Below are 70,326 nucleotides of genomic sequence, written 5' to 3'. Positions count from 1 at the left end.
AAACCCAGAGAAACAGAATTTTTTGTTTTAAAAGTACAAATACACCCCCCCCCCCACTCCTTCCGTTCTTCAGTGATGGCTGTGGCTACCCACCTGTCCCTATCTGTCTCACGCCATTCTACTGCGTGCGACAGGGCCACAACATCATGTCCTAATCTCATCCCGCTTGCCTCCCTTCAGGTGCGTTCTTACTCTCCTGGATCCTGCCTTTCCCAGGCTGCCAAGCCACCTGGTTCCTGCATCGCTGTTGCACTGGGTGAGTTAAGTCCTGTCTATGGGAGGCAGTTGTACTAGGTTAAAGGCTTTTTGCCTGTATGAAAACTGGAACTGAAATAATGACATGAATATTTTCAAAATAATGCCCCCCCCTCTATTAGTAGACTGATATAATTTGTCAGTCAAATAGTTACTGGAATAAGTGTTGAGACAAAGACTTGCACTGAAATAATGAAAGGTGTGAATTACAGCCCATGTAGTTATTTTGGTGCCAGTTTCCAAGTAGCCAAACCCTAATTTAAATTGGTTTCAAAATCAGTTTAATCAAACTGATGCAAACCCCTGTGTGGACATTCTCAGTTGGGCTTAGAGTGGCATGTTTCAGTTTAGTTTAGCCAAACCAGAATAAGTGTGTCCATACAGGTTTTTGCTCTGGTTTAACTACATAGATTTAAAATCACACCTTTAGTTAAACCAGGGTAACGTTCTGGGGTAGAAAAGGCCTTATTTGGTGCTCTCTGCTGCTCTCCTGTCCCGCTTCGTGCTCCCCTTCTGACCATGTGTGACGGCCATATTAACGATTCCACTTTTCTGCTTTTTATGGTCCATTTCAGCTCCTAGGTACAGAGCTCACTAGTGGCTGCAGTGCTCAGGTAGCAGAGCGGCGGCTGGATCTCCGCTGGTTTCTATCTGGCAACTGTTCCGTGGGGACAGTACAGATTTTATAGGGCGACTGAGCTCTGCTATCTAAGGGTTACGAAACGGAGCAAAGTCTATAACTTTGCCAGCCTGGCGACTGGGTGCGTTATTGCTGCCCGTGGGCTGGCAGCAAGAGTTTCGTCAATGGGGAGGAGAGGGGAAAGTAAATACCTCCACTAGAACATGAGAAGTTCAGGCTTTTCAATCTGCTTTTAGCAAGTATGTCTGTGTCCTCTGCGGTTTGTAAGGAGGAGTTAATCCTGTTTGCATTAACGTATCTTTGCCTTTGACATACCAAAGGAAATAGGTCGGTGCTCTATCCTCGCCCTGGTACTGTTTGATCTGATGAAGGTTATATAAGAAGATGTTTAGTTAAAGAACACAGCTCCCCACAGGGTCTGGCATGAGGAATTCACTTGGTTTTGTGAAATCCTGAAGGGAAGCCGTGAACATCCTTTCCATGGGTTCCAAGGCCTGAAGGCTGCATTACTGTTTGAGATGAATCTACTCTTCCATATTTGGTAGCAGCTGCAACCTCAGTACAAAACAGCAGTTTGATCCAGCGTCCAACCTGAGTACCGTACAGCTCGTCTTCATCAGCATTGCCTGGACATGTGCAGGGTGGTTGTAGCCATGTTGGTCCCAGGACATTAGAGAGACAAGGTGTGGGAGGGAATCTCCTTTGTTGGACCAACTTCTGTTGGTGAGAGAGACATTATGGGCCTCCATAGAGCTCTTCAGATCTGAAGAAGAGCTCTGTGTAGCTCGAAAGTTTGTCTCTCTCTCCAACAGAAGTAAGTCGCTTGTTACTGCTGTTCGGTGCGAAGCCACATGACTGTTACAAACATATAGAGGAGTCAATATCTAATTCTGAGTTTCAACACAAGGGTCTTCTTCAGGGACCAATATAGTGTATGTGCAATATCTGGAACTGGGGCTGTCTGAGGTACACCCAACATGAAGTTCTCCCAACTAATTTGAGAGCGTTCCGTGGTGCGTAAGTTGGGGTTACATTGTTTCCATAAGAACAATTTGGTTCCTGAGGTCTGGATCAAAAATGGCAAATAATTAAATGAACTAACGATTGGGCTGTGCACTCACTGTGGTAAGTCTGTGCTGTATTTGTGGTAAGAAAGGTACAATGGCCAAAATGGGAAATTATTCCAAAAACAAATAAAGTGTTTATTAAAGGAACAATTTATTTGTGAAATGACAGAGTAAACGACCTTGTTGCTATCTATACTGTTACAGCACCTTTCGTTCACAACTCTCCAAGTGCTTCACAAACATTCATGTTTTCATTACAAAATGTGAAGCAGGCTGGCACTCTTCCAGCTTCGCAGAGAGCTGGGCAAATCAAGGCACAAAAAGCTTAAGTGACTTGAAAAAAGTGAGTGTGAATCATTGATAGAAGCAAGAATACAAGGTGGGGACCTTGATGCAAGTCCCTGCTCTAAGCAATTGGTAATTCCCTCTACCAGGGGACAGATGCTTTAAATTAAATGTCCATTAAAGCATGTCAGCACTGTGCTTGTCAGTTAGTTCCCTCGATGTGCTGGTTAAAGGTTTCGGAACATACAGCCATGCTGCCCTGGAGCTGATTTTCAGAGAAGGACGTCTGTTTTTGGAAAAAAAAAAAAAAAAAAAAAAAAGGAGGACTTGTGGCTCCTTAGAGACTAACCAATTTATTTGAGCATAAGCTTTCGTGAGCTACAGCTCACTTCATCGGATCCGATGAAGTGAGCTGTAGCTCACGAAAGCTTATGCTCAAATAAATTGGTTAGTCTCTAAGGAGCCACAAGTCCTCCTGTTCTTTTTGCGGATACAGACTGACACGGCTGCTGCTCTGAAACCTGCTTTTGGAAACACTCGCTTGCTGCCACATATAACCGGGCTTTGTTGCAGGTGCAAACATGAGCAGTTAGATGTCTCGCTATGATCGCGTTTTACAATCATAGCAATAGGAATGAGGGGAATTGCAAGAGGAGACCCTGGGGGACGAAGTCTCTCCTGTTACTCTCTAGCTCTCACTTGCTCAGGTTTCCTCGACTTAGTCTGGTGCTGCCTGTTGCAGGTTCACAAAGGCTGTTCCTCCCGACGTGCACTGTCGCTTTTATTTGACTGTCAGGCTCTTGACCCGTTGGCAACTGCAGGCGGAAGGGGAGAGGAGGGCCCCCCACTTTCTCTGGCCCAGGGCCCCACAGAAGGGAAATCAGCCTCTGCCTGTGTGAGCCCTTTCAATAGCTGTAACCCTGTAAATTCCCGCCTGAGTGTTCCTGGGCAAAGTCCCTCATGCAGGTCTCCATCCTGGTGGCATCATCTGTGACCCCAGCAGCACATTGGAATCAACTTTGCATCCCTCTTTCAAGTCGGGCATAACAATCAGAGGAGCTTGCCTCTCTCCTGCCCACGTGTACAGACCGTGGTGGTGCTCATGCAGTAACGTCTGTCGGCCTCTGGGTTATTTCTCAGCCTGTTTTAATGACAAGCTTTAATTTCATATAATTTCATCATAAGGTCCAGCTTTATCCAGGGGAGTAAACCCGAGAGAGCCTGGGCAGAGAATCCTTCTGGAGAGAGTTGTTCTGAGTTACAGAACTCAGGTTTTCCCTTATTTAAATTTATACCAAATCTGATGTGTTGACTATTTCTTATAGGGCAAAAGTCCATCAACCCCATCGCCCAGCTCCAGTACTCCATGCTGGAACCACCAGGGATCACCAGCGACTATACTGACCGGGATTTAAATATAAGCTCTCAAGAACCCCTTGGGGAGGCTCTGTAGAGTTTGTCTGGCTGATGCTCCACTTAAGAGTCAGGTTCTTATGTTGGGCAGTGGGTGGGCAAGGACCCCTTCCTGTAGCCCAGGCAGGCGGGAATGCCAGAGCTAATGCCCTGGGGGTAGTGTGGTTCACGGGCAAAGTGAAATCAGATGCTCTTGCGCTGGTTGGTCTTTAGAGCATGGTTTGTTCCGTAGAACCTCGTATTTCCTTCCCTTTTTTCCTCTGGTCGCAGGCTGCGTTTGCACTGATAGAGAAGCCTCTTGAGTTTTCCAGCCTCTTGAGTTTTCCAGCCTCTTGCCCCCCTTCTCCCTGCCACAGAACATTGGCTCCAGTAACTCCAGGGTCGCTATGGGGCTGTCAGAGGAGTTTCCCAGCAGGCCGTCTGCTCTGCACTGTGGGAGTGGAGGGAAAGGTGGGGGTGGGGAGAGAGGGAAATAGCTAAGAGGAAGAGGCTGGGAAGTGTTGATGGGGGTCCACGGGGAGGTGTAGAAGGGGTGAAAAAGGGACACGAAGAAGAGAAAATAAGGATGGAAAAATGGAGAGGAAAATCACAACATTAGAACAGAGAAATGGAAATGGACTGAAAAAGGGAAGGGGAGAGAGACAGAAACAGGTGCAATGCAACAACCATGCCCAGGATATTGGGGCCCAGCTGCAGACCCATCGCAGATGGGGCCTGTTGTAGCAATTAGTCTATTAGTCAAGTAATCAATTAGCCTAGTACCTTTCACCTGCTTTGGAAGGTAGGTCCAGTTATTTTCAATAAAGAACATTATATTCAGGTGCAAAATACCCCCAGCAGTGGTTCCACGACCCTCCTTGAAGAGAGACCTGGAGATTGCACAGGCTGTGGGGTGTAGGGATAGAGAAAGGGGAAATGATAACGAGAGGATGAGAGAACCATCCCAAAGCCTTGGGGGTCTGCTCCTCAGCTCTTGGAAACTGGTGTCGCTCCTTTGAGTTCCATGGAGCTGTGCTGAGGGACGGCAGCTGTGCAGCTAGTGTGGGATCGTCTCGAAAGGTATCTCCCCCATCCTTGATCTTGGAAGTAGATCTGAAATCGCAGACAAAGTGACAGGCTTTGGTCTGAGAATTCCAGTACTTCCTGCTTCATCTGGGCTGAAATACTGGGCCAAGCCGCCCACTTGGTATTCAGTTACTGTCCTCTCTGCCTCCACCCCAAACTGCTGGCAAGTGAAGGGATGCCCAGAAATCGTGGGGGGAAGGGACACGTGGAAGGATGGCCCCTGCTTAATGTGTCGGCCCGTGTAGCTAATATCAGTGACACGCTCCAAAGCTGCACTTCTGACTTGTTCACGTGCATATTATTATTTTAACCTTGCAGAGAGTCTGACGGGGATAAGATGACACCCTGTTATTTAGCTGTGGATTTTCTCCTATTGTTGAGCTGTACTGTGCCTGACTGTCCAAGTGAGGACTTACCCGATAAGATGACATCTAGTTAAGGACTGATCAAGTTACCAGCACAAAAGCATCTTTCTGACTTGATGGGCGCTTAAGCTTAAATTCCTAAGAGATAAGAGAGAAATCTCCCAAGCTGGGCTTAGCAGCTGATCGAAAGCCACCAGCTGTGCCACTCGGAGGAAGACACTGAGAGGTAAGCGTCAGGAAACACATTTTTACATAAAAATAACGCCGAGGACAGAAATAATTCAGCACCTACAATTTCAGGGGTGCACGTGGCCAAGTCAGTGACATATATGACAGGGACGATGGGCAAACCTCGAAACAGCCAGCTAAGCAGGCTCTCCGATGCCACAGGTCTGAGCAAGGTGTAACTACTTAGCCAGATACAGAGAGCTGGGTAGAGAGAAATCAGTATTGAAGATGTAAAGATAAATGGGTTAGTCTCTAAGGTGCCACAAGTCCTCCTGTTCTTTTTGCGAATACAGACTGACACGGCTGCTACTCTGACACCCTAAAATTGTATGTTCATTCAGACCTCATGTCAATCGTAACAAAATTGTGCTAGAACTAGAGTAAGAACAGCATTTCTTGCAAGCGTTTCAATTCTGGGTTTTGTCCAGGCTGGAAATATCACAGAAACACTGCTCCACTTCCAATCCTGCTGGGGTTTGAGAAGGAAGAGGAATTAGAAATGACAGGGAAGAGAGAAAGAGGCAGGTAAGATTGTTTTAACAAACTAAATATTCAGCCCTTTAAAGAGATTCATGTTAGTTCCCCCCCTTGCACCTCCTGCAGTGAGTGTCTCTACTGTCTTCCTTGAGAGCAGGTCATAAATATCAGTCACAAACATTGGTGTGCCTGACCCAGAACACCAGCTATGAGAGCCGCTCGCCCAGCAAAGTGCTCGTAGCAGAGCTCGCGAGTCCTGGCTCTCAGTCCATTGCTCTGTCCATGAGACCTCTAGTCATGATGGGCCTCATCCAAAACCCAGTGAAATCAACAGAGAGATTTCCACCGGTCGGAGTAGAGGGTGAGGGCACTGAGTGTGGGCAGCTGGATCAGGCCCTGTTTCCCCCGGATGCTGGTGTAACCTCTGCCATCGCTCAGCGTTAGGAACATGTGCCATGCTAATCACATGGGAAAGGTTCACAGTTAAGCACGTGTGTCCTCCCCTCCCCCAGCAGAATTTACCCTTTGAGTCTCCACTTTCTCCCTTCCCCACGTTCATTCATCTCACTTTTTTTGCCAATTCCAATATATCGTTTTTTAGCCTGCTCTTCTGGATTTGCATGCAAGTCTCCCAGGCAGCTCTGCATGGCTGTTGAGTAAGAGTGTGGGCTCCGTGCACACGAGGAACATTCACTTGATACCTCAGACTCAGCGACTTGCCCAGACTTTCACATTTGTTCGCAAAATTATTTACATTGGAAGATGTCAGAAACCGCACGGGAGTTAGTTTTACATCCCCACAATCAGCTCCATTTTAATCACTCCTTTTGTTTTCCCTCATTTTCGCTCCGAATTCTAGTATAGAAAGGCTGCCCCTTCTATATCGCCGGGGAAGGGGAAAGGCTCTAACAGCTCTTGAGACACCTACCACTGGACAACAGCCTAGCCAGGTGAGAGCACGAAACACCCCGACGAAGTGTCTCTGGCGCTATTGCAATACTAGGAAAAATAATTTTTTTATACACTCTCAGGGACCGATTCTCCGCTGCTTGTACCTCGTGTGGTCAGGAACACCTGCCTCACGGGGCTGTGAAATGCTGAAATGTGGAATCATTGATTGGATTTGGTAGCATTTCACACCCACGTCGTCCTGGTAGCAATGAGATGGACATGGAGCGTCTGGCTTTGGTTATAGCTTTGCTGGAGCACAGATCTCAAATCATTTTATTGAATTAAGACCCATCAGATGGTTCTACCAAAGGGCCTTGTGCAGCCGTTAACATTGAACGGGGCAGGCGGGTGGCACCTAAAAGTAGAAAACCACCTGCAAATGTAGACATTGCTCCATGCAACGTCCAAGGACCCCCCCCGGGTTAACTCTCTCCACTAACTGCCTTTCTTCTGTTTACAAAGACCCCATGAGTGACGCTGATGCTTATAACATAGGGGGAACTAACAGCTTATATCTCCTCCTATAAACCTGGGTCTGTATGGGGCAAGTTAAGCAGGTACCATAGCAGTCTCTCCTTTCCACCCCCCTGCCCCCCAAGAGCTGATTCAAATGCACCTTAAACTGTCCTTTCAAATTGTATTTCTATAGGTAAAATCATTAGGGGCTGATTCTTAGCACATGCTGCTTTTAGCCTTGGGTAACTCTTTTGACTTCAGTGTAGTTGCCCCCGATTACAATCCATGTGAGATTAGAATCTGGCCCTTGAGCTGCAGCGTTTGCTCTGCTGCAGTAATGAACTCAACCCAACAGAGTCTTTCTGGGCATTTTAGCGGCGGTTCTCATTTCAGCCCCTCCGTTTGCACGTTGCTCGGTGGAAGGTTGGACACCACGGTGCTGGAGCCAAAGATGTTAAGGATTTGGTGCATTATCTTCTCCTTTGGTTGGCTGGCCGCGTCTCAAAGAACAGATGCCCCTGGGGCCATCCTGAAGATTGATCTTGGAACAATAGATTGTGGTGAGTTAATGAGCCTGTCCCGCAATGAGTCAAAGTCAGCTGTGCATGGAGCGAACGCCTCACGTTTGTGCAGAGCATCAGGCCGGTGTGGCTGGAGCGTTTGGCTGTGCAATGAAAGGGGAGATTGCCATTCTGTTTTCTGTGCCCACCACCCTGAAATGTCCCCTTGAGGCTGCAGCCGCGGGTTTCACTTTCTCTGTACCATGTGGCCATGAATTCCTGTGCTTTCTAATATGGGGACTTTAGGCCAGACCCATGGATTCAGTGTAGCAACCGGGTGCTGTTCTGTGGTGCAAAGGGTAGTAAAGCCTGTTTGTCTGGACGGGACGGGCGCTGGGGAAATCCCCAGGTGGTGTAGACCCCGTACTGCCCCCTTGTGCAGCCCACAGTATGTGGCACATGGCCAGAGCACCAATGAGCTTCCCCAATTCCCAGATGCCAGAACGGCCCCTTGGGCAAAACTTAGAGAAGCCCTGCAGCTACTTTAAAGCATGCTCAAGGCCAAGCTAGCCGTAGGATCATGAAGGTGGAAGTGCTAAAAGGGTATAAAGTCACCTGAGATCTCGTGCAGAGCACAGCGCAGCCAGGCCTGAGACTCAAACGCTTCATATTTGTTTTTCCTTTGTTTGCTGTTTTCCGTAATCTGCAATAAAAGTTGCTCGCGTGGAGAAACGCATGTTCTGCTCTCCCGAGGTGGGACAATGTACCAGTGCCCACAGACAGAGACCTGCAAGTTCCAGCTATGTGATGGCCTTATGTGTCGGAGTAGAGGGTGAGGGCACTGAGTGTGGGCAGCTGAGTAAAAGCTATTTCGTGTCTAGAATTAAAATGCACATAGCAGATGATGGTTCAGGTTGAATCCCTGAACAGAAGTCCGCCACACTGTGTGACTGAAAAGAGTGCTGTAATTTGCCATATGACTGTCATCACAGGCTTCTCAGCCACACCTGTGTTTACTGGGATAGGACTGCCATGCAGCTGCATGATTTACACAGCATGCTAGGAGATCCTGAATTCCCTGACAAAAGATTCCCCGTTCTGCCCCCCATCTCCATCCCTGCTGATGAGGCATCTGTGCTAACCACACCTTGTCTTGTGGAAATATTCCAGCCATCTCCCATGCAATGACTGAGAGCGACATTCTTCAGAAACTGACAACAGCTGCAACTAAAAAGCAGCCAGGTGTAAACCCATCAAGGGCATTTCAGGGTGAGTTGAACAAGACCGTCAAGCATTATGGCAATGCTCTGCAGGTGAAATATGTTAGCTGTTAGTATTAGGTGTGGAAGCATCAGCCCAGAGGCAGAAGCAAATGAATCTGGAGCCATTAATAAGTGTGATTATAATGGAAAGCAGCATGCTAGTGACAAAGGCATGGCTGGCCTTACAAACAAAGGGAGGTGCCATCACCTGAGGGTAACACAGCAATGTGAGTTGCTGCTTCAGAGCAGGTGAAACGTTAATATTGTAATTCTTGCTTACTTTGCTAGGAAGTTCATTGTAGACACGGCAAATTTCTGTAACACAGGGTAGCCGTAGATCAGAAGTTCACTGCTAGATGTGCAAGGGACTCAAGGCGGATGGCAAATCAAAGATACAGCATCACCCACATCTGGAGACCTTGTTTGCATTTAGCCAGAGAACTGGAGAAGGGCAAACATAGTACTTTTGACCTTTAAAAAGGGGGACAAAGAGGACCCAGGGAATGACAGACCAGTCAGCCTGACTTCAACACCTGGAAAGAGACTGGAACAAATTATTAAGCAATCAGTTTGTAAGCACCTGGAAGGTAATTAGGAAATAAGTAAAAGCCACCATGGAGTTGTCAAGAGCAAATCATTCCAAATCAACCTAATTTTCTCCTCTGAAGGGGTTACTGGCCTAGTGGATGGGGCCCAGAAGACAGGGACACCTCGATTTTAGTAAGGCTGTTTGGGACAGTCCCAAATGATGATCTTATAAGCAAACTGGGGAAATGTGGTCTAGATGAAATTACTCAAAGGTGGGGTCATAATTGGATGAAAGACCGCACTCAGAGTAGTTACTGATGGTTTGCTGTCAAACTGGGAGGGTGTATTGAGCAGGGTCCCACAGGGGTCTGCCCTGGGTCTGGTTCTGTTCAACATTTTCATTGATGGCTCGGATAATGGAGTGGCGAGTATGCTTATAAAATCTGTGGGGGACACAAATAAAACTGATCTGAAATCAGCAAGATGAAATTCAATAAAGACAAGTGCCAAATAATCAAGAAGAAAAAATCAAGTACAAAATGGGGAATAACTGGTGAGGTGGTAACACTGAAAAGATTCTGGGGGCGGGGGGGTGTGCGGAATAGCAGATCACAAATTGAATATGAGTCGGGTGCCGGAACAGGGGGGGCCAAGGGGCCATGGCCCTCCCACTTTTGAAAGTGGACGCGCCTGGCCCCTGCCCCTCCTCTTCCCCCAGAGGCTCTGCCCCCTGGCCAGGCCAGCTGGAGCTGAGCTCAGGGAAGAGCGGCCCGGGGAGCCTGGGCAGCTGTGAGGAGCCATGGGCCCTCCATTGAGGCCTGGGGACATGAGCCAGGGCCTGCTCTTGGGCCCCCACCCAGGGCAGGTAGAGGGGCCCGCGTTCCCTGGCCCAGCTCCGGCTTCTGGCTTGGCTGAGAGGTGGGACCTTGCGGGGAAAAGGAGGGATGGGGCCTCCTGGCCCCCCCACTTTTAGGAAGACTCACTGATATCAGTCAAGAGTGGGATGCAGTTGCAAACAAGGCTAACAGAATTCTGGGCTGTGTTAACAAGACAAGACCTTGGAGGTAATCGTCCTGCTCTGCTCAGCACTGGGGAGGCCTCAGCTGGAGTCCTGTGCCCAGTTCTGGGCACCCCACTTTGGGAGAGATGTGGATAAAGTGGAAAGAGAGTCCAGGGAAAAGTAACAAAAAGGATTACAAGTTGGGAACCCCCGTCCTATGAGGAAAGGTTAAAATACTCCCCTGGGAGTATTTAATTTTGAGGGGAAAAAAGACTGAGGGAGACCTGATAAGTCTTCCAATCTGTTAAGGGCTGTTTTAAGGAGGACGGTGATGAATTGTTCTCCATGTGCACTGATGGCAGGACAAGCAGTAATCGGCTCAATCTGCAGCAAGGGACATTCAGGTTAGATGTTAGGAAAAACTTTCTCCCTCTGAGGGGAGTTGAGCTCTGGAACAGGCTTCCGCGGAGGTTGTGGAATCCCCGTCGCTGGAGTGTTTTAAGGACAGGAGGGACAAACGCCTGTGAGGGATGGTCCAGGTTTACTTGGTCCTGCCTCAGCATAGGGGGATACACGTGATGGCCTCTCGAGGTCCTTTTCAGGCCTATGCTTCTATGGTTATTGTAACGTGTCCCCTGTTTGTTTAGGAGTTTTTGACCTGCATACAAACCTCTGCACGGGCCATGGAGACGTGGTCTGCCAGTCACCGAGGGTTCTAGGTTTCTTATTTAGTCTGCGCGCTTCACGACAGGGGAGCATCTCTTAGTTCTGTGTCTCTACAGCACGTAGAGCAGTGGGGTTTTGATCCCAGACCGGAGCCCTTAGATTCTGCTGCAATAACAAATGGAATAATCCTCCCTGTAGACACCAGTCTTACCTGTGCAGGTGCCGGCGCTCTCCTAACTCACCTGTTTTTATCCCATAGGGTAAATGTTAAAGATTTTCACCCCCCTGAGATAACGCTAACCTTCTTACCAGGGACTGGGCTCTTCATGGCTGTGTTAACTCGCATAACCATCACTGGGAAGAGGTGAGTGCGATCCTGCCTGGGGTGTGAGACCATCTCATTCCTATTAAACAATTTGTAGGGAACTGATAATATTTGAAAATGAATAAGGTCTCCTGAGGAACCTGGGAAAATGCACCTTGTGAGCAGATCTATTGGATAAACTGTTTCCCAGGTTCCTTGAGTTAATGATCCCAGGAAGCTGATAAGGAATTAAAAACAATTATATTCAGGACAGCAAGGAATGCAACATGTTTCGTTCCCTTCTTCTGCAAAAATGTCTAACACCTGAAGTGCAGTGGCCGGCATGTGGCGTGCTCTGCAGATGGATTAGCCAGAGCTGAAAGCATTTGGCAAGCAAGGGATTAGTTTGGGCTTGAGAGCTGCAAAGTTAAGGAAGAGAAGGGGTGGTAACGTGCCAAGGGGCCCCCCACCAGCACCTACCAAACAGACTCCAAGTATTAGTCACACCTGGCATGCCAAAGACCACCAGGCTGGACTTGTCTCTGGTGCATCCAGAGTCTGGTCTGGCTCCTCCGCCTGCCTTTCCAGAGGCACAGAGCATTTATCTGATGGAGACGGTCTCTTCCAGGGGAGCAGCTCTCACCACTCCGGCACTCGGCATTGCCTGCCTCGCTCAGCACGCGGGGGCTAGTGTGGCTCCAGTGTTCGCTCTACGTCCCTCGCCGAAGGGTATGTTCGCGGGTTCCATAAAATCAGGTCACCAGAAGATGAGCAAGAAGCAGGAGAGTGTTAAGGAGTTTTGTTGCCATGAGATAAACCGTCCAGAGCAGCGTTAGACATGTAGTCTTAGACTCAATGCACGTGGACTCGAGAGCAGTGATTTCTTAACTGTTTCCCTAAGGCAACTCCCTGGGACCACCCCAGAAGCCCCCCCCCGCACCCTTTAGCAAGCTGGAAAGGTTGGGATGAGCAGCCCTACATTAAGGCATCCGAAGGAGGAGACCCGCTGGTGTGGACCCTGAACCAAGCAGCTCCCTTCTGGGTGCTCGCGGTCCCTCTGCAGGACGATGTCAGTAAAGAATTCACCAGGAGGTCACTGAAGTTTGCTCTGTGTAGCTTTATAGGTGGAAATATGGAAATCGCAGTGGTTGCGAACATGACCGCCAAGAACAAACAGTTGCAGGATGACTTGGGTTGCCCCAAATTTAGAGTTGGCAACTGCCAGATTTCTCTTGTTATTTTAAAAACCAACCTCCCCAGCAGGTGAATGCCTGAGATTTAGCCTCTGCTATGGAGGACAACGCTCACTAGATTTGCCCCATTCATCATACTTAACATTTATAACCATAAGGCATGTCCCCAGCTCAGTGAAAATCGGAGCACCAAGTGCTCGCCCAAAAGAGCAACGACCTTGTGCTGGCCCCTCGGTGCTGGCGTGAATTTCACCCACAGACGACTGACTTTATTTCCATGCGGTGTCCATCTGTGTGCACTGACATGACCTCCAGGGTGATGGAGCTTCTTCTCGGAATGGGAACCTTTTAGCACTGTTTAAAGCCAGCACAAAACATTTCTGACTCGTTTGCCAACTGGATTCCTCTGGTGCTGGTCCTCTGACCTTTGGCTTTGCAGCAGCTGCTGTCATTTTGAATCTCTTTATTTACTCTGTTGATTTATTTCTTGGCCGCCTTTGCCCAGTGTGCTGCCCAAACTTGTGAATAAGTTCCTGGATACCACCCTTCAAAAAGCCTTGCCAGACATGGTCAGTCTGTTCCTGTAGTTCCTCAACGAACCATTGCTCCTCCAGAGAGTAACCGCCCAGGGGTGCTGTCCAGTAAAACAGTCTCTTAATTTTTGTATTTGAAGTAGCACACTTTTTGGTACAAGTAGATGTGCTCTAGTATTTGTCTGTTTCTGGTAACACCTGCAGTGTGCTGGGGTCTGTACAAAGAGAAATGAAGACACAGTCCTTGTCCCAAAGTGCTTGTAATCTCAGACAAAGGGACACAGACACAACATTTGCCCACCATGGTCTCGATAACCCTTTTTTTCTTCTTCTTCTAAATTTAGGCACGTGTTTACACACACGTTTGCAGCTGTTTAACGGGAGGTGTGTGACTGACCTGGTTATAGTCTGTCTACACTGCCAACTGGAGCTGCAGGGTAGACATACCCTCGCTAGCACAGCTGCAAACAGCAGTGTAGACGCAGGGTGCAAGCTCGCCGCCTGCTCCAGGGACCCTGGGTACACACTCCCGTTGCTGACATGTGCCATCACATTTACACTCCTATTTTTGGCCGATGTACTTTGCTGTGTGAACGCTCATATTTCAGTTTAAATCAGGCTTATTTCAGTTCAGCTTAAATTGATTAGAAATACATTTAAGATAGCTTGGAGTGAGTGTCCACACAGGGCTTTACCTAAAGTGCTTCAATTAAACCAGAGGAAGTCTGTGTGTAGATGGATCCTAAGTAAAACACGGCTGATCCCTCTCTGAGACCCGTCTCCTCTGTCTGGAAAACTTTGATTTTGTTGGGACTGAACCGGAAGGAATGGCAGCTAATCTGTACTCAAGAGGTGAGATATTTGCCCCTGCTCTGGCCCCTTGCAGCATGGAAAAAGGCCAGCGTGGCATAAAGGGGTCTTAAAAGCCTTGCAACCACCTTGGGGAGGACTCCCCCGGTGCAGGCATTGTGCGCACAGTCATAAGGCTGGCCCCCCAGGACCCTTGCACAAGCCCAGGTGCGGGGTTCTATTGATTCTGGGCATAGGGCAGTTTGGGGAGGCTGCTGTAACCTAGACAGGTCCCCCCAGGCTCTTCAGGCCCTGAAACAGCCCCGGATTGGGAGGGCAGAAAGGTGCATAAAGCCAGCACAATCTCCAACGCCCCGGGCTGTGAGTTCTGTGCTGTGCCCCTGAGGGTACATGTACACAGCAAGCAGAGAGGTCTCGGAGCCCAGGGTTTGCAGACTCGGGCTCGTGCTATGGCGCTAAACATTGCTGGGTGGGCGTTCTGGGGAGGAGCTTCGGAGCCCGAGCTCCAGCTTGAGCAGCACTGCCCTGCTGGTTTTAGGGCTGGAGTGCGAGCCCCAGTCTGTAGACCCGGCTCTGAGCTGCATGATGCCAGTCGCACAACGTGATGCAAAGGTTCGACTTTGCCCTGGGCGTAAATCAGCCAGTAGCTCCACTGGAGTGACCCCACTGGGATGCTGCTGGAAGTTAGAGGAGAATCTGGCCCCGTAGAGATGAATCCAAAAGCTTTCCAATAGAAAAATGCCTGGCTCTGGGTCTTGTTACTGCTTTTGCCTCACTGGAGTTTTGTTTCTCCTCCCACCTTGTAGCTGTGTCCAGCAGTGGATGCTGTGCTTACCTTCGTGAACCAAAAGTTCACCACCCTGATTTGTAAGTTGATGGCTTCATCTTGTCCTCTTCTCAGTAGCTCCCAGAACACGGCGCAAACCCAGGAACGATGCCGTAGTTGAAGGCCAGAGCGGGCAGGCCAAGGCGTGCTGCGGCAGGCACAGCCGCTGTCCTGTGACTCATGGGAGCTCTGGGGCTGCTCTGTCAGGGCACCCCCGGAACAAGGCCTGGTACCACAAAGGGAATGGGGTGAAGGGTGATCACACAATTGTTGCCTCGCGCGTCTCCCACAATTGCTGCACTATCAGGACTCAGTCAAAGAAAGCAGCCCTCTCCAGTACATCGCTGAAACAGCAGCTTAGCATTGAGAAGTGCTTTAGTCCCCTTGGGGACTTACGGATGTGCTTAACTTTGAGCATGTGCTTAAGTGCTTTCCTGAAGTGGGGCCTAAGGAGACAACTCATTGCTTTTCAAGGCACATAGAGACAGCTTGGGTATTAAGGGTCCTCTCAAGAGCAAATCCCCAATCCTTTCCTGGTCTATTTCACTCTCTCCCAGGGCTGGCTAGTGCAGAAGGTTTCAGATGGAGCCTTCCAGGTCACTAGGACCATTGCAGGGGTGGCAGAAGGGTCCGTGCGGAAACTGATGGAGAGACCTCCAAAAAGCGCGCGTGTGGGCCGCTTCACAGAGCCCAGGTGACAGGCCTTGTTCCTGTAGGCAGAGAGCAACAGGGAAATCCCATCGGGAGCCCCAGTTTGTACCAGGCCCAAGCATTTGGCAGCAGTGAGGGCAGAGGCCCTCAAGTTCCTGCCTTCCTGTGTAACTGGTTGGCTAACAGCGTCAGGCAGGCGCCCTGCTCTGCTTCCATTGGGCTTCCCCTTTCATCCGCTGGAGGGTTTGCTGCTGTTTAAATGACTTCTCGCTTTTTCTCGGCAGCCCTGAGCTTGGTCGGCGCCCCTGGAAGCACCCAATATGCTTTGCTGAGCCTGCCGGTGACCAGTGGAGATTTTATAGAACTGGATTTAAATGTAAGCGCAACTGCTGGGCTGGGTGTGAGGGGATGCAGGGGGCTCTGCGGATTCGGATAACAGGGACCCTTCTTCTCATAGTGCTGCCTGGGCCCCTGTGGCCTTGGGCAGGGGGCTCCGTGGACGAGGAAGCTGCTCAGTCTCGTGCCCCAGTTGCCAGTGTTCTTGCTCCACCGTTCTATACGGACACTGTTGCTTAACATAAAATCCTAGCAACAAGGCAAGGAGAGTCAGCCAGTGGCCTGTGTATTGTCCAAATGCAAACCCTCTGGATCGCTGTGCCCCGCTCTTGAAATGGCTGAATGTCTCTCTTATCTCTCCTTTCAGACCACGGTCCAGCAAGAGAGTGGAGATCTCATTGACCTTCCTGCAGACCCCCCAGCTCTTACCTCCCTGCCGCCAAAAATGGACTCAGCTACCCAGCCGGACGTGTCAGTGAATTTCCTGAGCGCCGAGCTAACTCTCATACAATCATCCTTCGACCTTGATGTTTTTCAGAATTGTGGATACATTTGGCTGCATAATTACCGGGACTGCATGTGCCATGATAATGACAGTGGCTTCATATAGTCAGCTAAGTGCTGGTTACTGGTGCATGCAGTCACCACTGGGCTAATTGCATATGCAAATGAAGCATACACATTTCTGCAAATCTGGGCAAAAACAAATGAGTCTGGTGCTCACAGAAGTTGAGGGGCTGGTACTGGTGGTTCTTACAGGCTTTATCCCAAGAGTGGCCGAGCACCTGTTGTTCCACTGACTTTGGAGGGAGTAACAGGTGCTGAATCCCTCGCAGGATGTGCCTCAAAATTGTGGGGGGAAAGAATAAAGAAAACCAGCTGTTGGACCTGCTAATTGATCAAGGAGGGTGTGTGTTTATTATGTAAGAAAAAGAGGTTTTGCTTGCCCAAGGAACACGGAAGCATCAGAGAATGCCAATGACAGGGACATGTACCATTCTCAAAACAACACACAATTCAGTGCCAGTGTGATGCTTTTCTCAGGAGATCATTTTCCTGGTAACCTGTAAGTTTTATGGGCTTGCAGGTGCTGTTCTCCAGAGCCTTTGTTAGGGCTGATCAGAGAGGTGGCAGACACACACTCCTAGATTTGGGAGGGCAGAAAGCTGGGCCCTGCTTAGCATCTCCTGGGGATTCCTCTGTGTTCCTGCAGGGCAGCTTGAAGCCCCCTTTGCATTGCTAAAATGGCTCAATGGAGACTGGCCAAAGATCTGGCTCCATCCCCACGCTGCCATGCAGGACTGAACCGACTTCTGATGCTGACTCAGGTTTCTCATTGCAGCATATCAATTTGGATACCCAATTTTCTATTCAAGAAGAGAAGCTGTGACTCTCCTTAGCTCTGGACAGGTCAGACATTCGCTGTTATCTTTCCATTGTTTCTTACCATTGAGAGTGTGATCATTCTTGACCGTGGGAAGGGCCAGGTACAGAGAAACCATGCCTGGGTATTGCTAGGATGCGAGGAGGGGTTGCTGGGTAGAGTCCCAGTAGGACGAATTAGGTAGGGGGAACGGTGCTGAGCCCACGAGGGGCAGCAGGATGGGCTGGGGCCACGCAGTGTTTGTTTGCACACCACAGTTCTGAGGTGTATGAACTGTGAATAAGATGAACCGTGCAGAATTTTGCTCTTGATTAGGGCCAGTCGCATCCATAGTTACAATAAAGAAAAGAATGATGTGCACACAAGGAGAATGGACAGAGCGAGGTGGGTCAGTCAGCTGTTGTGAGCCCTGGAGCCTAGGAGTTAAAAGACCAAAAAGGAAATCAGAATGACAAGTGAACAAAAGGAAACCAGCTTCTCTTCCTTTCCCACCTCCTCCAGGAGATTTCTTATTTTCTAATTTATAATTTTCTACCCTTATAGCTGGGACCCATCCAGAGACAAGGAAGCCAATCCCAGCACCTGTTGGGAGAGTTGGGGGGGCGGGTCTGGGAATTTTTCAACCTTTTTTTGGTTGGAAAACTCCAGTTGGTTGAAATGGGAGCGTTTCGAAAAGTTCTGACAAATTTTTCAACTAAAGAATTTTGAAAAAAGGTTCAAAATTGTCAAAAAATTTTTGGTCGGGCATTATCAAAATGAAAAATTCTCATTTCCTGATTCAAAATGATTTTTTGCTTAGAAATTTAAGCCAACTATAGTTAAAAACAAAAACACCCCAAAGGAAACTCTCTCCCGCCCCCCCGCCACCATACACAGACACACCCTGGTCAAAACTGAAACAAAATATTTCATTTGAATTTTTTCCCAGCATCTTTGGTTTATGAAAAATTTTAAGATTTTGATTTTTCCTCCTAATTTAGGACAGGAAAATTGTTCAAAATCTTGACAATTTTTGTGGGACAGGAAAACATCGTCCTGCCCAGCTCTAGGTCGGGGGAAGGGAGAACAGTGGTTCTGTGAGTTAATGGGGAGGTTTGTTCGTCTATATACTTAGAAGGTCAGCTTTTCCTTTTGCTTACACCAGTGTAAATCAGGAGTAACCCCCACTGGAGTCAGTGCAGAGGTAAAGCCCAAGCTCTGACCCCTGTAGGGAGCGGAGACGTTGACCCAGGGCAGCAAGTCAAACGAAGAGGCTGGAGGGAGGAAAGGGGGCCTGGGTCTTGGGTAATGCTGCCAGCGGCAGGGAAAAGGAGCCACATATAGACAAGGTCTGGAGAGGAAATGCCAACGCCTGTTTCCCTTCTCTGCAGCTTGCAAGAAATGGCCATGGCTGCTTCCTCCATCGGCACGTTCGCCGTGAGCTCAGTGGAGTGTGTGACGCTCGGCAAAAGCAAATGCTGAAGACTAATTGTATCTATGAATCTGAGTGTTGACGTGTTGGTCTAAAATGTCTAGCCCTGGAGTTTGTTCTTGGGAACCCAGCTGGATTTCTTTTATCCCTAGTAATAGTTTTATTTCAAAAATCGATGCGCTATAATCCACTAAATCAAAATGTTATTACAAGCAAGAAGTGATAGTGACAAATTAATTGGAGAACTCACCACCTCTTTTGCCAGGAAGTATTAGCAATCTGGAAGATCGCTGTGAGTTAATGCACTCACTTTAATTTCTGGAAGACTTTTGGTCAATAAATAACCATCCCCAATGCTTGCAATGAAAATCTGTTCTGCATTAACAATGTGTGCATTGAAGGTTCAAGGTTCCTCACTCACTCCAATCCCGCTTTCATTATCGAGAAGGAGGGGCTGTTGATGTCCAGGGTTTGTACTTAGATAACATAAAAGCCTGTGAAGGACAGGAGACAATTATGGCAAGGCTCTTCGGGCTCTCAGTTTGTCTCAGGTGATCTATTTGGCCTTGTGGGGAGATAATTTGCACCACACTCTGATTCTTTGTTACTAGCTGACCTGTGGAAGAGCCATGAGTCATGGTCAAAGGAAACACTAGAACTGGGGGTAAAATTGGAAAATAAATGGTCATTTTTCTTTGAAAATTTGAATTTTTCAATTTTTTCCATCTAGCTCTCGAAACAACTGGCAATTTGCCTGAATTTTGGGCCATTGCCACTGGACGTCTACACCAGTGAAATCAGAGTCAATCTAAAATGACTGGGGTGGATGCTGCTTGTGGCAGGCTTAGTAGATCACTTCTCTCTTTTTCAGGAGTTGCTGGTGAAGGGATTTTTGGTGACTATTATTGAAGCTGCGTCTGTGCCAGCAATCAATGGTAAGACCGTGAGATGATTTCATGTTGTAAACTGTTTATCCTTCTCCGAGGCCATGACTACCGGCACTTTCTTTAGACTGAAATAATCTTTTCTGGCAGCGGAATGGACTAACTGACCTAGCAAAGCCTTTCCAACTTTAACTTTCACGAGTCGGTGAATAACTGCACCCAATAAAATTGCAGATACAGCCATTTTGCACATGCAGAACTTGCATGTGGGCATTTAGAACAGGTAATGTGTGCGTGTGTTCTCATGCTTCTCTGCAAGCACAGTTGCTCATGGAAACCTGAGGTCGACACACGCAAAACAGATGCACTGCAGGTGCGTTTTTGGAAGTTCTTTGAATATGGTACCTGCTGACAAAATAAAAACTAGATCCCCCTGGGAAACTGGAGATCGTTTTCATAAATTCAGTACGTTTTGGAAATCTCCAAACACCAGTGGGCTTATCTGACCTTCGCATTCCTTAGGTTTTCTGATCACAAAATACACAGAAGGCCCAGTCTAGCTATTGGGCATTAGATCGATATTTGGATTGGAAAATGTGCCATCGGAATAATAGAATAATCCATCTCGAGGAATTTTCCTTCTTGGCAAAGAAGCTGCAGGAGAATAGGGGAGAAGTGACTAGAGCATTGCCAATGTCTTCAACTGCCCAAGGCAGTTTTAACCCTGGTTTCTGTTTGCTCATTTTAGGGGCACTGCATGAAGGGATCCCTCTGCCTAACCTGCTAGGCATTAAATACGAAAATGCTGATATTCGCATGTCTGAGGTAAGTGTACGGACACTTACTTGCCACATGTTCTTCTGTATATTGCATGGTCCGTGCTGGTTGTCAGCACGTAGGTATCTAAGCGCTGAACTAGCTGACGACTAATATTTGTGATATTTTTTACTTCGGTCGGAATGCTCTCGTGCTGAATGTAAAAGCCACCTAAAGCTGACCCAGGAGGAGTCACTAGACCATTCACCCCAACTGGAAAGAGTCCGAGAGCTGGAGAACAGCAAGTCTGGCATCCCCGGAAGCATGTCTTCCTCTTTTTATTTTTAACATTTTGATTCAATATTTTGGCTCTACAGAGCTAAAATAAAAAGGCAACACCACTCCCGGTAACTGGCGTACGCTGGGCTCTGCCTGTAGCGGAATCAAAGGGCTGTTCATTTGCTTGAATATAATTAATCTCTGTAATTTTCTCAGTGATGTTTTGTTCCAGCCTGTAGCCTCCACAGGAGTTTAGAACAGCAGTGCACTGTGGGCAGTGGAGTTTCACATTCCATGTGCCGCTGCTATAAAAGATTCTAGTTTCTTTCTCTGCATTCTTGGTGTTTCCTCTTTTCAGAAGGTTTTACCGGCTGTGTCTAGCTTCAGAGTCCAGGACTGCGAGGAGCTAAAGAGTGTTAGGCAGGCGGACACTGAGCAGATGTCTCCACACAACTTTGCCAATGCTCTCCAACCCCTTCTAGTCCTGAGCCTGCCATTTATGCAACTTTGTGCTGAAATATGCTCTGGAGTTACAAACGAAGTGGTTCCGATATATCCCAAACCCATCCGTGACTGGATCTGGCATCGCTAGAGCCCATCCAGATCTGGATCTGACCCGGGCCGATCTGTAAAATGCACAGAAGGGGAAAAGCGAATCTGAGCATCCCCAAACGTCAGGGAAGTTTGGATTTGGGTCTAATTACAGTTTTGAGCTCCACAGCCTGGACCGCTCTCTAACATGACCCAGGTCTCTCAATGGAAACTCTAACAAAGGAAAGGAAACAAGTATTTTTGTTTAAAATCTATAAAAACAGTTTTGCAAGTTCATTGGGTTGTTACCTCTGAGTATGCAGCACACTGCAGCTGTTCAGACACACACTGTCCAGCGCAACTACTGTCTACGCAGGGGTATCTCAAGAGAGCGATGGAACATTGATTCCCTTCATTTGAGCTAGCGAGGTGCCTGGGATCAGCAGCTGCACTGCATGCAGATGTGGTCGCCCTGCTCCCCGGGGTTCTTTTAACCCAAAGCTCTTGGTAGCTTTTACTCTGTGCGAGGTGGTGTCGGGAAATAACTAAGGGGAGACACGGCCATTCGACTGATAGATGGCTGGGAAAAACTGGACGACACAAGAGTGCTTTCACTTAAAGCTAAACTTTACTTAGTCTCAAGCACTTATACACACCTCCGCAACAGGTTAGTAAAACACCCCCAACCCTCGATAATTACCAAAGCTGAGTGTGGCTCTCGAGTGGCACAGCGGCAACCCATCTGCCGGTGGGGTACACAAGATCCATCCAGAGGGAGAGTCCAGTCCTGAAGAGTCCCACCACCTGAAACTTTCCCCCCTTTATTTATATATTTGTAATAGAATGACATGTCCCCTAAAGAAAACTTGTCAAGCAAGCAGTTTCAATGGTCAAGCAAGAGGCTTTCTTCTGATTATTGATTAACCAGGTGTGGGTTTTTCCAGAGTTGGCAGCCTTGAGACCCCAATAGACATTCCTGGGGCACATCCTGCTCTTCTAAAATGCATGTATCAGCAACTTCAATACACCTCTTATCAGGAAGGACGCAGGGTCAAGCTGCCTTTTCTGTGGCACCCAAAAAACCCCCTCCCCTCCTGCCTTGGTTAAACTGAGACTGCTGAATGGCCAATTTACAGCCTGCTGACTTGGCTGCTTTTAGCAATAAGCCATAGTGGTTTCAGGCACTTTACTGGTTTGCCAAAGTCTCCCGTACAGCCCCATCTCAAAAAAAAAAAGATATATTGGAATTGGAAAAGGTTCAGAAAAGGGCAACAAAAATGATTAGGGGTATGGAACGGCTTCCGTATAAGGAGAGATTAATAAGACTGGGACTTTTCAGCTTAGAAAAGAGATGACTAAGGGGGGATATGATAGAGGTCTATAAAATCATGACTGGTGTGGAGAAAGTAAATAAGGAAGTGTTATTTACGCCTTCTCATAACACAAGAACTAGGGGGTCACCAAATGAAATGAATAGACAGCAGGCTTAAAATAAACAAAAGGAAGTATGTCTTCACACAATGCACAGTCAACCTGTGGAACTTGTTACCAGAGGATGTTGTGAAGGCCAAGACTATACCAGGGTTCAAAAAAGAACTAGATTAATTCACGGAGGATAGGTCCATCAATGTCCATTAGCCAGGATTGGCAGGGATGGTGTCCCTAGTCTCTGTTTGCCAGAAGCTGGGAGTGGGTGACGGGATGGATCACTTGATGATTCCCTGTTCTGTTCATTCCCTCTGGGGCACCTGGCATTGGCCGCTGTTGGAAGACGGGATACTGGGCTAGATGGACCTTTGGTTTGACCCAGTATGGCCGTTCTTATGAATGTAGTGAAATCTCATTCCTACGGTTGCCTTCTAGGACCCTATGGGTCCTGATATCCTGCCAGGCTGAGCTATGATTGTGCCATGTGTGACAGCTGGGAGTGCTGAATCTATAGGCTGCCCAGAATGCTAGAGGCTTGCGTGCTTATGTTACTAAAAGTGAGAGAAGACTTAGTGGGAATGGGACAATATGGCAGCAAACTCCAGGGACTTTTGACTGCTGGTAAATACGGGGCACCATGCACTTAGATAAAAGGAAAAGGTTTGGTGGCTGTTTAATGAAAGCGGTCAATGGGATTGCTTCCTTCACTGCCGCTGGGTCAGAAAGCAGGGCACGAAAGCTCCATGAGAGGAAACTCTGATTCTTGGCCGAAAACGTGTTAAGTTAACTCTTGTCCTGGCAAATAGGGGCAGCTCTCTCTCTTTCTCCATCACCATGGGCTGAGCAGAGTTTGAGGCATAGGCTGGAGATCACCTTAGCCACTCCTCATGGCTGTATTGTACAGACCACTCTCACCCCGTAACTGCCTTGCCCCACTAAGGCATGTTGCCTTTTTTCCATGGGATATGAAGGTACGTCTGAACTTCAAGTGGTGTCATCGTTTTCTCCTGCACAGTGGCGACGATGTGTCTAGGTGCAAGTGATGAAATGTGATAGAAACTGACAGTCACTGCTGGGGGGTCCTGGTTAGATGTGACTGGCTCAGGATCAATCAGTATGGGAATTACTGAGCACTTTTTGGTCAGTCCCAGCTTGCGGGGCATGTGGTTTGTCACGTTTGTCAGTACCAGATCTGGGCTGGTCTCAGACTTTGCTTATACACACCACACGGACCTCTAATGCTCTGCCAGGTACAGCCGAGATTCCTGTAAATACGATGTTGTGTACACACTGCACCTAGTGGCTGAACAGTAGAATACAGTTTAATATTCCAAAAGTTGCCAAGCACAAGTGGGACTCTCACAATAGAAGGGTTCTTCCCAACTCACGCACTCCCCAGCTGAATTTTCAGCTTGCCTGATACCTTCTCCCTTTGCACTGAGTGTCTATGAGGTCTGCTTCCAGGGTCAGCACAAACGTGTTACTTCTCAAAGGTCATATTTGTTTATTATTTTCTCACATGTTCAGTACATTTCCCACTATCCCATAAAACTCTTCCCTTGTCACACTGGCAGTCAGTATTTTTTTTTTAATCCAGCCAGTTTGCATGAGAAATCATTTTGGAAAAGTTGGTCCCTGTATTGTCTGTCTTTGCAAAAACAGCAATAAAGAAGCCATTTAACGAATGTGGACAGGACTGTACTGCTGCTCACGGCTCCCTTCATCACTCATTTGTAGTCATTAATTTGGATTTTGGGTGCATAATGCTATGGTCCAATCTCTTAAATGCATTCTACACCTTGGCATATAGCGGTACAGTAAACAGTATGGCTCTCTTCCTGGGGCTTTTTAGTATCAAACATATGGTATCAAACATTATTTTATTAGGCTTTTGTTTTCACAATTCTATAATGAGAGGGCATTCCAAGAGTTCAAATATCTTTGCATTTAGCAAACATAACCTCTGGGCTTCTGCTTTCACAGTAAAAAGGCATTCAAAAATTGCAGACCCTTTTGCATTTGCAGACATCATGCATCCGGGATCGGCTATAGAATTACAAGATTAATTTTGAAAAGGTCTCTGCACATGTTTACACACAATTGTCCACCAAAATATCCAGGGTGAAATTTGATAAGCAAAAATTACTTTTTGTTTGCGGCTTTCACAGTTCAAAGATTGTAAACACTTTGGCAGACGTCTTTCATCAGGTAGCTAGTGTAGATTTAAGGCTAACTTTGAAAAGGTCTTTGCACTGGTTTTCAAGATGTTGTCCCTAGAAAAGTCTATAAAAGCCAGCCATGAAAACCAATGATCTTTCCATGCCCATAATGCCAAACACAGAAAGCATTCACCTTGTAATGCTAACGAGAAATTGTCCTCAGCAAAAAATCCTAATCAATGAAAAGAGTAGCCATAAGCTGCAGAGATGTTTCCCTGTGAGAGAGGTTTTTTGTACCTTCACTCCCCATTGCTTAGCAAACATTCTTTTTGATTCCAAGAAAAAATGAAGATCTTCATTCTCGCTCCTTCGGCAGCTGATGGAGAACCAAGCTTGAATTCTGATGGAAGAAAAATAAATCAAAATATCTTTCCATGATCTCACAGGGAAAACCCAAATCAAACGGCAAATCCCAGATGGCACCTATTTGATTTCCCACCAAACACTCTGTGCAGGCCCCAAACCTTAGTTTTTGGCAATTATGATAATGCCACTAGGTGAGTGGTAAAAGGGCTATTGGAAGCTGACTTGGGGGAGTATGCATGACCCTGGTCCTGCATCACCCACCTGCATTGCAGGTAGACCATGAATAGGTCTCTGTTTCCAGACACAAATTAGAGTAGCCTATGGGCAGCTCTAACTTACATTGGCTGCTAATGGCTCCTAGGGGCTGAAAGCACATCTGGAGATCAGCACAGTATAGGGGCATCCCAGCCCACATCTCCGGCCCTCTGGCAGCAGAGATGGGGTGTACACGGGTAGAGAGGCTACCACTTGTGCCAGAGTGATCCCAGTGGTGCAGCGTAGAGCAGCCAAGGTGTCTGATTCTTTTAAGTCAGGGTAAAAGGTTTTTTCTCCGCTGTGTCGAGCTCAGTGATACAGGAATATCCGAAAATCCCGCAGGCCAGAGTCTGCTCTAAATCACGTTGATGTAAACCCAGATTGCTTAGCCGACACCAGTGGCGTTAGCAGAATCGCTGCGTTTGGAATCTGGCCCTGGGAGTCTATTTTCCCATCACTCTGCACGTTAATGGAGTCACTTCATTAAATACTAACGGGAGCCACATACCTGGGGCCCCTTAGGCTGAAGGAGGCAAATAGCTGGACTCCATAACATCTTAATTCTCCCAACACCTGGTTTCAACTGTTTATCTCTCACACATATTTGCAAGACCTGTTTTCTTCTCTCTAGTCCCCAGATCTCTCTAAGGCCGGGTCTACACTGGATAACTGTCATTCAGGGGTGTGAAAAATCTACCCCTCTGAGCAATGTAGTTAAGATGGCCTAAGTCCTCGTGTAGACAGCGCTAGGTTGCCAGAAGAATTCTTCCATCAGCCTAGCTACTGCCTCTCAGGGAGTGGATTCCCGATGCTGATGGGAGAACCTGTCCGGTTGGCATAGGGACTGTCTACTCTGCAGTTGTTCAGCTGTGCCACTCTAGCATTTCAAGGGTCGAGAAGCCCTAGTCTCCTCTTAGGTATGTTATCTGCTTTCCGGTTAAGATTGCACAGTAATTACTGGCACCAAAATCATATTATATTCATCCCGTTCTTCTCCTTTTGAACTTGAGTCTCATCTCCTCCAATTTCATCTCTATTCCTTTCCTCCTACAATAATTTAATTTCTTAATCGTTGTGTCTTGCGAGTTACTTTTATGAAAGACCTTAGAACATGTCTCAATGTGATTCTTTTTAGGAAAATCCCCTTCAATTTGTGCTACATATGTAATGCCATTATGGTGCCCTTAAAACATGCACAGGACGTCCATTGACATCTCTATTTGACTACAGCTAACAGGCAGCCAACTTATGAGCATGAATGAAAGGTCACTAATGAGCAGCAGCTCTTTGTAATGGAAAGGTATTCCATTATTACACAGTCCGGTCTTCTTGATTAATCCCAGTGACATTTACTGGAGCTGTATTTATGCTGATTTCATGCTTCTTATTTTCATCCACTCAAAGTCTGAAGTGGCTCAGATGAGCTGATAGCACAATACTCCTTTATCAACGCACACGTATATCTCATTACATGTCATGGTCTAGCCAGCAATGAAACCCGTTGTTCTTTTGAGGTTAGTGAGTGATTAAGTTGCTGGGACAATGGCAGCATTCTAAGTACCTTGGCACCTCTCCTATGCTGACTTTGGCTGTTAGATAAGATCTTTAAAGCTGGAAGTAGGTGTGAGACAAAAGCCACCTCAGCTAATCCTCTGGGAACACGTCTTTCCGTCAGAAGTTTAAACAAAGTGTTAAATATGAACAGGTGCTTTGCTGGTGGGGCCTGCATTGTGCCTCACAAGTGCAGAGCATCCCATTTGGAAGTCTCTCTAATGATAAGACTTGATAATGAAGTTCTGCAATTTCACATTTGAGTTCCTTCAGAATGCTTGGGTGATACCCTCTGGTCCTGGTGACTTATGAGTGAATGAATGACTTATGAGTGGTTCATTCACAACTAATCACGTATCCCACCAATCCCCCTTTGCCTGCAGGGACTGCTCTTTCGGTGCATCCCTGGGGCCCTCTCTCCCAGGTGGATGGCTCATAGACCTGGCTGGCCACAGAGCACTAACACTGTCCCAAATGGAAATGGCACCTCCACATGAGCCAGTGACTTTATACCACAAGCTGGCCCCAAGTGCGTTGTGTATGGTCACACAGTGAGACAAACACTCAACAGAGACAAGACCTCATGGGCACTGCTTAATGTGCCAACTAGGGCAGGAAACATGCACACTCTGCAGTGGGTGGGTTATAATTTATTGTGGTGCCAGCACCAGGCCAGAAAAACCAGTGGCTACAGTCTAGGGTCCTCCCGACTTGTGGACCTTGAGCCCTATATTAACTCACATGGCTTCCTCTTTCCCTTGGCTGCTCAGTGCTGTGTCCATTGTACAGATCTTTCTTGCGTGGCAACAGCTAATTTAGACCCCATCATTTGTGTAGGTGGGATGATGTTTTCCCATGGGCAGTACTTGGCACTTATCAGTATTGAATTTCATCTGCCATTTTGTTGCCCAGTCACCCAGTTTTGTGAGATCCTTTTGTAACTCTTCAGTCAGCTTTTGATTTAACTACATTGAATAATTTTGTATGGGCCGTAGATTTTTGCCACCTCACTGTTCATTCCATTTTCCAGATTATTTATGACCATGTTCAACAGCACTGGTCCCAGTACTGCTCCTTGGGGGACCCGTTCTATTCCTCTCTTTACTGTGAAAACTGACCATTTATTCTTACCCTTTATTTCCTATCTTTTAACCAGTTACTGATCCATGAGAGGACTTTCCTCTTATCCTATGACAGATTACTTTGCTTAGCACCTTTGGTGGGGGACCTTGTCAAAGGCTTTCTGAAAGCCTAAGTACACTATATCCACTGTATCACCCTTGTCCAAATGCTTGTTGACACCTTCAAAGAATTCTAATAGATTGGTGAGGCATGATTTCCCTTTACAAAAGCCGTGTTGACTCTTCCCCAACATTATTTATGTGTCTGATCATTCTGTTCTTTACTATCATTTCAACCAGTTTGCCTGGTACTGAAGTCAGGCTCACTGGCCTGTAATTGCCAGGATCGCCTCTGGAGCCTTTTTTAAAAATCAGAGTTACATTAGCTATCCTCCAGTCATATGGTGCAGAGGCTGGTTTAAGGGATAGGTTACGTACCACAGTGAGTAGTTCTGCAATTTCACATTTGAGTTCCTTCAGAACTCTTGGGGGAATACCCTCTGGTCCTGGTGACTTATTACCATTTAGTTTATCAGTTTGTTCTGAAACCTCCTCTAAGGATACCTCAATCTGGGACAGTTCCTCAGATTTGTCACCTAAAAAATATGGCTCAGGTGTGGGGATCTTCTGCAAATCCTCAGCCATGAAGACCGATGTAAAGAATTCATTTAGCTTCTCCGCAATGGCCTTAGCATCCTTGAGGGCTCCTTCAGCCTCTCGATCGTCCCATGGCCCCACTGCCTGTTTGGCAGGCTTCCTGCTCCCGACGTATTTTAAAAAAAAGTTTTGCTGTTAGTTTTTGTGTCTTTAGAACTAGCTTTCTTGGCCTGCCGCCTTATACTTTTGCACTTGACTTGCCCGAGTTTATGCTCCTTTCTGTTTTCCTCAGTCAGAGTTCATGCCCAAGGGTCAAATGCTTTTTTGCTTCTAATTACTTCTTCTACTCTCCTGTTGAGCCATGGTGGCATTTTTTTGGTCCTCTTACGGGTTGTTTTTCACCTGGGGTATACATTTAGTCCGAGCCTCTATTATGGTGTTCTTAATAGTCTCCATGCAGTCTGCAGGCATTTCACTCTTGTGACTGTTTCTTTTAATTTCGGTTTAACGAGCTGCTCATTTTTGTGTCGTTCCCCTTCTTGAAGTTAAATGCTACAGTGGTGGGTTTCTTTGGTATTTACCCTCCCCCACCCCCCAAAGAGCTTAAATTTAATGGCATTATGGTTGCTGTTACTGAATGGTTCAGCTATATTTGCCTTTTGGGCCAGATCCTGTGCCCCATTCAGGACTAACTCAAGAATTGCCTCTCCCCTTGTGGGTTCCAGGACTAGCTGCTCCAGGAGTCAGTCAGTAGAAATGTTATCTTTGTATCCCTTCCTGAGGTGACACGAAGCCGTTCAATATGAAGACAGTTGAAATTCCCCATTATTGTTATTTCCTGCCTTTTAAGCCTCTCTGCTCTCCCTCAGCATTTTATAATCACCGTCACCATCCTGGTCAGGTTGTCAGCAGTATGTTCCTACTGCTATACTCCTACTGTTCAAGCATGGAATTTCTAGCCATAGAGACTCGATGGTACAACTGGATGCATTTAAGATTGTTACTTTATGCTTTCTTTAACACCTGGTGCCACTCCCTAACCAGTGCAGCCTATTCTCTCATTCCTGTATATTTTGTAGCTGGGTGTTACCCTGTCCCACTGATTACCCTCATTCCACCAACTTTCCATGATGCATGTCACATCATATCCTCATTTAAAGCCAGGCACTCTAGTTCACCCATCTTAGTATTTAGACTGCTCGCGTTTGTATATAAGCCCTTGTAAGTTTTGTCCATATTCAGGTTGCTTGCCTTCATGTGTTTTATTTAAATGGACTCTTGACTGTTCCTCGCTAGCTCCTACCTATACTTCACCAACTTCAACCAAACTGAACAGGGGTTAGGCCACGCTAATTGATCTGGCTGGAGAATTGTTTTTGTTGACATTTTCCACAGAATATGTTGACTTTTTGGTGAAAAATCAAAAACCAAAAACTGAAAATTTCAAATTAGAAATGATGCTGCAGTGCCTCACAGGAATTATAGTTCAAGTGCCTCATACCTTCATTCTTCTGTGATTGCTGGGCTTCATTGCCAATGACACACCGTAGGCTCCCCCTTCCTCGGCCACCACAGTGCATGCTGGGAGCCTCTGGTTGTGGTGCATCATGGGAGATGTAGTCTAGCTGGAGAACCCAGCCTGTAGAGGTGGATGGGGGCATGAGGTACCCAAACTACAAATCTCATGAGGCCCCTGTGGTGGCATTTCTGAATTGCAGTGTTTTGAGTTTAGCTGAATTTTTTTGGTATTTGGTTGAAAACTAAAAATTTTGTTTTCAGGTGGTCCGGTTTTCTTATAAGTTGAAATTTTCCGAGGAAATCAGACACTTTTATTCTCTCACCCCCACCCCCACCTCATTTAATGAAAGACCCACATATCCATCAAAAACTGCAGCCCTACATGCGAATCCCAGTTTTACTACTCAGCTGAGCAGCAAGGAAGAAAACTCACTGCACTAGACTAGCAAAGAGGCAAGGATCGTTAGATCAACCTTTGTGGATTAGCACCCTGGAATGCTGAATTAAAATGCTGGCCAGAAACCAGGCTGTGCATCTGATACATGTTACTCAATAATTTACCTAACTTTTCACTTCTATAAGGAAATATTTGCACTGGACGACCTCAGAGATCACACTTTATTGTTAAACCCAAACAATTAGCCTGACTCTTTCTCAGTCATGTCATTTTCCTCATTCCAGTCACAGGTTTTTATGTATATAAGGGCTGCCAGTTGCAGGTCAGCTGCAGAGAAGGAGGACAACTCTTGAGACCTTTCTTAGTGACCAAGAGCTTGCGAAGGTAAGACCAGAATGACTCTCTGAAGAGCATTCTCTTAGATCAAGCCTGGATGAAAGCAAATCCACCATCTCAGACAGAGGCGGGCGGGGAGGTTGCTGTTCTTCGTGGCCTTTGAAGAACAGATATATGCTCACTGCATGTTGTTGAAAATTCTTGAGGTATTATTTCAAGGCTTTCATAAATAATAATTATTAAAATCATCCCTTGAGCAGCTCCATAAACCAGGTGCGCTTAGGCCCAAGGTGAGTTTGACCCTTAATTTTTATCTTGATGCTTTTTGCTCTGTTTTATTATATTTCCATTTCAATGTGTTGGTGGTGCAATGGGAGCAATGCAGAAGTTCCTTCGGGTTCTCAAGACAAGACTAATTCTAGTTGTGTCCCCGTTTTCAGTGCAGGGGCTGTATTGCTGGAGCTGGTAATATCCCTAAAATCAAAAGAGCGTTGGAAGTGCTTCTGTTGCACTTTTCTTTAACATAGTCTTGGAAAAACGACTCTAAGCCTGTTAAACACTTCACGCTTTTATCAGAGATGCTCATGTTTGGTAAGGGTTTGCCCTCCCTCCTAGCCGACTCTTCAGTGAAGCCTGTGCTTATGCCACTCCATTAATGTTCATGACATGTCGTGTTACAAACAAGGTTCCGACTGCCCTACATGTGGGATACAGGTTCCGGTTTGTGGGAGAAAATTCTCAGTCAAACTCCAATTCAAAAATACCGGAAACCATTCCCGATGGAATGAGGAAAATGACTTAACTATCCTAAGTCGAGGGAGTAAGGAAAGTGGCATAACTGTTCTCTCCTTTCACATGGCTCCATTATGGAAGTCATCTGCTGAAAGTTCAAGTTTTGGTCTCTTCTAAATCCATGGTAATTTTACTTCATTAACTTCAATGGGATCAGGAGTCGGCCGCAAGTACCTATTGCCACTCATCTGCTTGTTGCCTGAATGGATCCCCTCTGCCATGCCTTCCTCCTTTCTCCCTGCTTCCCCTTCATTCTGTGCAACTGGCTTCTTTCCCTGTCTATTCTATCCCCCTCTGGCACCATGTCCAGTCTCCAGTTCCTGATCATCATCCTCGGATGTTTAATGGACTGGGAATTCTTTTCACAGGTACCACAACCAAGATGTTAAAGGTTTGGGCCATTCTCCTCTTCGGCGGCCTGCTGACCCTGTCTCAAGGACTAGATGGAACTGTTCAGGTTCTTTCCAGTGTGGATGTAAATGGATTAGAAAAAGGTAAGTTTTATTAGAATACTATTTAATCCAGTGTTGTGGAAGGCGTCAGATTTATTACGATTTTCTGAACTATTTTGTCCTTCCTTTCATTTGCCCCTACACAGAAAAGCTGTGGGCAGTACCAAAGTCACTGAGTATCAGTGACAATGATAATCAGAGTCATTCTTGCAGTTATAAAGCACTTTGTACCCAAAGATTGCAAAGGGCTTTACCCAGGTGCATAACTATCACCAAACCCTCTTCACAAATGGGGACACCGCAGCACGGGCAGGGGAGGAGACGTGCCCCAGGCTACACAGTTGGGGATGGAACCCACCTTACCTATTCTAACCACTGGCTCATCTCTTCAGTTATAGCCGATGTGCTCCACAGAGGCGACATTCTCAACAGTGTGCAAGGAACCATGTCAGCTGCCGATGGGGGGCTCCTGAACCTGGCAATTGGCCTCACAGGGTAAGTCGGGGGCAGCCCAGGTGTCAGTGAACAAACCACGGGCTGATTTCTGGCCAATGGGGGAAGGGGGCCTGGCGTAACCAGCTTCCAACGAGGAGCACAAAGATGTTGCAAAAGGCAGCGCTGACGTCCGGCCCCATTCTGGATACGAGCAGTCGCCTCCCCTCCCTACTCCAATATGTGTCTAATGAGAGAGAATAATCTAGTAGGGAGTGCCGTATGCATTCGTCACTGTCAGCCCTGGTCATCCACTTGTGCACCCACATCCCTGACCCACTGGCCACCCCCAATGACATCCCTCTGCTGGTCCGAGTCAGAGAGAAGCAGTGGGGCAGCTTCCCCATGATCTTTTGGGGAGCTAAGATTGGAGCAAGCCTTTGTCTCCCATGGTGCTGAGACAGTGTTTCTGGGTATGTGTCTATGCACTCGCCTGTCCAGACCATGACCCGTTACCATCAATATGAGCAACTCAGTAAGTGATGAACCTACGTGTGCCTCACAACCACCCGATGGTGACACCGGGGGCAGCGTTGCTCACTCCTTGCTCTATCCAGCGTGACTCTGAAATCACAGTTGGTGGGTTTCCCCCCGTCCGCTTTGGGATTTTAAAGTGTTAACAGCCCTTGAAGCGCTTGAAGAACTGTACCCAGTTCTATTCGTGCAGGAGGGAGAGTTCCGAGCACACAGTGGAATTAAAGCACTGTGAAAACGTAGCTTAAACACCCATGCTGAAAACCCCTCTAGCTCATGAAGCCCCTTCCAGGGGGACTGGCTGGCTGAGGGGATGAACACTGGGCTATGGAAAGTCCGTGTCCTCAGCGCTATTGTTCTGTTGCCAACTTCTTGTTCTCGTTCGTTCTCCAGGCTGGAAATTAAAAAACTTACTCTCCCCAAAGTATCACTGAAGCTCCTGCCAGGAGTGGGGGTCCAGATGAACGTCTACACCCAAGTGTTAATTGAAGGCAAAGGGTGAGTCGTCTTTCCTGGAGGGGGCCATAAAGCAGAAGGGTGCAACACGAGAAAACTCAGACCAGGACGCATTCCCCATTCCTCCCGGCTCTCTGTGGACAGAGCAGTTTCTTTCCCAGGCTTGTGTATATCAGCAGGTGTCATTTATTAACCATAGTTCCACCTTTAAAAGTTCACACGGTGCAGAAATAACCTAGAGAGGATCATGTGAAACGGTGGTGAGTTAGTCAGAGAGCCCCGAGTTTAGCATGAAGACACGTCCTGTGAAGAGGCTATTAGCCTGCCCTCTTTCGTAGAGTCAGCCAGCAGGGGCGGTTGTTAAGCTGGATGTAATTAATTCCTCCATCTGCTTTCAGCCTTCTAGGTAAGGTGCTCAGTCTCCAGGTGGACGTGAACATTACCGCAAGAGCCAGACTGGCACAGGATGACATGGGTGCCCCCAAGTTAATCGTTGAAGACTGCAAGACGCAGCTTGTTAACGTTCGGATCCTCCACAAGTGGGTACCACAGATATCTGCGGTGACGCAATGACAATGTGCCATGGATGGGCCGGCATCAACCATTTTTACTATTCTCTTCAAAGAATAAATTTGTTAATTCTTGTGTTTGATACTTAGGATACTTAAGTGCCATATTCATTTGCTGTGACTAGAACAAATGTTTCTTTCAAAGGCTTGGCTCAAATGGCCAAACTAGAGAGTTTCTGCATTGTGCTGTGCTATACGTGGATGCATATTAATCCTAATATTGGGCCAGATCCTGGATTTCTTTCTTAGCTATTAATTTCAGAACAACCCCCCAGCCCTGCGCTGTACAGAGGACAGCGTGAAGCTACGAGCGAGCAGTTCGATTTCTCTTGTGCTGATTACATTCATTTTGCAGTTACGACCTGGCATCCCTTCTAATTTTATATTCTTCTGTTGTTTAGTGTGCTCCCATTACATCCAACTGTCCTAAAGGATGCCCTTGGGAACCTCTTTCCTGGAGTGGTAAGTCTGCAAAGCAATGGTGGTGGCAAGGATCAAAGTGATTCCTGAACAGCCCAAATGTGCAAACAAGTAGTCAGCTGAGTGGTCCCTATTGCACTAAGTCATTGCAGAGGGGTGAGCTTCTGCACCCCCTGGTGCACCACAGCTGTGCCCCTTCTGAGAGGCCAGCATTGGTCCTTCATTTGTCAGCAGAGAGGGTGTGGAGGAGGCTTTCTAAGAGGCTTCCCCATGCGGGCAATGAACTTCCTGGGCTGCACTGTGGCAGCTTCTTGCCAAGTTCATGAACCAGCAGTATTCCTATGGCTGTACCAGTATGATCCAGCCTGGGACAGAATCCAGTTACTCTGAGAGTCTCATGCAGTCGGATCTTTTCCCTGTGTTACAGCTGTGCCCGCTAATTGATACCGTGCTCAATGCTGTGAACCCTCTGCTGAGCACCGTGAACTGTAAGTTTCTGGTCACGTCCTTCTTCCTTCCTGTTCCAAAATATTCCTTGGCACAGTTCAGCGCTTTGTAGCTGCCCAATATGAAAAATGATCTGATTTTACACGAGTATTTCACCTAAAGGAGCTACCGGGTTTTCTAAATCTTTAAGCCGTTGTTAAGCTGACCTGCAGCAAAAGGGCAGCCGTGGAGTGTAGGCGGTAGAAGCAATCAGTGCTCTGGTGCTGGAGGTGAGATTCTTTCAGAACCGAGTGATCCAAAGAGCAGGGGATGGGAAACAAACCTTCCCAATGTGGGGTGAAAACTCTGTAAAGTTCCTGATCAGGAAGGTGCTGGGAAAGTTCAGTGGCTGCTTTTGGACTTCCCACAGGGAGTCTGCGACCTCCTCCATTCCAAGAGCCGCTTCGTCCTAAGAGAGCGTCTCACAGCTCAGTTCAGAGCCAATTCCTACAGCTTTGCTCAGAGTGACCCAGAGGTGCAGCTGGGTGTTTCTCTGCACGTTCTCTTCCCAGTGCAGGTCATTTCAAGGACTGCTGCCCTCAGAAGTCTTCTGCTGGGAATAGGGTGATTGGGGATAGCCAGGAATACTTTGTGTGGAAGCTCTTTGGGGCAGGGACTGTCTGTTCTGTGTTTGTACAGCACGCAGCGTCGTGGGGTCCTGGTCCCTGACTGGGCTCCTAGGTGCGATGATAATACAAAAAATAATAAATAATAACAGGAACAGAGAGCAGGGGCACTTCCCCCTCATCCCATTGTAAGAGAATCTCTTTGTCTTCCTGTAGCTGTGGTCCCGCTGGGTGTGGTAGGAAATCTCCAGTACACTTTAGCGAGCCTCCCCGTGGTCAGTGATGCAGCAATCAAACTGGATTTAAATGTAAGTGCTGTCGCTTTCCTTGGTGTGAGCATCCCTGAGTCCACAATGCCGGATGGTTCTTGTGATCCCCTTTGGTGTGGTGACGATTTCTCAAAGGAGCCCCCGGTTTCTCAGTTGTCTTCAGCAGAGGACTCATCCAAAGAGGCTGTGGACTGCAGCCCAGTGACTGTCACATTTGCCGTCACTTGCTCACTCTCTGTAGACTTCATTACGCACTAACGCTTGCTGGCCGGGTGTGAGAGATGAGCCGCAGCTTAGATATTTGTCAGTTTAATACAACAATATTCAGTTGATCTTCAGTCAGAAGCACCCAATGCTAGCATCTGAGAAAGCAACAACGGTCACGCTTTATATTAAGGTTCCATTTATAGAGAGTTGATAGATGGCTAGTAGATGTTACAAACGTATTACGGACATCGGTAGCATGTGTTGTTGATGGTTATAGGGGCATCAGTAGAAGACATCAGAGATGTTTGTAAGCCATGGCTATAAGCAACCTATTGATCTGTTGGATGGTTTCACAATTGATTAACTATTTATTAAAACATCTATTAATTGTGCATAGACCATTTATAAACTATTTATGAATGGAATCTTACTATACGGTGTGGCCGCAATGATATTGGCTTAATGAATAGTGTATTTCGTTGTGGGGAGCTTTATGGATGTCCCTCCAGCCTCTTCTAAACTTTCTTTCAGGCTGTCGTTAAGGATTTGCTTGGCAATAAAGTCGACGATCCCACGTGCTCAGCAGCAACCGTATCTCTGCCGTCAGAGGTGGACAGCTCTTCCCAGCTGGGCCTCTCACTGTGTCTCCTCAGCTCAGTGCTCAAGCTGCTGCTGGCGCCTGGGAAACTCAGTACAGACATTGCAGGTCAAACGGTGAGTGTGGCAAACCGGAAGGGGTATATTTCCTTTGAGCCTTCTGCTCAGGCATGCCACCTTTAGGCCACTCACCTATTTTTGCTCTCGAATGACCTAGGAACAGTTTGACTCATTAGGGTAAGAGTCCTGCCTTTTGCATTTTGATAACACACAGGACTTGAGCTTGCACAGCGCAGGGCTGGGCTGCCGCACATGTGAACACAAGGTAAAAACGTTGATGAGCAGGGGAATTGAGAGGGCTTCTGCATGGCCACTGACTTCTCTCTATCTAGTAATACCAGTAAGGTCATAGAGGGGAGAGTCCAGTGGCATCCCTCATTGGCAATTAAGCCCTTGTCTCTTGAGACAAGCCCATTTTCTGCCCATACCCTGCAAGTTTTTTACTCTGTGCTCTTAAGAGTAAGGGCACAAGAGGCTTGAGACTTCTGCTCAGTGCAAACGGTTCAGCCCTGGAGCAGTCAGAGAAGTGGCAGCAGAGATGAATCTGGGCCAAACAATTCTCCTTCCATCATCCACTGTATCTGCATAATCTCAGCAAACTGCTACTTGCATGGTCTGCTGCCAGTAAAAGAACCTGAGAATTTGGCTGAGCAAAGAAACGTTAACAGGGATAATGGTTTATGCACGATCCATTTCTTGGAAGCAATTCAGCTAGCTGACTCACTTTGTATTTCTCCTTCAGCTTCCCACTGACATCCCACTGACAGCCTCTGCCCTTCGCACTCTCGTTCCCGAGGTCAGCAATTTTATTTTTTTCAGCTTTTTTGCCATATCCCTCTTACCTTCAAAATCTTCTGCTTCTTGCTGTAACTGAGTCCTGGTGACTTTGCACAGGTCTCTGAACTGCTGCCAGAATCACAGCAACCGTTGCTGAAGATCAGAGTTCTGGAAAGGCCTGCAGTGTCGGAGCAAAATGGGAACGTCACTGTGCGCCTCCCTGCTTCCATTGAGGTTTCCCCCTCAGACTCGCCCCAGCAGCCTCTCTTTGTTCTGGATGCTGTAAGTATAAAGATAACAAGTTCAGATTCATCCCCGTTGAGTCACAGGGAGCGGCAAAGAGGCGACAGTGCACTGAGCCTTGTTGGGTCTTTATCCAGAAGCTTCATGATGCCTTTCAGTTTTGGATAAAGCCATAGAAAATGGGCCCTGTGATGTGTTCTCTGTTGTTCTCTTAAACACTGCAGCACGTCTACATGAAAAAGTCCTTTTATTTCCAGTGCACTTAAAAAGAAGCCAGGGCTGGGCATTTTATAAAATGCACATAATAAAACCCAACTGGGAGAAAGGGAAGTCAGAACGTTTGGTGCAGAAATTACACTGATGCCACCTACCAAAAGGTTCTAGCTTTGTGCACGAGGAGGAGCGCCATGCCTTGATTTGGGCTATTCCCAGATATCTTGGGGTTTTGTTTTCAATCTTGGAAATGGGAGAAGAAGGAATCAATTTGCTTTATTTTGTTGCTCTAATTGCAGGATATTGTGCTGAGTGTCCAGCCAACCATTTCAGACAACAAACTCCGCTTCTCTGTAACTCTGGAAAGGTAAATGGGGCTTCATCCCTTGTGCCTCATTCACATTGTAAGGAATATTCCTCAGGAGAACAACAGGCAGTGAACCAGACAAGACTAAATGGAAACGCACTATTTAAATTCAATACAAAGAGTAGATTCCTTGGCCTCACTTCGGTAACGACAGAGATTTGAAATGTGGACTCTGAAAAGAATAAAAAATAATTAGGAAGTTTTGGTTCCTGAAAAATGACCCTCTATTTTCAGCTTGGTTTTCACAAAGATTGTTTCTGTATGTGTGTAAGACAAATTCAGGGCCAAATGGGCATCTCATTAACTTGATTAGAGTTGGACTTCATAGTATTGTTACAATATGTTGTAGTCTACGGAAATCAGGAACTAGTAGGTCAAACCCTAGATTTTCCATGTTCTGTTGATTTAATGATAAACTGTGTGAGTAACTGTGTTGCCATCCCAGTGAAACATTAATTTTCTCTGATCTACTAATGTCTTTCCACAGCTATGCAAATACTGGAAAAGTTGGTATCGCACAGGATAGTCTCTGACTCTGTCTTGACTTTTTCCATTTTTTGTAGAGTCGGCTTCAGACTGGCTTCTTCGCTAATTAGCGATTTCAATGTAAGTTCATGACACACACACTGAACAAAGTACAATAATGATGGAGTCTGTATCCAGGGAATAAGGAACAAAAGTTTTAATAAGTGTTGGTCTCCAAGCTTTTCTAGTGGGAGAAAACTTAAGTATTCTCACGCTCCAATTATTTTAATTGACTCCTCTATCATCTTTCACACTAAGCCATTCTGATTTCAAAGAATTGCGTTTGAATCTATGAATTAATTTCACACGTTGGGAGCATCTTGTGAGTGTTTGAAGGTTGCGGGGGAGGGTGCGAGGAAATGGAGCATAATTACCTGTCAGTCATTTCTGTGATTAACACACCCGCTTTCAGTCCTGAGAAAGTTGGGAAACCCTTGCCTAAGATTTGCATTTTAAGAGCTCCGAGTGTCCTGCACTGATAGAATTTGCTTAATAAATTTGACACCACTCAGTTTTATACCCTTATAGGCGTCATCCTAGAGCAAAGGAAGCTTTGTTCTCCATAAGCTAACACCTAGCCTGTGGCATCCCTAGTGGGTAGAGAACAGCAGTTTGGGGCATTAGGTGTAAAGCAAGTGGGAGATTCTGAAGCAACCTCTGGACTCTTGATGCTCACTTAAAATAAAAAAGGGGCATCACAGATTGGACTAACTGGGGTCCTGACGGGGAGCTTACTGAAGGCAGCTCTCGTTCAGCATCTTCATCTATGTAGGAGAGTTAGACGTCCTCTATGACTGTAGTATCTGAGCACCTGATAATCTTTAAGGTGTTTACCCTCACAGCCCTCCCCATTTTATAGGAAAAGAGTCCCAGAGAAACGAAGTGACTTGACAGTCTGGGGCCCAGCAGGGAACTGAGTCACAAGCTGTCCTCCTCCTGTGATCTGTGAAATGGGAATGTCTGCAACCCGAGAAATGAGTGTCTTGCTTACTAAAACAGTCCCATGATAAGAGCCGGCAGGTGGGGGGACATTCTGATCCGGAGACTGAATGGATCAAATTCAATGTCTCCATAATGAAAGGGCAGATGCTGTCTTTTTCAGTGGTCGCTAAGACGCTTCTTTCTCCATTGCAGGTTGCACTTCTTGAACCATTAATCAGTGACATCCTCAGCGCTGCGTATGTGCCACTCATCAATGGTACGGTCTTTATATTTGAGTCTTCTGTCTCTTAGAGTCCTGTTTGTGTTTCAGAGCTCTCTTGCCTTTCCTCACGGGCTACAACCACGTCATTCCGCACAGTGCTGATAGTTTCTGCTTGTTTATTTCAGATGCCCTGAAGGTGGGAATTCCTCTGCCTAATCTTCTCAACCTGAACTGGGAGAATGGTCTTGTCAAAGTCATGAATGTAAGGCTTTACTCATTTCTTCGTGTTGCTTTCCTGTAGAGTTTCATGGTGGTCTCTTTTTCTGGATTCTCACTGGCTCAGACTTCGCAGTAACATACCCTTAAATCCTGTCAGTCATTGTCCTGAATTTTCAAGAAGAGGCTAAACTCTGCCTCTGAATACGTGTCTACATTTTTCTTCTGTTCATTTTATAGTACTTTGTTGACTAAGCTGCTGCAATCAAGTATTCTGACAATTAAGTCAAACTTGAACACACAATTAGTGCAGGTGCGAAATACGGCAGAAAATTAGAGGCCACTTCTGAAAGTAAGGACTTAAATTGAAATGTCCCACCTTGTTGGCATGGTAAAACCTTACAAACTCTGCTGCTTTATTTGAGAAACAAATGTCTTCTCACCATAGACTGAATGGGACACAGAGCTAAATCTTCACAGTGCAACCAGGAGCCACATACTGTCCCAATTTCATACATGTATGTCTTGTCAAATCTTCTAACCTTGCTCTAGGTGATGGTTTGGAACTGCTCATCCTGTTCCAGTCAAGTTGTCTCCTGAGATCAGAAGATGAGTTATACTAACCCATGTAGTAGCTTTGTGAGGTGGATACATTAAATGTTTGCTATAGATTGGATTTAATCCACCATCTGATTTCCACTTGTGATCAAAACTAGGGCCATTAACCCCAATGTACTATGTACTGGTACCGTAGCACCCACTAACCATTGCTAATTCTTTAAATGGTCCCTCTAGCATAGGTGAGAAAAGTTGATGAAAATCTCAGTGAGAAAATTGAATTCTCTTGAACGAGTGCCTTCTCTTCCCCACAGAATGTTTTATTGGTTAACGCGCTGGCCTGAGCCTTCTACAAGGGGCAAGTGTTGGGGGCAGACCGCCACTGGCACCAGGATGAAGGAGAGAATTCACGACTGAAGAACCCTGCACTTCCTTACTTTTGTTCCCCATGACACTTTGAGTCAAGGCTATGATGATAGAAACAAAATGTTCTGCTTCTGATCATTGAATCAAGCTGTAGAAAAGACTTCGTAGGAATGAAATTGTTGCTTACTTGGTTGAAAATAGTTCGGATTTTCTAAGCAAACTTCTGCAGTCAGCTTAAGCTTCAGGAGAGTGTGGAGCCGAGAGCCCTGCTTTGTGCATGGGGGTGCTTTGCATTTCTTGTTACCCTTTCAATAAAAGCTTTCATTACCTCAGCATTCCTGATGTGGTTTTGTTCCCCTTTGCTGTAAGACTCGGGTTGTCAGAATGCTTCCCTGCTCCCCACTGCCACACAACGAATACAGAAATTTGCATCTGACAATACACGAAGAGATTCTGATGGGAAAGGGGAGCCGTCATTAATAGTTAGATAGGCGGCTACATTAAGGGTCACATGTCTGAAGTTCAGCACAATGCCTGAGCCACCCCAATGCATGCCTGCCATGGGCCACTCCCACCTTCCACGAACTCAGACTGCTCTGAGCCTTCTGTTTGTAAACACCACAGCAGTATCTCCACACCTTCATCGGAACTTTCTAACCTTCTCCAAAAGGGGGGTGGGGAAGGTTAGGGTTAGGGTCCTGCTCAGACGACTGCCTTTGCCAGGCTCTCCTAGCCTTCTGTTGTCTTGTCTTGTCTTCCCCCCTTAGCAAGCCTTCCTGTGCCCTTTTGTACAGCTTCTCTGCTAATGGGCTAATTAGCCCCAATCTGGTAGGGTTGCCAATTTTGGTTGGACAGATTCCTGGAGGTTTTCTCTTATGGCATAGTCTTCACTTAAAGATTAATCTTTACTCCCTGGAGACTCCAGGACAATCCTGGAGGCTTGGCAACCCTACAGTCTGGCCTGGCAATCTGTACAGGTAGGCCTCCTCAGGGAGGCTGGGCCTAATTAGTATTAATAATGACCAGAGTGCCAGCCCTGTCACAATGCCTTTCCCCACCAATCAGGCAGCACCCCACATGACCATGCACCAGTCAATCACATGCGACAGTGTCCTTCAGAAGGTTTCAGGTCCCCCGGAGAGCTGTAGGTAATGTTACCTCTGTCTTTGCACTAGCCTCCCTGCCCCCTTTCAGCGGCTATGCTCCCCTGATGGGAGGAATTCCTTTGCCCTGGAGTCCAGCCTTTCTGTTCACATGGCCCTCTGCAGTGCAGTGTCTAAGCACCTCTCAGTCCTAATACAGTCAGTGTTATCCCCATTTTACAGGTGGGGAGCTTAGGCACAGGGTAGACCAAGCGAGTTGCTCAGAGACACACAGGGAGTCTGGGGGTGAGTCAGGAATCGAACACAGGTCTCTTGAGTTCCAATCTAGTGCCGCTACCAACTAGACCATCCTTCCTAGCCGGGGGGATCTCTGGTATGTGCTGCCTTGGAACCGCTCAGCAAGGGAAAGGGAGGTTTCTGGCTTGCCCCTCTGCCTGGCTGAGGAGAACTGAGTCTGCCTGGCATTTCAAAGAGACTGTCTGAAGGAAGCTCCTTATCTGCGAGGCCGGGAGATGTGCTCCCCACACAGGGCCAGATGAGGTCACTGTACCTAACACCTGAGCAGGACGCTCATGCTGCATGCTCCCCAGCAGCAGATCTAGGCAGAGCTTCTAGAAATGTCTGAGGAGGTTAACCCCCAATGGCCTGATTTTCAAGGGTCTTATTGACGTCTGTGGGAGCTGCACACGCTCCGCACCTCTGAAAATTAGGCCATGAGCCGTTTATTAGTTATTCCTCTTTCACTCTCTGTAGAAGCTTCGTTCCTTGAGCTTCTGTTGGCTGCGTTTATCTGGTATGTGTCTGTTATGTATACGGCCATGTTAACGGGGGGGGGGGGGGGGCACGTTCAGAGCTAGTGGTAGCAGCTGGGTTTGTGGAGTTGCTCCACTTAAACCAGGGGTTACTATGGCCCTAGATGACGTCCTTCCCCGGTACATTGAGCCAGGTACTATTCAAAACGCCCTCTTCACAAGCTGGATGTCACAGGTCCAGCTGAATACGCGTGTTGTGCAAACTGAACACGGGCAACTTCTAGTTTGTCTCCCAGCTATTACGGGGAGCAGCTGGGGAGAGAACAGGCCGGTAACATCGGCACAGAGCCACTGAACTCAATGGAGCTACTCCGATTTACACCAGGTAAGGCGCCGGCTCAACAGCTGCGGGATCATTGGAGATGTACAGAAGCAGTGTCCATGGGCCAGAGCCTCTGCTGGTGTACGTTGCATAGTGCTATTGATGTCTCTCAAGCTTATGCCAGTTTACACCAGCAGAGGATCTGACCCTGAACTGTTAACGTCTGTGTTGCCGCAGAGACCTATGGAGTGGTGGGCCGGGGGGAAACGAGGTAGTCAGGCTGCCGCTCAGTAGGGCTTTGGAGAAAACCCTGTACAGGGAAGTGGCCCATTTGCTAAATCATCTGGCTGGAAATTCCTCCCTCTGTGGCTGGCAAACTCCTTGGCTTTCACCAGAAATCTGTTTCCAGAAGGACGCTAGATCTCTGGGCTGCGAGCCGGAGAGCTGAGAGACCGTCTGTCCTGGGCAGGAACAGAGGCAGCTGCACTTTTCCACTGGCACTAAAAACCATTCCCGAAATGAGCATCTGAACGACGCCGCGGCCTGTTCCCCAGCCCCCTTGGAGCTCAATATCCCAGCCTGCCCTCTCCAGCTCCTAGGGGCCTACCCTCTGACTATGGCATCATTGAGAGAGCAGAGCTGCACTTAATGGGAGGCCATGAAGGTGGTAAATATATACAAAGACTCTGATATGGATAAGCTGAGTTGATGACCTGTTTACTTGGTTTGAAAACATAGTTTCCCTTATTGTGCGACATACTTGACCACTCAAGCTGGGATCTAACGAAAGATTTTATCTCGAAGGTATTAACCGTTCAGGTGACTAGGACAAAAGCATCATTATGAGCTGATGGCAATTTAAGCCCGTAGCTGACGTTAAATCTCAGTTTCTCACTGGGTAGGGACTTGTCAGTGTCTGTTGCAGGCATCAGTTCTATCAGTAACACGATGGAGGCTGTAGAAACTGTGCTGATAATCTTCAGGAAACACTTCTCAGGCTGAAACTTTAAGGACATAAACCTCCCTCAGCGCTTTCCCAGAGACTGTTCCCCGTGCAGGCGCCAAAAGCCATTGTTCTGTGATTCAGAGCTGGCTTTCAGCACCACGTGGTGTTCTGCTGGGCTCATCATGGGCAGGTTATCAGGGGACTTAGTGTCTTGTTTGTGAGTGATTTCATTTGTTTCTCTGACATGAATTGTGCATGACAGACAACCAAGACACGAAAAGCAGGCAGTGAGTGGTCAGCGACATTGGCCTGAAAGGAAGCTGTGCCCTGGTGGGCTGAACCTGCTTTGGGCACTCAGGGAATGTCTACACTGCAATTTGACACCCGTGGCTGGCCCATGCCTGCTGACTGAGGCTCGTGGGGCTTGGACTAAGGAGTTCTTTAATTGCAGTGTAGCTGTTCTGGGACCCTCCAGCCAAGCCCAAATGTCTACAGCACACTTAAACAGCCCCTTAGCTCGAGTCAGCTGGCACAGGCCAGCTGCAGGATTTTAATTGCAGGGTAGACACATGCTTAGAGCTCATTAGTCTAATCCTGGCGTTGACATTATCTCTGAGCCATTGAGATCCGATTTTGCAGAATTGAATGTGCAATTGCATCTCTAATTTGCACGTGCAATTCAGCAGTGGTCATTAGAGTGGGATGTTCGGTGGAAGATAGTATTGTATGTTTAAAACGATGGAATAGCATCCAGTGAACAGACTGGGCACTGATCGTCTGAGATGCTTATAAATCTAAACAAATAAATAATGGCCACAGTTGCACCCCAGACTCTGGGATATGCACACACATATGTACATAGAGATGGCTAGCAGGCAATTTTGTGTGGCGCAGTCACAAAAGTGGGTGCTAAAGCTGGGCACCAGAATCTACATTTTGGCACCTAAGTCAGTGGCCTGGTTTTCAGTAGGGTCTGATTGTCGCAGGTCAACAGGAGCATCTGTGAGGACCAGGCCACGTATTTATGTACGCAGACATGGGTGCAGGTGCCTTACTCCCCGCAGTCACAGCAGAAAGTTCTGGCCTCCAGTGAGATCTCAGCTGAGCTAGGTGAGTCCCGTGCTGCAAAGATCACGCTGCGTTTGAATTCGGAATGGCTGTTGGGTCCAACCCCGTCTGTCGCCCTTTTATGTGCTAGTAACATGAGCAAGAGTTTGCAGAATCAGGCTTGTGGGAGCCGGAAACCCGTCGTATTAGCAAATGACCGGTGTGCGCTTGGAGACGTGTGCCTTAGCCCTTGGCATGCTGAGTGCCCGCACTGGCTGATTAACCTGGGTTGTAGCTGATACCTGTTGCTTAATAGCGTTTCCAGATTTCCAAACGGTTATTTATATTGGAATCCGTCAAAACCACAAACATCTTTTTGACACTCAAGCCATTATCCCACCGTTTACCATTTAGGCTGCTTTCCTCTTCGCCACAGCACAGCCCTGCTATATAAGACCTGCCTGTCCTAGATGTTCAAACGCGGAGCACAGCGAGACCGAGGCTGCTATGGACAGCTGCCGAACCGCTGGCTGATCACGAGCTAAGCAACGCAAGAATAACAACGCCTTTAAAATCAGGATAAAGTCAGGTAAAGAAAGGAACGAGGCCGCTATAGGGCGGTCTTAGTCTTTGGAGAGCAGAGCTGTGATGATTTCACTGCAGTGGGGAGCTGGAGCCGGTTCGCACCAGTTCGCACGACCCGGCGGTTACATTTTGAAGCCGTTTTAGAACCGGTTGTTAACCCGCTTCCCTGCAGGGGGCGCTGAGGCTTTGCTGGGCTCCGGACCGGGAAGTGATGTGATTCCTCCTCTGGCCGTCGGGGGCGCTGCGCTGCACCAACCCCGCACCCCCTGCCTGCAGCCAGCCCCTGCACCCCCTGCCTGCAGCCAGCCCCTGCACCCCCTGCCCGCAGCCAGCACCTGCCCTGCCCGCAGCCAGCCCCTGCCTGCAGCCAGCCCCTGCACCCCCTGCCCGCAGCCAGCACCTGCCCTGCCCGCAGCCAGCCCCTGCCTGCAGTCAGCCCCGCACCCCCTGCCTGCAGCCAGCCCCGCACCCCCTGCCCGCAGGCAGCACCTGCCCTGCCCGCAGCCAGCCCCTGCCTGCAGTCAGCCCCGCACCCCCTGCCCGCAGCCAGCCCCTGCACCCCCTGCCCGCAGGCAGCACCTGCCCTGCCCGCAGCCAGCACCTGGCCTGCCCACAGCCAGCCCCTGCCTCCAGCCACCCCTGCACCCTCTGCCTGCAGCCAGCCCCACACCCCCTGCCCTCAGCCACCCCCGACTGCAGCCAGCCCCTGCCTCCAGCCACCCTCTGCCCTGCCTGCAGCCACCCCCTGCACCCCCTGCCCTGCCTGCAGCCACCCCCGCACCCCCTGCCCTGCAGCCAGCCCCGCACCCCCTGCACCCCCTGCCCTGCCTGCAGCCACCCCTGCACCCCCTGCCTGCAGCCAGCCCCTGTCTCCAGCCACCCCCGCATCCACTGCCTCCAGCCACCCCTGCACCCTCTGCACCCCCTGCCCTGCCTGCAGCCACTCCCGCACCCCCTGCCCTGCAGCCAGCCCCGCACCCCCTGCACCCCCTGCCCTGCCTGCAGCCACCCCTGCACCCCCTGCCTGCAGCCAGCCCCTGTCTCCAACCACCCCCGCATCTACTGCCTCCAGCCACCCCTGCACCCTCTGCACCCCCTGCCCTGCCTGCAGCCAGCCCCTGCCTCCAGCCACCCCCCCAGCTCCTGCCGCACCCCCTGCCTGCAGCCAGCCCCACACTCCCTGCCTCCAGCTAGCCCTGCCCCATGCCCCTGTCTGCAGCTGGCCCCACGTCCACTGGTGCCCTGCAGTTCCCAGGGCAGTAACCCTGCACACCTGCTTCAATGAGGGGGGCATGGAGCAGCTGGGACCCACACATGTGCACACCTGATGGTGACCAGACAGCAAGTGTGAAAAATCAGGACAGGGGTGGGTGGTAATAGGAGCCAATATAAGAAAAAGACCCCAAAACCGGGACTGTCCCTATAAAATTGGGACATCTGGTCACTCTACCACACCCCCAGGGCATGGCGGGGCCCCCCACATGGGAAACGGAGCTCATTTCTAGCTCAGGCCCATCTTTTTAACAAAGAACTTTAGGCAGGGTTAACACACACCCGTATTTTCCCGGACAGGTCAGGCTTTTTGGTTCTTAAATCGCCTCCCAGGAAAATATGGACGTATGGTAACTCTGTGGGTACAAAAAATACATACTGGGGCACATCCCTTACATCAGAACTTTTTATAGGGAACCGGTTGTTAAGATTTTGTCAGCTCATCACTGTTTCACTGTACTCATGGTCCCTACAATACTGCTGTGAAGAACTTTTGCTATTTATATTTAAATTTCTTTTGTAATCCTGGTGCAAGTATGCCATATTTTGGTAAAAAACATCAGACAATTATGGCTAATGCAATCTTCCCATTGACTTTAGTGGGATTTGGATCAGGCCCCATGGGGAGCAGAATTCAGCCCCTTACTCCTTTCTCTCTCTTTTCCAGCTCATGTGTATGATCTATTACTCCACTTTCCTGTCCTGAATTTCCCTGGGACTCTTGTTCTCTTCATGGTGCAGCTTTGTTTCTTCCCCTTTTACTATGTGGCATATTGCTATCCAGACATGTTCTCGCCAGGGCGCAGACGGCAAGATGCTAAAGGGCTGGGGCATTGCCATCTTCTGTGGTCTGCTGACACCTGCTTTAAACCAGCCTACACCAGCTCTCAGCCTGCCTGCGTCAGACGCTGTCCTCAGGGTTGGTAACGGCGTGATAGGTGATGGTAAGTCAACGGAACGTCGCCTTTGGGGTACAGATGGAAATAGGAATAAATAGCAGTCGTCGGAGGTGCTGAAGCTATTGTGCAAACAAAAAGCAGTAAGGCCTGTTAGAGCAGGAAAATGTCTGGCAAGGGAAAAACCACCAGGCTTGTTTGGCAGCAATATGTACGAAAATTAGACATGAGTGAAGTAGGCAGATATGTCCAAAAGCCTGGTTACATGTATCGTGGCTCACGTGCTCCTATGGGGAGGATAGTACCCAGCTGACCCACCCCAGCCATGGAGAGCAATATGAAGACGGGCTTGGTGACATCGGCGCAGTCAAGGGCTGCCCATGCGAGACCCGGCTGCCTCAGCCACTTGCCGCTCCCCAAGAGTTATCCAGTGGCAGCAATAGCTACCTGCTAAGCCTTTTCCTGTACCTGCTTTGAGGCTGGCCCCTACCAGGTGCAGGCCACGGGGGTGCACACAGTGAGGCCATGCAGTTGGGACGCGTGCCAGGTGCATGATTATTGTTACTGTGCAAGAAATTATGTTCTGCTTATCCAGGCCGCAGGCCAATTCACCTTCTCTGCCTTTCTCAGAGAGGTCTTTCTGCTGCCGCCCATCCCCGTAGTGTCGACATGGTCCAGACTTCCCTTTGCTGACATGATGATGACAGCAATGAGGAATTCTAATGTGTTGTCAAAGCAATGGTTATAACCATGCTTATGGAGAATATTCAGAAGTCAGAACTAAAATTCATTAGTTGGCTTCATCCAGGGTTTGAGCTCAGGGGGATATAGGTGGCCTGACATCTCCCTTGTTAAAATAAAGCAGCCAGAGGGTACAAAAGAAGCCAGATTCCCATTTGTCGAATACTCACCTTGTGCAATGTTTCCAGCTGTCACAGGCTCGCTGATACAAGGCAATGCCCTCCAAGGCGCAGTCAGAGACGTGCCACTCGGCAGTGGAGGTCCAGATGCAGGTGGAGGCCTGCTAGGAGGTCTCCTTGGTGGCGGTGGCGGTGGTGGCCCACTTGGGGGCTTACTTGGTGGCGGTGGCGGTGGAGGGGGGCTACTTAGCGGGGTTACTGGTGGTTTGCTTGGTGGAGGGGGTGGTGGTGGTGGGCTGCTTGGCGGGATTACAGGTGGCTTGCTTGGCGGAGGTGGTGGTGGAGGTCTCCTTGGCGGTGGTGGCAACGCTTATGGCGGAGGCCTACCTGTGGCTGGCGGTTACGTTCCTGGAGGGAGTCTCCCCGATGGTGCTGCTGGAGGATTGCTAGGAAAAGGAGGTCTGCTGGGTGATGGAGGTCTACTTGGTATCCTCGGGGAAGGAGGTTTGCTCAGCACCGTCCAGGGGCTCACAGGGTAAGGAACGCACTGCAAAGATCTCTGCACAGACATGGCAATGAGCCCGCTGCACTGTCACGGGCAGTCACGTAATACGGCTCAGGAGCAGTAGGTAAACTCTCGGAGGTTCAGAGTTGAAACCTCTCTGGCTTAGAAATTGGGCTGGAAATCCCAAAAGATTTCCACTGCTTCTGGAAGGGTCAAAAATACAGCAGTAACATCACATGTCCAATATTGTATATTGAAGAGCACCTCAGTACTTCTGTGACCCCTACCAGCCGAAGGCAGGAAGCAAATAGGCATGCACAAATGCAAGAGCTACATTGAACTACTGGGTATAATTTTTCTATCCAATTATCACCTGGTTTGCAAGGTTTCCATGGTCATTTGAGAGACGTGTACATTGGGAGCCAGTTTTTGAGAGAATTTGGTTCCTTAAGGCTCTGTCTCCATTGTCACTTACATCCCTTCAGTGGAGGCATTTTTAAATTATTCTGATTACATGATTTTGCTATGCACCGAGGGCATCATTTAAAACCTTGTTTAACCACTTGAGGTCCTTGTTTTAGAGAAAGTGCTAACGTAACCTAGAGCAATGTATCTTTAACCATTTTGGAAACAGTTATGCCTTAGATCAAATGATCTTTAAAGGATGTCAGAAGACACCATTTGTATGCTACATTTCTAAGTAGTTTCTTGAGACTCAGCCCCCCCCAGTCAGTTCACTTGCTCACGATCACTCTTTGCATCCCGCAGGTTGAGAATTGTGGAACTAACACTCCCCAAAGTATCTGTGAGGCTCTTACCAGGGATTGGAGTCCGCCTGGACTTATATACTAGAGTAGCAATCAATGGTAAGAGGTGAGTAGGATACTCTTTTGGAAGTGTCTCATTCTCTCTGGACAGCTGGTAAAATCATCACCCACGCTGGGCATTCTCTAGCCCCTGACCCGGGGGTGGGGGAATCATTCCTGATGGAAGCGTCAGCTTTGAGGGCAGTCAAATACAAGTCACTGGATGACACAAGGGGCGCAGACTCTAACTCCTGTGAAGTGAAGTAGAAGCAGAGGGACGTGGGATGGGCGTTGGTGCAGCAGGCAGGAGGAACCCTCAGACTCAGCCAGGGTTTGGCCTCAGAGTATGGGAGCAGCATACTCTGCCATGGCAACTTCATCACAGTGTTAAGGACTGTGGGGGTGCACTCCCCGCGACCCTGGCCAGCTATCCTGGGGAGGAGGTGGGCCCATGGTGCTACCCTCACTCCCCATTTTAGTTAGCGAGCCCCTGTCTTTCCCATCGTATCCAAGCATTAACAGGTTTCAGTGTCTGTGCTCTGCACTGGGACTGCGTCCGTCCCTGTGCGAGGGTGAAAGGATGGAGGCTTCTGCGCAGCTGGACACAACCAAGCCCTGTCTCAGGAGGCAGCCACTGGTGGGGGACAGAGTCCATCCGTCTCCACTTGGAGGAGACCCTTTGTCCTGACACTGCTCTCGTCGCCCTGTACAGCCTCCTAGGTTTGCTTGACATTTCCGTGGAAGTGAACATCACCTCAAAAGCCAGACTGACCATGGACGGCACAGGCTACCCCAAGTTGGTGGTTGAGAGCTGCGATACCCTTCTCAATGGTATTAAAATCAGACTCCTTAGAGGGTAGGTGTGAAAGGGATTTTAAACTGACCATAGTGCTGATGCTATTATGAACACGCACTGATGACCTTCAGGGCCATATCTTCTGAACTGCAAATGCAGCTGCATGTATTAAAATGTGTTTATGTTTTTGTGCCTAATTTGCATGTGTGATAGTGGCCATTGTGGTAATCAAAACCAATATTATTTGGGGGTTACTCAATATGCATTTACAGTACAGTGGTCATTACTGAAAAGTCGGCACTTACCAGAGTTACCGCAGGGTGGTGTGTGAGATGCTCCAGTTATTCCATAAGGAAATACGTCTATATTTCCTGTTCTGCTCTTGGATTCTTTTACCAGTGTGTGTGTTCTGAGATTCACAACATTTCACATACACAGCACAGTCCCCTCCTGGGACAAGGTAATTTCTTTTAAAGACGTGAATACTTTAAAAAGGTTAAACCATAGCCCATACAGCTCAGTGGCAAACCTCTCATTCGCTTCCATGGGATGAGAATTTGGTTCATTACAGCATTCAAAATCAAAACTTCCACGAAGCACTTAACTGCTTTATGCTGCTGTCTTATAGGCAGGGCTGTTACTTCCAGAGGTCCACACTGGTACTCAGCGGGTACTATTAATCCATAGTTCTGTTGTTCAACAAGATACTTTTATTCCTCAGCAACATTTTTCATCCTCTCATTTTATTTTTCTCAGCCTGCTCCCAATTGTGGATAATTTATTGGCACGGGTCCTTAACAGACTGCTTCCCGAATTGGTAAGTCCAAAAAGAGAGTATGTGAGTGCTTCACGTAACTACAGCCATGCTCCAAAATGCCTTTTGAATGCTTTAAACAATCAAATATTTTAATCTTTCTCAAAAAATTATCCTCTGTTAGACAATCTGTGAGAAAAGCAAAGAGTATCCCTTTCCCAAACAGCTCGATTTGCTCCTTGATTCTCCTTCTGACTCCCTAATATTCACAAGGACGGGAGAAGAGACTAAATCCCCAGTAGAGAGGGGTTCAGATCCAGACCCAGATTCAGATTTCATATGCCCTAGAGGTTAGATCCAGGGTTTTGGTTCAGCCCGTTACAAAGGCAGAAGCCATTACTAAAGTTTCAATCCTGATCTAGGCTTATATTCAAAAACCACCCTTCCTTTAAAGTTCAGGGTCCTTGGGGCCAGAGTTTTGGTTTGGGTCCAGCTCCAATTCTACACTAATGATGTATCAGAGAATCTACAAGGTCTGTTGAAAACATCCCTTCTTTGGAAAACTCTGAGCTTAGAGTGAGCCTGAAACACAAAGGGGCAAAGTTTCTGAGGAAGCAATGAGTGAGCCTGTGAAAACACGCACCGCAGCCCAAGTCAGTGACAGTTGTTCCATTGACTTCAGTGAAGCAGGATTAAGCCCACCATGCCTGGTGCCTACAAAGTCCCAGAAGTCTGTTAAGGGGATGTCTAGCTGCCTGTCTGTGCTTGCAGTGCTGGTTTGGGATGTCTGGCGATGCAGGATGGGCCACGCTCACATCCAGCAGGTGGATCAATTGTGCCTCCCTTTGAAATTCTGGGCCAGACTACCTGAGTCAGTTTTACTCGAGCTGTTCATAACTCTTAATAATCTTCCTGGCTAGTTTAATGTCTGGGGGTGTGAATCCCTGTCCCCTTCTTCTGAGAACTCCAGGGCTTCGGATTCGAGGTTCCAGCTTTGGCCCATCTGTAATTAACATGAACGGTGGCTTTCCTTGTACGGGGAAGGGAGTGTAGCAAGCTCTAGGGGCCAGATCCTCAGCTGATGCAAATCAGGCGAGTTCACTCACACAGATTTACACCCGCTAAGGGTCTGGCCGCAGGCACTGCACTAAAGGGTTTTGATTTGTCCGTGACGCGTTCCTATGCTGTTCGTTGCGTTTGCCAGTCTGACTTTTAGCATGAGCCTGGCTCCTGGGAACGCCTCACCAAAGTGTTGATTCTTACAGCTGTGCCCAGTGGTCGATGTTGTCCTCGGCCTCGTCAATGATGAGCTGGGCCTTGTGAACTGTAAGTTTCTGGTGGTATCATTGCTTCTCTTTCCCCAAGCGCTGAGTCCATTCCCTGTGTTTCCCTCGGGGCAATTCGGACAATACACAGACCCGAGGAGAAAATGAATCCTCAGGGCAAAAGGTGCTCATTAAGTCCATACCCTGCTCTGCACCTTGACATGAGACCTTCAAGGACCTCTGTTGCTCTGATCCTGCACACTATATATAGGGGGCAGGCCCATAGCTGAATGCCACCTCACACGGCGTAGTGCCTCCTGCATACACCCCCTTTCTGCCCCACAAATCCCTCCCTTTCCCTAGCCTTTCTCCACTAGCCACAGAACCTCTGCACTCACCAAAGTGGGGGCACGACTTACCCTAAGATAATATCTGGAATTGTATCTGGATGTCCCCTTTCCAGAAGGTCCCGGTTTTTGTTCACTTTTGAGATGTGGATTTCTCTGGGTCTGGCTCCAGACTCTTCCAGTGCTGGGTGTGTGTTCAGGGCTGTTCTGGTTGGAGTCCTTCTCCACTTCCAGCAATGGAAAACACTGGTTGCCAGGAGCCTAGCCTCCATCCACAGTACTGCCTGGTACCAAGAACTATTCGGGGACTCTCAGCACAGTGTTTGAGTTGGCTGCTCAGAACACCTGGGAGTTCAGGGATGTTTGTGGGAGATAGTGGTGCAAGGAGGTAGGAGGTGCATCCAAACCCAAATGCTGATCACTTGCTTTCTTTCTATTTCAATGCAGCCCTGGTGCCCCTGGGTGTACTGGGAAGCATCCAGTACACTGTATCAAGCCTTCCGCTAGTAACTGGCCAGTTTCTGGAAGTAGATTTAAATGTAAGTCCTGTTCTTGTCATTTGCACCCGAGGGCTGTGATGTTTCAGGTTGTTGCAGTGACGGATCCTCCAGCAGTTTGGGGGGCGTTTCCTAGGGGACCCCACCGGCCCCTGAGCCGTGAATTCACTGGAAGCTGTTCACTGCGCGAAAGGCTCCCGTTGACAGCGGTTTTAGGTGGTGCTCTCTGTGCTCTGATCCTCTTCCTATCGAAGCCATTGGAGAAAATTCCCATTGACTTTAATGGCTCAGGATCAGACCCTATATCACACCAGCTGTTAATTAATAAATTAATTGTTTTTAATTAATAAAATTCTGGAGAGAGGACAGAACAGCTGCCTAATATATTCTGCTCCAGAGTTCATTAAATGTGAAATTATTTCATGTCAGTTCCTAACCAAATGAACCTAAAGTTAGCATCAAACAAAAATACCATGTGCAACATTTCTGAAAGTTTGTAACTCTTTCTGCTGGGCTTTCAGACTGTAGTTGGCCGGATAGCAGGAGGCCTCATTGACTACCCACTGGGCAAACCAGAAGCTGTCCCCATGCCACCAATGCCACCGATGGCAGACACCGCCGCCTCCCAGCTTGGACTCTCTGTAAACTTCCTTGGCTCTGTAATATCTCTCCTGCAGAAGCAAGGGGCTCTGAACATAGACATCTCTGATGGAATGGTGAGTATCAAACCAGCTGCGTAGGGAGCGCACTAACCTTTTTTAGCTGTTGAGTTAAGAAGAGATGATAGCCTAATGTGGGAGGACAGTGGGTATATAAAATCAGACCCAAATTGTAAGCCTTTAGCAGCAAATTATTGATCGCCAGGAATGCTGCTTACTCAGGCAGAGACATGGAAAATGCAGGGAGTCTGGTTAATGCTCCAGATGTGGTGTTAATGCAGCAAGGCAAGGGGTAGACACTGGTCACGGGGTGGATACGGTTCACTGCATTATTTCTTTTTTATTTGTCACAGTTTCCTGAGCTCCCTCCACTAACAACATCGACCCTTGGAGCCCTGGTTCCCGCGGTGAGTGAGCTCTATTGTTATATTTTACAACAAATACTCTGGTGATGGGGGCCATAAATGCACTTGGGGAAGGGATAGAGGGATCCACTTCCTTTTCCAGGCTTATTAAGGGCCTGATCCAAAGGCCACTGGAGTTAATGGCAGGAATCCCATTGACTTCAGTGGCCTTTAAATCAGACTCTAAAGTCTAAACACAGGGGGCTAGAGCTGGACTCATGAGACGGCCTCTTTGCACTGTCCTGGTGGCATAATGGAGCTGCCCCGTCTGTCTTAACACGATAGTTACAGGCCCTGATCCGCAGGTCAGGAGATGATGCCCTAAATTCAGCCACAGACTTCAATGGTTGATGCATTCACTATGCCTGATTCATCTCAGCATTACTCTGGGTTGAATCCATTTAAATCAATGGAGTTACACCTGGAGTAAAGCAATAACGAATCTGGCCACCTTATTCACAGCTAACTGTATATATTGAAATTAATCTAGCTGCATTGCATGGAATTCCTGCTTTCTCTGATTTCATAATACAGCCTGGCCTACGTGTTACAATCCTACTCACTGTAACTCCACACCTATGCTCTTGAATTTCCACAGGTTTACCAGAAGTTCCCCGAGCCACAGCCTCTGGTGCTGAAAGTTACAGTCCCTGAAACTCCCAGGGTGACCTTGAAAAAAAATCAAGGCTTGATACAACTCACTGCTACCACGGAAGTGTTGGTTTCCCAGCCCAATGGTACCCAACAGTCCCTCTGTGTTCTAAATATTGTACGTATTGAAAACTTGCCACAGCGCAAATACTGAAACTCCCTCTGCAGTCACACGAGTTCTGTCAATGGACTGTTGCTTCAGGGTCAAATCCGCTGCTCTCATTCCTCTGCAATGGGATGCACAAATGGAGGGCACGCACACCTCTGCTCTACACTTGAGATGAGTGGCTGCTTTCAACCACCCTGAGTGAAGGCAGGAAAAACCAGCTTCTGAGACTGACTGGCTTTTGTTTTCTAATTGCAGGATGCTGCTTTGTTGGCCCAGTTTTCTGTTGAAAACAACAAACTGAAGATCAATGTCAGTCTTGACAAGTACGCAGTCTTTTTTATCATGTCTTAGCCTGAGTTCATTGTTCAGGAATGACACTGGGTGGGAGGGAGAGGAAAGAGGAGCCTGTGTGTTAATTCACACAGCACCTTCTTAGAGCTGTGCACGTTTGGAAGTTGCTGGTAAAATTAAATTCGCTTGACTCTTTTCCTTTCTCTGCAGGACTCATCTCTCCTTGGCTTCCTCCTCCGTTGGCAAATTTGATGTAAGAGCATAGGTTGCTTCAGCACTGCGTGCAATCCACTGAAGGAAGCCAAGTGCTAACCAATAGTGGCTCTGGCAACACAAGGGTTGATTAGAATGTAAAATCTGTGTCAGTTTTATACCATATATTCTATTGCCTCTGGAGATGGAGTTATTTCATGGGATGATCCAAGGGCAATCTTCACGCAAATACTGTAAATTACCGTTTGTAAGACGTGGGTAAGATAAATGTGTGATTAACATTGGGATATATTGGGACAGTGGTGAGTGGGGCAGTAATTACCTTTATTTAATTCATTCACAGCTATTTCTGAAGACTTTTGGTCACTAAAAGTGCTTACATTAATTCCACAATGAAAAGTGTTCTGTATTCACAGTGTTTGCTCTGTAGGGTTAAGGTCTTCACCTCGTTTTCCATCTCTCTTTCATTCTTTAGAGAAGAGGGGTGTTTTGAGCTCCATAAGTTGTGCTAAAAACATCTCATTAGCTTCCCCAGCCCTGGGGGAGACACATCACGCTCTAATGGAGAGGACAGAAGGAAAATTCACGCGCAATCACAGGATTTTCATTTCTTAACTTAACTGAAGATAAAGTTTGTTTGGCTTCCGGAGAAGGTTAATTGCAAAGAATCACTTAGCGCTACCTGCCAATTGATCTAAGGAATGGCATTAATTTCGGACTAAACAATGGCTCCAGAAGCCATGGAAAGGTGCAGCATTCTGATTCTGAATCTGCAGCACAAATAAGGGACTGAGCTACAGGACGTTGACTCCGGAGTAGGCATTGGGCCAGACTCTGTTGTAGTTAAATCTAGAAGAGACGCATTGACGCCATGTATCTGAAATCTGAATCCTGGTCCATCGTTTAATGACTAACCATCTCCGTTAAATCACTTCTGTCCCTGATGCAGGTCTCGCTTTGGGAGTTGCTCGTTGGCAAGATTTTTGACGTTGCCTTCCTGCCAGCAGTGAACAGTAAGGATGGCTTTATTTTTCATTCAGATGCTCATTTGCACCAGACTGTACACAATATAATGGTTTTTATATTTTCAATCTATGTTAGCTGCACACAGTAGAACCTGCTGGAGCTAATTTGTGCTAAAGATGGTGAGACGCATGGCAGATGATTGAATTTTGTCAGTGAAGGAATAAACACAATAATAAAACAAAGCAGACATACTGCATTGCAGAATTGACTTTGTGCATCTATTTGGATGACTGCTATTTCATAGTGTGCTAGAAAAAGGAGTGTAGTATATTTTGCAAAAGCAATGAAGTCTTGGTGACATGACTCACAACAGAACTCTGCTTGCAGTGATCTGAATGAATGGAGAGTTAATTAAAAAAAACATAGTAAGGGTAATTGCAACTGACTGAGCTGAGAACAGATAGGGAAATTAAACAATGACTCCAATTTCTGTTAGCCTGGAAAGCTAAGTCTGATTTCCGTTCTTCTCTGCAGGTGTGTTAGGAGGAGGCATTCCTCTCCCCAGACTGATGAACATCGACTTTAGTAATGCTGATATTGATGTCATTGAAGTAAGTGTTTTGACAAGGCAGTACTTTCCTGCCCCATCTCATTAGTCCTGCTCGCCCCTAGATTCTCAGAATAGTTCACTACAAGAAAGACTGTGTTTGTTATTTGAAAAGAAAAAGTTTCAATATGGCCCAACTTTGGAGCAGGGACAACGCAATTTTTCAAACGTAACGTCTCTCTTAACTGGCTGGATTCTCTGCTCAACGTGAGCAGGACACCGAGTTCTTACAGGGACCCACATAACTGGCCTTAATGGGATCCACGGTGTCCGGTCTTCCCAGTCAGTCTTGCTGCAACGCCCTGAAAGTTCATTACAGTGGATTCCACTGACAGGAATATCAGGCAAAGGAATAGACTCGGGTATTAAAAAAACCAACAAATGTTGTTTGCTTGTTTGTATAAGGAATTGAGCTAAACACTTTTGATTATTTGTTTGTTAGGATCTTCTTGTGTTATCAGCATGAGTCAGTGAAGCCAGATTGAGAGTCCCCTATGTTTTCTCTCTCCCACCTGAAAAACAAACTGGCTCTGGCTTGACTGCAGAGGCCTGAACAATGTTTCTCTTCATACCTGGAATATTGAAACAAGACCTTGGCCCTTTCCAAAAACCAAGTACCGCCAGTTGCTACTTTGATTAAAGCCTAGACTTAGTGGAATCAACATGTACCTGGTTCGCTTCAGATAATTAACATGTGGAATATTCTTTACTGTGGTTTGATAGTTTTAGGGGAGTTTGGGAAATGCTTATATATTTTGTAATTGTTGTGTGACTGTTTTAATAAAAGATTCAGATTTCTCTGCAAGCAGAGCAGTGCTTTTCGAGTCTCTAGAGCTGCTAAAGTATTCTTCTCTTTTATAACCTCTGTACCACGAAGGATTTGATTACGTATACTCTGAGGGCAATTAGCAAAGTGATCAAAATGCTACATAACAGCGTTTTAGAATGTGTTCTGAGAACTCCAGTGTTTCGTCAAACACTGAGCATGTCTATCAAATAACCGGAACAAGGCAAAACAGTGCAATGATCTGCCGAGTGCTGCGGTTCATTGCACCTGCCCTTTTCAAGAGCCTTGTTCAAAGCTCTGGGTCCCAAGGCATTTTAATTGATCCAAAATCTACAGCAGGAGGAATTACCCCTGCAAAGGGCCTGTATTAGTGTTATCGTTAGTTTGGTAACTTACTTTGGAACAAGAGAGAACAGAAGACCAATGCCCCTCCTAGTCACACACGGAATGACAGAAACTCACCAAAATCATTATTGTTCACTTAATGTAAAATCCACTCTTCAAAACTTTGTGAGGTACCCAAAGTTCTGCCAGGTTTCGGGCACGTGCTTGCCACAGAGAGGCAAGGTTGCAGCTGACTTGTTTCTGGAAGGACTTGCCAAGCCAGTGATTTGATGCTTGTTACTGCATGCATTACTTCACTTATTTATGCAATTAATCTTCCTTCAGGTAGGCTGCCTAATTCCAGCTACTAATCTTTTGCTAATTCCCCTAATGTTTTAAAATCACTAATTTGGCACTAATAGTGAGGAAGGAGGTTCTGGGAAGTTGTGGTTTTTGTGTTCCAGGAGCAGAAAAGAGGGCAGAAAGCAGGGAGAGCCAGAGGGGAGGAGTTCAAAGAAAACCTTGGCAGATTTCAAATGACTTTAAAATCCTTTCGCGATGGCTGCAGATGTGCCCACGAGTCCCCACAGAGATGGGCCCATTGGCCCTGTCTACCAGTAAATTGGAGAGGGATCCCTGAAGGGAGTTCCTGACCTAGGTGATGCACCCCTCCCCCACTGCAGGTTTTCACATCTTTCTCGTCCTCCAGATGTCGATGAAGCTGCAATGGCGCCAGGTTGGATCCCAATGGTGCCCAGCTTCGTGTCCTGCCAGCTCTCCCTTCTGCCCCCCATCATCCCACCTGGCCAGCTGACTAGGAGCTGAGTGCCTGGGAGCCCTGGCTCCTAAGCTCCTGGGCTTCGGCAGCTCCCGTGGCGGGGTGCTACAGGGCAGCGCTCCCAGGGTTTCCTGACTCGTGGCTCTCTGGTGGGATGATGGGCAGCTGGGAGTTCTGGCTCCCAGCCCTTGGTATAACGATGCCAGGCTGGAACTGTGTCTGAAAACATTTCCAAGGAAGGTTACAAGCCCCCTGGCACACGGGGCGCAGCCGGAGATGTTTCTCTGGGAGGAGCAGAGTGGCATGTTTTTCAAAGCTGTAACCTCCCTGAATGTCAGAGTGCAGGGCGTCTGGTAGCTACACTCTAGGCCAGATATGCAAGCCTAGAGCAGCCAGCTCCTTTGCATGACTGTGTCTGTACGGGACCCCCCAAAAAGGGGGATGCGTTTAGTCCATCACCTTTATGTGACAAAAGCAGGTAGCATTCAATATTGCTAGAGATTCCCCTGTAGGATTCAGCCTCTTTACTTGGTAAATGCTAGTACCAAAAACCAGCTGCTGGTGTGTGTCGGGGTGGGATTCTAGAGCACTTCCTCCCAAGCCTCAGCCAAAGGAAGTCAAAGCTAAATGTGCAGCGATTAAGGACTATAAACTCTAAGGGGAAAGTGCTATGTTTGCTTATACAGTGTAAATCCCAATAAAGCCTGGGCAGGTCAGTGGGACTCAGAATGGACTAAGGAGCCTCTGACTTTGACAAAGTCAAAGGATTTGACCCAGATCCGTTGTTAACTGAAGCTGGTGTCGGGCACTTTATTGTATGTGCAAGGAGCTGGTGGGTCTCAGTGCAGTGTCTAGTGGACAGATCTCATTAGCCCAAAGCAGCATGGGCTAGCATGCTCCGTTTGCTCTGCCGCTGAGCACTGGAGAGCCTGTGGGTCGAAGGGTTCAGCCTCTCGCACTATCCATGCAGCACCTGGCCCAGCGGGCCACGTAATTAATGAACAAACAATGCTAATAATGACAAGCTATGAAAAAATCTTCAGTCCCTCAGGAACATTAGGGCGTCTGAGCAGCTCCAGGTGTGCGGGTCATTTCCAGCCTGACTCTAGTTAGTTGTCATGGCCTCCCTGAGTGTTGATTTCTGCTCATGGCACATCATCCATTCCATGCATGTGTAAAACAATAGTGACACCTGCTAGCCATCCAGCAGCATTGCGAGTGGAGCTATTTGATTCCCAATAGCTGCTGTGTGGTTGGGTCTATTTGTGCAAAGAAGCTTATGTATTGACAACTGCACTGTGCTTTATTTAAACAGCTGGGATTCTTCATAGGTCAGCAAGAAACGCCACACGAGGAGTGGGCATGTTAGTGACCTGCTCAGAGTAAATGCAAAAACAGGGGGGTGCAGGCTCAGATGTTTTGGTCATGCAACACAGGTGCTGGAACTAGGGGTGCTGGAGGGCTGCTGCACCCCCGGCTTGATGTGGTTCCATCACATGCACGGTTTACAGTTTGGTTCAATGGCTCTCAGCCCCCCCCCCCGCCCCCTGTACACACTGTTCCAGCAGCCCTGCGTGGCAACGGTGTGGGTAAGTGAGTCTAGAAGATCTAGACTGAAGGAAGAAGACAGAGATGCCAACCCAAGAAGATGTGGTGGGATGTCATAAAAGAAGACCTGTTAGCCTGTGGTTGATAGAGGATATGACATTGAAAAGAGCCCCATGGAGGGATAGGATTCATTGAGCGGGATGCTATTTGATGGGATTAATGTGAAGAAGAAGAAGAAGAAGAGATGTTCAATATCTGAGAATCAAGGGCTTAGCATCTTTGGGTGCTGAAGGTGTTTTGTTTCTACAAGCAGGTGTGCAGGCTACTTTAATTGGCACAGTTTGGACTTGCTTGTTCAAGATCTACAGCAGGAGGCTGGTAGTTATTGGTTAACTGCACCCAGGTACAATTGGCGTTATGGAGCCCTGGCACCCACTGCACACTTGCCCAAGTTCTGTACTTCTGGTTTGGGTTTTTCAGCGTTGCTCATCACCAGGCGATTCGAACTCCCGTTTGTAGCGCCAGTTGATTTTTTGGTCAAAGAAAAGTGGTGTTTGTTTCTTTGTTGTCAAAACCAATTTATTTTTACACTGTATTTTTGAGGAGAACCTTCAGGCCATCACGGAGGATCCAAACCCCTCAACGTTTTGTCGGAATTTAGTTTTTGTTTTCATCAAAAATGTCTATGTTAAAAAACAAATAGTTTCTCAGCAAGCTCTGCTAATCTGCCCGCCTGGGGCATTGCATGGTTTCTGCATTTAATAATCTGGGCTCCCTATTTGCTATTTCATTCAGATGGAAACTGCTATGTCTGCCTTCGTGGTCTGCCTATGGTGCCAGCCAGGACTGCTGTGGTCAGTGTTGATATGTCGTGCTGATATTAGCCCTGAGCACTAGTATCCCAGTGTGCCATACCAAGCCATGGCCCTCTGCCGTTAGCCTCCCTGCAAGTCTCCCCCCACCTCCATCTCCTGTAAGAGGGGCAGCCATCCCCTGTCTTCCCATATACACTCCTGCTGCTTGACAGTAGTCCAGCGTCTTCCACCAGCACTAAATCCACACCACGTTTTCAAAGCGGAGGTGTTCGGCCAATTAGCCACAAATACACAAAGTAGCTAATGAGATATTTTGCATCAAATTTCACATATGGAGCTGTAGAAAACTTGCCAGCTATGCATTGAGACCAGTTTTTGTTGTGGTGTAGCTCTGTTAACGCAATGGCCTTGCTCCTGATCTACACCAATGATCAGAGGGGAGTTGGGCCTAATGATCTTCAGAGCAGCTTCAGTCTGCAGTGTTTAAAACGAGCATCTGGGCATGCTAAGGAGTAAATACAATTTTGGGGAGCCCTCTGGCTACTATGGAAAGTTGTAGTCTAAAGTCCCATTGTTCGATAGCTCTGTCAGAGTAGAGGCTGTTCTGCCCAATGCTTCATTAGCTGTTTATCCAAATACCACTTGACTGATGTTGTAGCAGCCAGGCAACGTACTAACAAACTTCAACAGGACTTTATTTTTAAAGTGGAAACCTCTTTACCAAGCTGCCGCTGCACCCTCGGTAGCTCTCACTCCGCCTCCTCAACTTCCTGCCCCCTTCCTGTTTCCTGTCCTTTCAGACTCTCAACAGCCAGTGCTCCCAGTTCTAATAATTAAAAGCAGCATCTAAACACCACATTCCCTCCTCTCTTAAGAAACTCTCTTAATTAAAATAAACGTTGTTCTAACCACAGGAACAAATATGAAACAAGACACTATACTGTTTGCAGAACTATTACACTGAAAACACTGTAGACACTACATAACACAGTCTCCAGTCCAGACAGGTGGTCGTCTGGATCTGACAGGCCGTCTCTCAAGCCCCGGTTCCAGTGCAATGTCTTGTTGTGTTGATACTACGGTGAAGTCATCCAATACAGTCTGGGTGTTCGCATAATCTCCTCTTGGTACATAGGCAGGTGCAAGATAAGAAGCATTCCATACCCGCCCATCAGAAAGTCGATAGGTGTAAGGTCCCTTCTTCTCTATGATTTTAAGAGGAGCTGTGAATTTATGGTCCCCTTTGCTTAAAATTCCAGGTTTTCGTATTCTAATGAAGTATTTCCAAACATGATAATATCATCCAGATAGCACTGAATGCCATGTTGATTCTTCAGAATTAATGACATCATTTTTTGGAAGGCACTTGGGGCAGATGCAAGACCATATGGAACACGTTTAAAACGAAATAGTCCCTCGTGTAATAAATGCTGTGAGGTCTCTGCTATCTTCATGAAACATAACCTGGTAGTATGCCGTCTGCAAATCAAGAGTAGAAAACATCTTTGCTCCACGGAGTTCTGCAAATACTTCTTCTATGTGAGGAAGAGTGTGGCTGTCAATCACAATAGCTTTATTTGGCTCCCTTAAGTCCACACAAAGGCGAATGCCTCCACCCTTCTTCTGCGTCACTACTATAGGTGAAACCCATTCCGAGGAGTCAATCTCTTCAATAATGTCCTTTTGAACAAGTTTTCTAAGTTCCTCTGAAACAGTTTCCCTAACTGAAAATGGTAAGCGCCGTAACTTCTGTCGTACAGGCATCACATTATTCCGCATTTTAACTTTATGCAGAAACCCATAAGCACAGCCGAGTCTCTCCTCAACCTGGTGTTGGGTCCCAGCTGAAACTGGTGTGTGTTCCGCAAGAGTGCTTTGCTGAGGAAGATCAATTCGTTCATTAACTACCCTGAGATTTAAAGCAGCCAATAAATCTCTGCCAAGGAAAGGAGTGCCTTTGTGAACAATGTAGAACTCTGCAGTTACACAGCAATCACCAAAAGTAACTATTGGTGGCAGGCAGCCATGTACTGGAACATGGTTTTTCAAATAGCACATCAAGTGAAGTTTGGGTTCAGTAAGAGACACATCTTTAAAGTAATGCAGATAGATGGAATCAGGTAGTATAGATACTGCTGAGCCAGTGTCCGACATTAGCTGAATAGAGTGTGATTTGCCAGAGGGTATGGTGGAAACGTTTACCGTGAACTTTATTTGTTCTGGAATATGTGCAGTCATGATTTTGTCCACGCCCAGCACAGTAACATCTGGTATTCTAATTGCATGCACCTGTTGATTGAACTGGCTGCTGCAACATACGTTAGCAAAATGCCCAATCTTTTTGCAATGATTGTACTGAGCTACTTTTGCCGGACATCCTGTGTAGCTTGCAAGGTGTTGTGGGGATCCACAGTGAAAGCATGCTTTTACTGTATTTTGAATTTGCTGAGTCAGTGGTTTTCCATTAGTTTTCCTCTTGTAATCGTTTGTCTGCAGCGATAGTGAACTTTTCTGCAAAGGAGTCACAGCCTGGACTGTGCCTCCTGTATCCATGCTCATTATTTTGGCTTCAGCTGTAGCTGACTCAATCTGAGTAGCAATGGTTATTGCTTTTTCTAGTGTAAGTTGTGGTTCGAGAAGTAAGCGTTCTCTTACACGAAGCACGGTGGTCTTCTCAATGAGCTGGTCTCTAATCATCTCATCTGCCATATTCCCAAAGTCACAAGTGACAATCAGACTCCTCAGGGAAGCAATATACTGCATTATAGTCTCCCCTGTTTTCTGCTCACGCTGGCAAAATCTGTAGCGATTAGCTACTACATTCACTTTTGGCACAAAAAAGTTCTTTAATGCAGTGAGTGCAGTCTCATATTTATCATCTGCAAGGGGAAAAATGTAAAATATACACTGCCCTTCTGCTCCAAGGCAGTGGATTAGCAGAGAACGCTTTCTTACTTCAGAAATCTCTGTAGCACTGATTGCAAGCAGATAAGTCTCAAACATATGGATCCAGGCAGTAAAAGCAATTGGAGGCTCACCTGGGCTTTGCAGAAAGGGTGCAGGTGGGTTCAGAGGCAGAAGATCCATCCTTGTCGCCAAAATGTTGTAGCAACCAGGCAAGGTACTAACAAACTTCAACAAGACTTTAAAAATAAAGTGGAAACCTCTTTACCAAGCTGCTGCTGCACCCTCGGTAGCTCTCACTCCACCTCCTCAACTTCCCGCCCCCTTCCTGTTTCCGGTCCTTTCAGACTCCCAACAGCCAGTGCTCCCAGTTCTAATAATTACAAGCAGCATCTAAACACCACAACTGAATAAATGAAAAAAGCAAGAACAGCATTTCACTTCCTCCTCAAAACCCCTTCCAACATGTGCGTGACACCTGGCTCCTGTATTGAGCTTTTCTTCCACAGATGTCACAGCACTTTACAGGTGGAGTAGGTTGGAAAACAGAATTTCTGTTATGTAAGATATTCCTGTGTTACAAAATGTGTTTCTGTCCTGAATCAGGACAAAAAGCTGAAATCTCAAAGTATCTCACTGAGCGAAATATTCCAAAATATTTTTATTCAGAACCATGAAAATGAGCTTATTGAACCAAAACATTTTGATGTCAGAATATTATAAATAAAAATAGATCATATTAAATGAAAAAGTTGAAATGAAACCAAGGGAGAAAGTGGAAACGAAATACTCCATTTCCATGTCAAATCAGTTAGACGTGCTTCTGTTGACAATTTCGTCAATACTGGCACAATTCTGTAAAACATGTTGCTTTTGACAAACAGCCTTTCTCTGACAGAAAACTGTTCCGGCGAAAGTTTTCCCACTCACTCTGTTTACGATGGAGGAAAGTATCATTAGCCCTACTTTACAGATGGGGAAACTGAGGCACAGATATTGGAAATGACTTGCCCAAGGTCACCCAGCAGGGCTGTAGCAGAGCCAGGTCGCCCCAGTCTCATCTGATGTGCTAGCCACTGGACCACACTGTCCAACTCACACTGACGTATGCACCCCTGTGTCATGTATTAACACACGTCTGGCTGAGTGTGTTTCATGCCATCGTTTGTTATTTCATCCCCTTCATAGAATCATAGAATATCACGGTTGGAAGGGACCTCAGGAGGTTCTAGTCCAACCCCCTGCTCAAAGCAGGACCGATCCCCAACTAAATCATCCCAGCCAGGGCTTTGTCAAGCTCGGCCTTAAAAACCTCTAAGGAAGGAGATTCCACCAGCTCCCTAGGTAACCCATTCCAGTGCTTCACCACCCTCTAGTGAAAATGTTTTTTCTAATAGCCAACCTAAACCTCCCCACAGCAACTTGAGACCATTACTCCTCGTTCTGTCATCTGCTACCACTGAGAACAGCCTAGATCCATCCTCTTTGGAACCCCCTTTCAGGTAGTTGAAAGCAGCTACCAAATCCCCCCTCATTCTTCTCTTCCGCAGACTAAACAATCCCAGTTCCCTCAGCCTCTCCTCGTAAGTCATGTGTTCCAGTCCCCTAATCATTTTTGTTGCCCTCCGCTGGACTCTTTCCAATTTCTCCACATCCTTCTTGTAGTGTGGGGCCCAAAACTGGACACAGTACTCCAGATGAGGCCTCACCAATGCCAAATAGAGGGGAACGATCATGTTCCTCGATCCTACTAATGCAGCCCAAAATGCCGTTAGCCTTCTTCAAAGGCAGGCCGTTTGGTTTGCCGACGATGACCGTACAGAGCAAAACCTACGGGGAATGTGTTGCACCGGGGCTCAGTGTTGGCACAACGCCACGGGCCTGCGGCGTGGTGATGGGGTCTTGGAGGCACATGCTGGGTCAGCGTGAGCGGCTGGTGGCACAGGGCTGCCATGTGTCATTGTGGGTGCCTGCCCTGTCCCGCATTCCCCCATGGCCACGGGAGCCTCACGCGGTGCAGGACGGCAGCAGGCAGTCGCCGCTGTCCCTGCTGGCTGCGTCGGGCTGCGGGGGCATGTGCGGAGCAGGAGCCGGCTACCCCTTGGATCCCAGCCAGGAAGCTGCAGCCAGCAGGAGGCACAGCAGCAGTCGCTGGAGAAGGGTGCTACCAGGTGCCAGGTCCCATGCTGTCCCCAGGCTCCCTCACCCCCACCCAGCCAGCAGCAGTAGGCTATCACCTCTCATAAATGCCCAGTACCTCCTGCAACAGGAGCTCCCAGCTCCTGCAGTACCTCCTACCCCCAGGTGTGCTAGTTACCCCCTGCTTCCCAGAGCTCACCCACCCCTGAGGAGCCCCCTGCCCCCCCAGACTGTTCCATCCCAGCACCCAGCAATTCCTCAGCCTCCCCCACCCATCTGCTTCAGACGCCCCAGGGCCCACCCTTCTCTCCTGCGCTCACCTCTCCTCCTTGGTCACAGCAGCCAGGGGCCATGCAGTGCCAGAGCCTGCCCCCACCACTGCTTGGGGCTGGGTTTGTGGATCATAAGCAGAAGTTTATGGTCTCTATGAATATGCAAATTGGAACATTACATAATTTGTCTTAAGATGTCACACACCAATGCTGGGCAGCTGTGGTGCTATTGCCCCGCACACAAGCTGCAGGGACCAATGTGCCAGCCCTTGAAAGGGCAGAGGGTGCTCGCAAGACCCTCCAGGGCACTGCTCTGCCAGCTGACGTGGGGGGAGACAGGACCATGGCCCCACCCCCTTCCCATTCTTCCCTTGCTGGCTGAGCAGCTGTGCTAGGAAAAGTGCAGGGATTGCCACCCTACCCAGAGCCCGCTCAGCGACACAAGGGGCAGCCGCCTGTCAATGGCTCTCCGGCTGGGCACCCAGGCAGGGCCAGGAGCAATGGAGCCATAAGTGTCTCTTATGTTGAGTTTATAGATCACGCTCTGCAGGGGGACAGCAGCACCTCTGGCGTTTATCTGAAAGGTAAATTGTTCCAGGCCTTTGGTAGACCCAACAGTGTACCCAGGCGCCAAGGGTGCGCTCTCGCTCTGAGTTGGTCTACGCAGCCCTTGGCTTGCTAGGAGCCCCCTGCGAACGCCAGCGCCTTGGGGCATGCTGCACGGTAGAGCTGGCAGCCACTGGAAGACTCTGCTCATAAGCCCATGAACGGACGGCACGTGGCTAGACACGGGCATTTACATCTGTAATATCAGTTGATTCGCCCCGGGGTCAGCGATGGCAATCGGCGGCTTTGTGGATCCCTACGGGAGCTGGACCCCAGCCGGGAATCCAGCCACAGAAAGCAGGGGATTATTTTTATCCCTGTATCCTTCCCCCCAGGACAGCTGGGGTTCAAATAGCCTCTGACGGCTGGGCTCTCATGGAAATGAAAACGGCTCCCCCCCGCAGCACTTTCTTTGGCCTTCCAGTCCTTAGCGTCATGGGCGCCAGGTTTGTATAATTTTTGGGGGTGCCCAGAACGAGTCCAGCAGAGCCGTCCGGTCCATAGGACGGACCTGGGCAGCCGCCCCGGCCCCGCGCGTTGGAGCAGGGGCAGGAAGAGGCGGGGAAGGGCTGGAGTGGGGATGGGAAGAGGCGGAGTGGAGCAGGGCAGGCTGGGGCCGGGTCACTTGCTGGACCCCATGTCCCCCTGATGTGCGGGGCCTGGGGCGGTTGCCTCAGTCCATCCTTGGACAGGCCGGCTCTGAAAATATAAGCCCAAGCATTGGTGGAGCCGGGCCCACCTTCTTGAATATTGGTGGAGCACGGACACCATGGGCCATATAACTCGCTGCCTATGCTTAGCGTCTATCTGCCATGGAGCTCAGGGGCCCAAGCTGGTGCAGGGGCTGTCCTTTCACCTCCCGGGCTTTGGGAAAGGATTAGTCCTGCTTTCCTCACGCCATGTATTTTCCTGCAGTTAGCCTGGGGATAGGAAGGCGGCTGCTTCATATCAGCAACAGAGAAGAAAGCTCTAGCTAGCCACTCGGGAACATCAAAGGATCCAGGTAAGAGCCGTAAAGTCACTGTCTCCATAGGACTCTCGCTCCCACGACAACTGCGGCAAAGTGTAACCCAGCGTTAGAAGAGCGAGTGTCGAACACTGTTTTCCTTTCATGGCTGCGCCAGAGTTTAATCAGCTATCACAATTAAATATTAAAGCTGGTAGCGACGGTCTCGCTTGTCAAACTCACAACATTTACTTTCCTTGTTACATTTCTGCTGACGACTCGCCAAGGAGAAATAACCAGGATGATTTTTGAGGGGCTTTGTGCAGAGAATACAAAATTCAGAACCACTTTGGACCAATCACACCCGATCCTCAGCAGCGGTAAATCCATGTGGCTCCACGGAGGGGTGCGGCACTGCGCGGCCGAGGAGCTGGCCTGCTGTGTGAAGATGCTGGGTATAAAGCAGTGTCGCTCCACTGCGGTCTATGGAACTTCATTGATCTACAACAAATAAGGATCTGGCCTCGTTTTTTAAAGTGACTAAAAATTTGCTGAAACTTTCTATAGTTAAGAGCTTCATTGTGCATTCGTTCCAAGAACTAGTTGAGAAGATCAGCAAACCATCCCTGCAGCCCGTGTCAATGCTGTTCACATCTTCCAGTGAGACTCCCACGCATTTTACTTGACACAATTTTCAGTCAAAACTGCGTGCACCTCCTTCTTTCTCTTCTGTGCAATAATCACCGCTACAGGAACTGAGCTTCATCACATGCTGATCAAAGGGGAAACGGAAAAGGTATTCTAGGGAATTAAAATTTAATTTCATTGTGCCAGGGACTGGCATAAAGGGATTTTTAAGGGTATTTTGGACTGATGAAGTTGTTCAGTGTGACCCAAATAATGTTATTTCTCAGTGCTGAAGCTCTGCAGTATACATATTGGACAGTGTCTGTCTTTAAAGAGACAATGTTCGGTCCAATCTGGATTGTGTCTTAGCTTTGTAAACGAATGGTTCCATAACACTTAAGACACCTCAGAATGTTTCCAGGCTTGCTTTTGTAGTTCCTAGGCAAACAGATTTATTCACATCAATAGACAGTCCATGAGAGTGCATGCCAGCCAAAATTGCACCATGGGGCCATAGGGTGAGGACATGACAGGGGACTCCTTTTGACTAGGAACAGATTAGCTGAAAAAGACTAAATGTCTGTTCTCATTGTCTGAGTTGAGTGAAATGCAAATAGTAGCCTGAAGAGTGAAAAGCCAATTTGAGGCTGTTTGTAATGTAGGGATGGGCATTATTTTAACAGGTGTAATGTTTTATCTGGCTGGGGCCCCTTTAACTATTCTTATTTCAGGACATTTCGAGCAGTGTGATATGATCTGTCTTTCTGGCTTTTTTCCCGCTTTCCTGCACTGGTTAAAATGCCACTTTCCTTCTCTGAGTCTCCCAACATTAGGGGCCTGCTGCTCCTCTCACTCGCACCAGGGTTTTGCTCCTGATTTACACCAAGATCAGGG

At 47.8% G+C, this 70,326-nt stretch overlaps 2 protein-coding genes across 4 annotated transcripts; both read left to right on the top strand.

Moving 5' to 3' along the window:
* Positions 1 to 19,025: 19,025 nt before the first annotated feature.
* Positions 19,026 to 41,360, top strand: LOC114020115 (BPI fold-containing family B member 3-like). Of its 3 annotated transcripts, XM_037915893.2 has the most exons (19): positions 19,026 to 19,157; positions 19,478 to 19,541; positions 20,239 to 20,315; positions 30,733 to 30,832; positions 31,945 to 32,070; positions 32,421 to 32,523; positions 33,388 to 33,492; positions 33,849 to 33,989; positions 34,421 to 34,481; positions 34,867 to 34,927; positions 35,708 to 35,799; positions 36,499 to 36,681; positions 37,367 to 37,420; positions 37,519 to 37,683; positions 38,157 to 38,224; positions 38,788 to 38,830; positions 39,884 to 39,947; positions 40,079 to 40,155; positions 40,982 to 41,360. In XM_037915893.2, exons 5-19 carry the CDS (start codon positions 31,959 to 31,961, stop codon positions 41,009 to 41,011), a joined length of 1,359 nt encoding a protein of 452 aa, XP_037771821.1. In that variant the 5' UTR covers positions 19,026 to 19,157; positions 19,478 to 19,541; positions 20,239 to 20,315; positions 30,733 to 30,832; positions 31,945 to 31,958; the 3' UTR covers positions 41,012 to 41,360. The 3 variants fall into 3 exon arrangements, with proteins under 3 accessions (XP_037771821.1, XP_027680718.2, XP_043382923.1); XM_027824917.3 differs by lacking the exon at positions 30,733 to 30,832; XM_043526988.1 differs by lacking the exons at positions 19,026 to 19,157; positions 19,478 to 19,541; positions 20,239 to 20,315 and adding an exon at positions 25,007 to 25,200.
* A 6,514-nt stretch (positions 41,361 to 47,874) lies between these two features.
* On the top strand, positions 47,875 to 58,152 carry LOC102931018 (BPI fold-containing family B member 4-like). Its single transcript, XM_027824916.2, has 16 exons — positions 47,875 to 48,004; positions 48,886 to 49,152; positions 49,258 to 49,351; positions 50,090 to 50,194; positions 50,840 to 50,983; positions 51,680 to 51,740; positions 52,943 to 53,003; positions 53,737 to 53,828; positions 54,308 to 54,502; positions 54,799 to 54,852; positions 55,448 to 55,618; positions 55,865 to 55,932; positions 56,111 to 56,153; positions 57,063 to 57,126; positions 57,614 to 57,690; positions 58,129 to 58,152. Exons 1-16 carry the CDS (start codon positions 47,875 to 47,877, stop codon positions 58,150 to 58,152), a joined length of 1,650 nt encoding a protein of 549 aa, XP_027680717.2.
* The last annotated feature ends 12,174 nt before the right edge of the window (positions 58,153 to 70,326 follow it).

This window comes from Chelonia mydas, chromosome 13, assembly GCF_015237465.2.
Source record: "Chelonia mydas isolate rCheMyd1 chromosome 13, rCheMyd1.pri.v2, whole genome shotgun sequence".
NCBI classification, from domain to species: domain Eukaryota; kingdom Metazoa; phylum Chordata; order Testudines; family Cheloniidae; genus Chelonia; species Chelonia mydas.
This window is presented reverse-complemented; position numbering and strand designations above follow the sequence as displayed.

Bases quoted from the DNA above. Each gene is read 5' to 3' on its own strand.
- LOC114020115 (XM_027824917.3), top strand. From the start codon at position 31,959: ATGTTAAAGGTTTGGGCCATTCTCCTCTTCGGCGGCCTGCTGACCCTG. The intron at 32,524-33,387 runs GTAAGTCGGGGG...TTCGTTCTCCAG, and splicing joins CTGGCAATTGGCCTCACAGG to GCTGGAAATTAAAAAACTTA. The intron at 34,928-35,707 runs GTAAGTTTCTGG...GTCTTCCTGTAG, and splicing joins TCTGCTGAGCACCGTGAACT to CTGTGGTCCCGCTGGGTGTG.
- LOC102931018 (XM_027824916.2), top strand. From the start codon at position 47,875: ATGCTAAAGGGCTGGGGCATTGCCATCTTCTGTGGTCTGCTGACACCT. The intron at 55,619-55,864 runs GTACGTATTGAA...TTCTAATTGCAG, and splicing joins CCCTCTGTGTTCTAAATATT to GATGCTGCTTTGTTGGCCCA. The intron at 55,933-56,110 runs GTACGCAGTCTT...CTTTCTCTGCAG, and splicing joins ATCAATGTCAGTCTTGACAA to GACTCATCTCTCCTTGGCTT.